Source organism: Triticum urartu, chromosome 5A (assembly GCF_056163025.1).
Source record: "Triticum urartu cultivar PI428250 chromosome 5A, HENAU_Tu73, whole genome shotgun sequence".
NCBI classification, from domain to species: domain Eukaryota; kingdom Viridiplantae; phylum Streptophyta; class Magnoliopsida; order Poales; family Poaceae; genus Triticum; species Triticum urartu.
Window position 1 is genome coordinate 537,585,030 of NC_141877.1, and position 72,089 is coordinate 537,657,118.

A 72,089-nucleotide genomic window follows, 5' to 3' on the forward strand; every position below is an offset into this window, starting at 1 on the left:
ACCATCTTTTGCTTCGTCAAGTTCAGTCTCTGTCGAATGTACCTACTGTCGTGCCGTGGCTGTTTTAAGAATCCTAGATCTCAATATAACTTCTACTGTGAATTAGTTTGGAGCGGTCTTGCTCTTGTTGTTCCGTTGTTGTGCGTCCTCCTATTCTGATATTTGTAGGACCAAGAGGTACTGTATTAACGGCTTTTTATAGTGGTAGGAAGTCTTCAACTCTTGGATATGTTGGTGGAACCCTGCAGTATGGATGTTTTTTTAGTCTGAATAATTATGCGTCCTCTTACATGACTGCTCTGAGTTTTTCTTTGCCTGGATCTTAATTAGTCCACGGATAATACTGTACAGTGTTTTGTTTCTTGCTCTGAGTTTGAATGACTGCTCAAATGTTGTGAAGATGCAGCCGTCGAGAAGTAGGACTACAATATTGTCCTTCTGGATACGATTTTCTTGGCTGCTTTTGGGCGATCCTTTTTGTCTTGTCTACCAGCGATTGTTGGAGATATTCCAATTTGTTTGTTTGCTGCATTCTATTCTTGCATCTGCTCATTCCTCATGATGTGACGTCAGGCCTTCTGGAAGTTTGGATTCTCTCTGTTCGTGTTCCTATGTTTTGGAGCAACGATGGGGGAAGCAGTCTGATTCCTTCCTTTAGCAGCAACAACTGGAGGCTGTGATGTTGGGAAGATGCACTGTCTTGGTTCTTTGTACTGGAGTACTGCTATTGCTTATCTGCCTCTTCATCTTTGGCTGGGATTTCAGGGAGACTTGAGACAGGTCTGTTTCCTCTTCATCTTTGGCTTCAGCAATTCGGACACGTCCATGTACATGTATCTATCCTTTGGTGTTGCTGGACGGAGGTTCTCTTTGCCTACCAGGTTGGACTGTTGTTGTTTCAATGCTGTGCCAGTAGAACTGAGGGACGTCGACGTCCGTCGCGTGTGCTGCGGAAGCTACTGAGAACTCGACGGTGCAAGAATGGCGTAAAGTAACCGAGTGTGAACCGCAAAGAGACGTGCGGCACATTCGTCACCGATCTTCCGTCATGGGGCCCAAATTCTTGCTTGCTCTTCAGTGAATTTAAAGCCTAGAGAATGCACCAAGTGGAAAAATACAAAAAAAGTATTTCAAGGTGTGGAAATTGAAATACACCTATGTCACGACCCAAACACAGGGAGGTGATGAACAACCGGATCAGTACCAATATTAGGATACAATTTGAGGGATACAAGGGAAGTTGGGATGAGGAATCAGCAAAAGCAAGGAGGTGAGATGCAGTAGCAGTAGATGAGGAACTGGAGCAGGGGAGAGAGACCTGGAGACGATTCAATCATTCAATGCCTTCCCCTCTGCAGCTCTCTTCGTTTATAACCATTGACGCCGACTCCTGTAGTTGGGCCAAGCCGAAGCACCACAGCCCCTTCCAAAGTAAGGCCCAATGAGAGCATAGCGGCATAACCACTCGGGCATGACAACCTATTGATTTCTGGAAAAATAATTCTATTTGTGAATTGTGAAGAAAAACCATATTTGTCAAATGTACTTACAGTCGTCCCATGACCGTTCTGAAATTCTTAGTTCTCAATATATGCCATTGAAATTGTTTACAGAAATTGGTAGTATAAGAGTTGTCCCGCTAGTTTTAACTTGTTATGTTTCTCCGTTCACCTTTTTTTGATGGGATGGTGCTTTGTCTTGTTATGCAAGTATGTGAATTTTAAAGGTGGAGCCTGGGGGATTTTTCTCATTTGTCTATCGCCTTCCATGATAGTTCTGATCTTTCTGCTATCTGAATCTTTAAATGAGTTCATGGATAAGATTCTACATTATCTTATTCTTGTTCTGGATCCGGTTCCTTCTTCTGATCTGCTCTGCTTCTGAACATTTTTATCAGGCAAAAATGGTTGGAGCTGTCAGGAAAATTCGGTGTTCGGGAACAGTTTTGTAGCAGTAGCTCTTGGTTCTGTTTACTTTTTTTAGGATTTTGTCTATTGTCAGCAGTTGTTTTTGGTCCTGTTAGTACATTGGGACTTTGTATTTTGTCAGCGATCAGGATCTTAGATCTCAATATCTGTTTTCGTACTGTTGAAACGAAATGGTATAAGGCTTAGTCGTCTTGCTTCGTGTTATACTGCTTGTGGACTGGTCGGTGCTCTGCACTGTCATGCGAAAGTTTGTGAATTTTCGGAGCGGCACTCTGAGGTTTCAGTCCGTAACAGAGCCCTTGCAGCCGATGGATAAGATGCCGCGGCATCTCCATGTGATTGTTCTGACTGAATCTTAATCGAACGAAGGTGATGGTCTACTGTTTGTTCGCTCGTGGGACGCACCGCTGGATAAGGTAGGTGGTGCGAGTTGTTTGCAAGTTTCTTTTAATGGAAGTTCTCTGAATGGTCAAATTTTGAAGCACTTCTGGACACAAATGGTGCTTGGATTGGATGAACAAGTACAAGTGTTTCTCCGGCACTGCTGTTGGATCTGTCTCAGAGAGATTTGAGCTGTAATTTTAACCAGCGGCAGGGGAGAGTTCTGTAAGGCGGATCAGATGTCCATGTCATCAGAATCTCCGTTTACTTCTTATGGCCACCGGCCACCAACTACAAAGTGGCGGAAGTAGGATTGAGGAGAATGTCAAAGTTGCTCATGGATCTTTCACTGCCAACCGAGTGGTTTTTGTAAACCAGAATGGGTGGACATCTCTTCAAATTCTCCATTTCAGTCTTAAGGCTACCAACCAATAGCCACCAAGTGACTGCAGGAGACTTGATAAGTATAGTCCAGTTGCTCATAGATCTTCCTGTATGCCTCCAATGCCTAGTTCTACCTGGGTTCTAACTGCAATCACTCTAGGCCATTTCGAGCAGTCTAGCATCCGAAATGAATTCACCGAGATGATAATCTTATCACCCAAAACAAAACTTAAAAAATAGATAGAATTAGAAGCACCACAAATAAGACACATATTATGAACTAATCCTAAAAGACCAAGTGAACACGCGATCAAGTCCGATCCTAAACTATGAGACCAATCGATATGATTAGGCAGCCCACCCACTCTGGCAGCATATATACCAAATCAAACTGGCTAAGAACTAGTGTAAATCGCAAACTCCCAAGATATTTATACATGTGGTGGTGGTGGGAGTGGAATGGTGCTTTGGTTGTTGTGTAAGTGAATGCATGCACGTACTCGCGTTGCAAGTGAGGAAGGACATTCGCACCATTTAAAGGCCAAGGGTGATTGGTATTTAAAGCCTTGCAATACCACCAATTGATTGCGATTTGGTTTTGCTTGGCACTGTCTGGAGTTTCCATAATGTGCTTTCCCTATCATGTGCTTCTTCAAATTGGGTTAATTTTGTCATATGGGAGTCCCGTGTTTACATCGCTTTATTTTTTGGTTGTTATATTTGTACAATATAGTCAATGAATCATTGAGCAGATGGTCAATATATCACCATTTTAAATGTGATTCCCCATGAGACAGCTTGATGATTGTTTCCATGGACAACAATGTTCGGACGTGTCTGTAGACATTTGGGGTGTCCGTTTCGATGGACGACAATGAAGATGCCCTAATATGCTTCCTGGAGTTGGATGGCTGGTTATTGCATGTGGGATTCTCATGATTGCGTGCTTTTATTTTCTACTAGGTACTATATTTGTACCGGCTAGCATGGCGAGGGTTTCACACATGTGGCGTCCATTTCAACACCAAAATAATCACGTTAGAAACATAAATAATATGAATTTGTTTATAATGAATAAATTAAGGAAAAACGTATGCTAAAAGAGGATTTACTAAATGGCATGCTTTAGAGAACCCAGACCAAGAGGCAAAGGCTCCCGACCCAACCCGACCCCCACGTCACCTTCCTTCCGCGAGACACGGGGGAACCCGCCGCTGCCTAGCAGGCCCCCTCCCCGCCACCCTCTCCCGCTAGCCACCAACGAAGGGTCGGCGGGCGAAGCCGTGCCGGACCCCAGGCGGCGGCCGGGCGGATCTAACGCACTGTGCCCCTCCCATGCAGCGTCATTGGTGCAAATCCTCTCCGCCACCACTCCCTCGCGAGCCTCGGGTTGGCCCCCCTCGGATGGCGGCCACGGAGGGCGGTTGGGATTTCGGCTGTGTGTGTGCTCACCACCACCAGCCCCACCACGGCGGGACGACTCCTGCCCGACAGACATGGACCAGCGCCCCATCTTGCGTCCATGGCCGGTCGATCAACTCCGGGTCTGGCGCTTCCCAGGAGTTGCGCTCCTTCTGGCTCCCTTGCCACGCCCATGCCTCAGCACCTGCGCACCCACACCCTGCTAGTGCCCTTGTTGGCCGTTCAACCCGGTGCATCTTTGATTCCGGCGTACTCCGGGAGCTACGCCCTTAACGGCTTCTTGGGCTCGTCGGCATCCTTTCTTCTTCGGTCCAGGCGACCCGGATCTGCGTTACCCTCCGGATCCTAGCTCGCTCGGGCCTCCGGCCACCGTCACATCCTCTACCGCCTCCCACTCCGCCAAGCCGCCCGTCTCTGTGCCCGCCTGTTCCTCCGTCGCTTTGTTGCTCACGCGTCCTACATCGTCATCCCCATTCCCGTGCTCGTGGTTCAGGCCTGTGCTCGACTTCTCCTTCTTCGATTCGTGCTCCGATGGCTTGGGATTGCTCAGACTCTGGCTACGACGAAATCCTTGCATCTTTTGCAGGCAACGGCGACACCCATAGGTGTCGTCCCCTTCTTGGAGGCACTATCACGAATGTTGTTTGTGCCCCTCTTCGAGCACCAGGCACTACTAGGGAAAAACCGTAGTAGTAGCACGGGTTTAATGCCCACTAGTAGCGCGGGCAGCCGCGCTACCAATAAGGCGCTACAACTATTACTTAGCAGTAGCGCGTGCGACAAACGCTACTTCTAAGACACATAGCGGCAACGCTTGTTCTATCCCGCGCTGCTGCTAATCTAGCTAGTTGTAGCGTGTTTACTATCCATCGCTACTAGTACTCTTTTTTCATTTTTAGTGTATTTATACGCCGTTATACAAGTTTTGGTACAATACCAATTTTGAGGTTTATATCATTATGTCCATAACAGTGTGTTAAATAAAGGTGGATTAGGTTCAAGTGGAGGCAATATGTGGTGCATGTCAAAAGTATACTACTAATCCAAACTTGATCTAGTTTGGACTAGTAGTACTTTCGATGTGCACCACATGTTGCCTCCACTTGAATCTAATCCGCCAGCACAAGCTATTTAATCATCATCATAGTCATTACCACCAACAGTATCTATTTAATCACCATAGTCATAGTGTAGCACATCATCATCTTCAAACTCATTCTAGCTAGCTAATCACCACCAACACTAGATGCGGTAGCTATCTAATCACCACCAACACTAGCTAATAATAATCATCATAGTCATTACCACCAACACTAGCTATTTAATCATCATAGTCATACTGTAGCACATCATCATCTTCAAACTCATTTCTAGCTAGCTAATCACTCCTGCTGCTCTCTCTCATGTAAAATAACATAAAACATGTGTAGCTCTCCTCCTTCATCAAGTTGGAGCATGCAGATGAACCTGCCTCCAAATCGTGGGCTGCGCTTCTGATTGCTGCCCCCTAGTACTTCTCTGCGCTCATCCATCACAAATTTGGTCCAATCTTTCACTATTAAGACTTCCTCGCTCTTAGAAATCCTGAATACACTAAAGTGCATTGTAGGATATCTTAGCCGTAAGCTAACAATACTCATGGTACCATTAGTCTCGATCCCATGAAGCACAACATTCATCGGGAGTCCCTGTTGAAGAACATCGTATAGTAACATACTTAACAATGAAGTTTAGCTTAAAAAATAATGTATGCAAAAGATTCACTAAGGACAAATAGTAAAAATCTTACCATCTTTCCTAAATAGATGTGACCTAGTTCATTACGAATACTATTGGTCGCACATTTTCAGTACTAACATTTCTAAGTGCAGGAAGAAAATTTGTCTTGACAGTATCAACATCCTCAAGCCATGAAACATAATGACTTAGCTCCTCGCAGTTTAGTTCAGCCCCGGGACAGTAGTAGGTCCTGTCTACCAAGCGCTGGACATGTTTGCTTGAACCGAAATAAGCTGACAATATAAATTAGTTGTCAACTATTTTTTAATAAACAATATCAAAGACATAAATATGATTGAGAAACTCACATAATGGTATAACTGGAGGCGTCTGCACATCGACCCAGATGTCGGTATTACCTTCAATATCATCTTCCGGACGAATATCAAAGGTGATAACCATATCAGGCTCAAATGCATAAGTCTTGCACAGTGCTCGCGAAGTTTTGCATCCAAAATAGGTGGTCGTCTGCGTTGTATAATTTTGCGTGGAAAATATAACCATGCTCGGTCTTTAAGTAACTTTCTTTACCTCCATAGTACGACTGAAACCTATCTTATCCAATACAAAAACTCTTGCATGGCAGGGGATACACTAGTAGAGTAGTAAAAAAAATTAAATTATAAGTTGAAGCAAATGAAGCAGATGTCACGCTTAATTATGAAAAAAGACTTGTCGTTGTGACTTACTGTATCCACTTCAAAGTTCACGTCCAGCTTGATGCTGAAGCGCCTATCATCATCTAGGAAGATTCCATCGCACAGGCCACGCTCGTCTTCGCAGTATTTGCAAATACTGAAATCTTTTTCGTTGTCAGACATTTCCTATGTTCATAGTTGAAACATTAATTAAAAATCGATCGAAGACAACTCCAGGATACTCAAAATATCTTATAGGACTCATATTGACATGAGCATTCAATAAGAAAAACCAAATCGTAAAATAAATAAGTATTCAAATTAGCATGCATTCAATAAGCAAAAGTAAATCATCTAATGCGTCCGTACATCGTCGAATATTATCACTAATACACCCCGAATAGTATTATACATATAACTTCACTAATACAACTAAAATCCTAGCGCACGACGGGTATCGGCGCGGCGGTGGACACCCAAAGAGAAGGAACCATCACATGATCATAGCTCCAGTGAGATCCCTGGAGAACCTGCCAGGTATTGGAGAACCTATGCTCCAACACAAACAAGTAGCAACAAACGTGCGCGTCCTCCTCACTGACACGGTGACGCACCACCTCCGCGGGGTCCTCGAGCCACTGGACCGTCACTGGCCCACGCGACGCCACCAAATAAGGTTCGGTTCAATGACAGGCTGGCTCCTCACCAACCTGCGCCCCCCGGTAGGTAGCGCCTCCTAGTACCACCCCGGCGGAGCCTAGTCCCGGACATGGCCTATCTGGTGACGCAGGTGTCCTCCGCCGACCCGACGATGAGGATGCGGGATAGGCATCATCGACGTCGATGCGCGAAAAATTGCTTTAACTAAAAAATAACAACAAATGTGACATATTCAACTAGTTCTTACGATTAAATCTAGTCAATTAATTCTATACCTAATAAAATAAATAATGACATAAAAAGGCCTATGCTTTGCAGGAACATTGACTCCTTCCTGGTGCGGCAAATACCGGGCACTCGATATGTCCTAGTTTGTAGCATAAGTCATGCCGAAACTCATGAAATTTTTTGGCATGACTTTTGCTAAAAAGTGGACAAATCGAGAACCTGAAATTTTTCGGAATGGAAATGAATCAACATTCTGGCAAAACATAGGCCACTCGGCTTCATTTCCTGGAAACAACAAAGCCACTTGGGCACAATCGAACCACTTCAATAATGGAATATACAAATGAACATCAATGACATATCTATACCTACTATTAAAGGGAATAGGTATTCTTGGTTTGGTTTAGTCCTTTACGTTTGGTTTACACACGTTAAGTGATCTGGGCTAGTTACTTGTATGTTGATGGGCCTTTTATGGGCTTTCATAGAGAGACCGCGAAAAATAATTGAGTCAAAATAAATCAACATTGTGGGAATTGAACACAAGACCTCCTGTCTATCTCTTAGATGTAACAACGGAAGACTTATGCACCTTTCATATTTACTAATCCCAACTCACTCTAAATATACGAGTGGCAGTCATCATGATTATTTATTTTTTTGCGAGAAAAGGAGTTGATATTAAAATGGCCAAATTATTGAAAGGTTCACACATGAAAGGAAATTACAACCAAGCCCCTCTGCAACCCGACTACGCTGGCGCCGTGGACAAGCCGGTGACGCGTTGTTCGCCGCTGCTCGCTGATGCCTTGGATCGAAGCAGCCCTCGGGCGAAACAGGAAGTCTCCGATCAATGGTCCCTGAGGACCTTCACCCATGGTCGTCGTCGTCGTCGCACCGCTGAACATCGCCTTCCTTCTCCAGATCTTCAACCGCCGGAATCGCCATCCCTCGATCTCCAGCACAGGGGAACCGTGCACGGCCTCTCCACCGAGCAGCGAGCACGAAGAAAGGAGCTGGTCCACCCTGGAGCTCCACCGGAACTTTGCCGTCGAAGGGGAGACCAACACCTACAAAAAGCCGATCCATTCGCACCGCCGCCTCCACGACGCCACCGGCTGGCTCCCTAGGCACTCCTACACTATGTACATGCTGCAAATTGGGCCTCCCCCGTCCTCCCGCCTCCGGAGCATCCGGCGGAGGGCGAGGGAGTCGCCGATTCAGCAATGGCGAGGTGGAGAGCCCGGGGTTCGCACAAATCGCCCTTCGTTCCTGTAGATGGGGAAGGGTGAGGTCCAAGGCTCATGTTTAGGGAGAGCTAATTAAGCGAATGAGCTAATAAAGGAAGGATTGTGGGCTTAAATATAATATTTTAAACGAATGTGGCTAATTAAAGAAAGGATTATGGGTAAATCGGTGGAATAAACTATTAGAAAGATTGTGGTCTTAATAAATTTTACATGAAGAATTTGAGGTAAAACGGTAGGATAATTAAAAGAAAGGATCTATAGGCCTTAATGTGTTGGGGCTACTAAATTAGAAAAGGAAGGATTTGATCCCCAACTAAAACGGGTGATAACTTCATGGTAATTAATGAAAGGATCATACTTAAATGCCATTAAAAAGGATTGTCTTTAAATGAAATCAGTGGGACACATTACGCCCCGCGAAGAAAATATGAACACGACTAAATTGCGCCGTATTTTTTTATGTTCATTTTTTAGAAGGACGATGATGCGTTGCAACATGTCCTTCATAATGAATCCGATGCTGTGGGACATTATGCTTGTGCAAAACATCAATTTTCCCCGTTGCAACGCACGGGCATATGTGCTAGTATCATATAACAACAATATGCAAATGTAATTACTGTTTAGGCATTTTCATAAAAATTTGCCCTAGCTAATTTCCTAAAAAAATTTGCTAATCATTTTTCCTAAATGCTAAAAATGCCTACTGTGCTAAACAAATCTAGGGTTGGTTCATATGAACACCTAGGGTTCATATGAACATCAACACAGCATCAACACACATATAAATTGCCCTAGCAGAGAGAGAGGAGGGTAGGGGAGAGGAGAGGCAGAGCCTTACAGTGACTGCAGCGAGGGAGGGGCAGGCGGCGTCGAGGTCGGGGTCGGGGCTCGGGCGCGCGGCGGAGGGCTGCGTCGAGGTCGGGGTCGGGGGCGGCGTCGAATCCGGGGTCTGGGGCGGCGTTGAGGCGGGAGAGCAACGGGAGAGTGCGCGGCGGCCAACGGGCGACGGCAAGGGCGACAGTGGAGGAGTTGCGATTTGGGGGAAGTGGCCGTTGGGAAGAACGAGTCGAGCGGTTTAGTCAGAAGTAGCAGTAGCGCGTTCCGGGAAGTGCGCTACTGCTAACATAGCTACAGCGCGTTCCTGGATACGCGCTACTGCTATACCATTCTCGTTTTTCCACTTTTTCATTTATTTTTCTTTACATTTTATTTTTTTCCTTTCACCTTTTTGTATTTTTTTCATTTTCATTTACTTTTCTATTTGCTTTCCATTTAATTTTATTTACTTTAGCAGTAGCGCCTCCCAGCGTAAACGCGCTGCTACAAAGCAAATAGCGGTAGCGCGGTTCGGCGAAGATCGCTACTACTATGTGTAGCCTATCGGCTAAGCCGTGGGAATTTTAGTAGTAGCGCTTTTGTACTCGGGCGCGCTACTGCTATAACTGTATCTGTAGCGCGGTTTAAAACACTGCGCTGCTGCTAATTAGCACCAGCCTGCGTTTTTAGCCCGCGCTACTGCTAATGTTTTGTGTATAAGGTTTTCCCTAGTAGTGAGGGGAAATCCTAGGTTCAGGTATCCGGATCGGACGGCGATGGCGTCTCGGCATTGTTCTCCTTCCTGAAGGCGTCATCTTAGTTGATCGTGGTGTCCTCGATTCTGGATCTGGAGATGTTGGTGGTCGTGTTATTGGTTTGGGATATTTCCCAGGATGGTGAGTTTAGGTATGTTTTTTTCTCTGTTTGGGCCGAGCATCCTATGTCTCTCTGCTTCGAACACCATGTTCATGCCCTTGTGACCGTGCCGTGTGTTATACCATATCTTGTTTTTTTGAAAAGGGGGTTCACCCCAGCCTCTGCATTAGAACGATGCATACGGCCATGATTATTAATAAGCAAAAGGTCCAATACAAGTCTGCCTGTCTCGATCCAAGAACAAAAAAAAGGCTCATCAAGAGCTAAACAGTAAAAGAAAAACCACGACTGGCTGGCAAAAAAAGATAGAAACACTAAATGCCCATCCTATTACATGACCACCATCCAAACCGGTTGAAAATAGCCCGAGCTACCATCTCTCATCGGGTAGATCCAGTAAACAAACGCTACCTGTCCTCCGTCGGAGTGAGTAGCAACCACATACAGATCAATGCAGTGGCTCGGAAAATAACCTGCAAAAAATGAATATTTGTTGTTTTGTTAAAGACCAAATCATTTCTGTAGTTTCAGACTGCCCATAATAAAGCACATACTCCTACACGAATGTGTCTCGCTGTATCGAAATCTATCCCATCTAGCCACGTCCCAAATAACATGTTGATAGAATTCGGAGAAGTAATGTTGAATGCTATGTGAACCGACCGCCACAAAATTTTCGCTAGAGGGCAATCAAGAAAGAGATGTTTGATTGATTCATGTTGGTCGCAAAAACTACATCTTGTAGATCCTGTCCAATTGCGTTTTGCCAAATTATCCTCGGTTAAAATAACTTGTTTATGCACAAACCACATAAACACTTTGATTTTCAAAGGTACTTTGACTTTCCAAACATGCTTCAAACGAGGAATCGCGCTAGAATTGATAACATCCAAGTACATGGATTTGACCAAAAACTCTCCATTCTTAGTTAGTTTCTAGCATAACCGATCGGGCTGTTGAGACAGCTGAACATCTATCAATCTTCTAACAAGATTGAGCCAGGCCTCCCAACAGTTTCCCACTAGCGTCCTCTGAAATTGAATATTGACCGGAGTGGACTGCAGTACTGTTGCAACGTACGCGTCTCTGCGCTGAACAATGCTATACAGAGAAGGCTATTGGAGTGCGAGGGGCGTCTCCCCTAGCCATGTATCCTCCCAGAATCTCGTAGCGGTACCGTTTCCAACTATGAACCTCGGTCCTTTGTGTGTTTGGAAGTAGTGACCTATGTCACAATTCACTTTAATCTCAACACTCCCTTTTTGCGTGAAAGAGTCTACCTGGTGTCTCCACGCTTGATCAAAACCTTTCATACGCAAAGCCTGTTGAAGGAAAGGCCATTTGACCTTATCGTACGCTTTCTCAAAGTCCACTTTGAAAACAACTCCGTCTAGTTTTTTCGTGTGGATTTCATGGAGCGTTTCATGCAGGACGACAACCCCTTCTAGGATGTTTCTGTATGGCATGAAAGCAGTCTGGGACGGTTGCACCACAGAGTGCGCAATTTGCATAAGCCTATTAGTCCCGACCTTAGTGAAAATTTTGAAACTTACATTAAGAAGACAGATAGGCCTGAACTTCTCAATACGAACGGCCTCTATTTTCTTAGGCAGTAAATTTATCGTTCCATAATTTAATTGAAACAACTGAAGCTGTCCAGAGAATAACTCATGGAACATCGGAAGCAAATCCCCTTTGATAATGTGCCAGCACTTTTTGTAAAACTCCGCCGAAAAACCATCCGGCCCTGGAGCCTTAGTGTTCTTCATTTGTGAAATGGCCTCAAACACCTCTTTCTCTGTAAATGGGGCAGTCAATATATCATTCTCGTCCGCCGCAAGTTGAGGGACATCCTCAACCCTGGACTCATCTAAGGATACGAAGTTATCCTCTGGAGGCCCATACAACTGCTTATAGTAATTAGTTATATAGACTTTTAGGTTCTCCTGTCCTAAAATTGTCCCCTCATCCTGCTCAAGCTGAAATATCCTCTTCTTTCGGTGTTTGCCATTTGCAATCATATGAAAGAATTGAGTGTTGTCATCCCCATGGACTATTTTGCGAACCTTAGCTCGCAATGCCCACTTCAATTCCTCCTCTCGAAGGAGTTCTTTCAGTCTCAACTCCGCCTTCATTTTAGTTTCCAGTTCTCTGGTATCTAAAATAGTGGACTCGGCTTTTAAATCTAGGGATTGAATAAGTATAAGGAGCCTTTCCTTTTTAGCTTTATAAATCCCATGCATATGCTTAGCCCATCCACGAAGGAATCTTCGTAGATGCCTAATCTTATTCTGCCATCTTTCAACAGGAGAGCTCCCTCCTGAATCTTTAGCCCATTCTCGTGCTATCAGATCTAGGAACCCTTCTCTTTCAAACCACGCTAATTCAAAGGAAAAAATATTCTTATTCCCCATATGGGTGGCCTCACCAGAATCAACTAGCAACGGGGTGTGATCCGAGATTACGCGCAATAACACTTGGACTGTTACCAGGGGAAACTTCTGCTCCCATTCGACACTAGCGAGGACACAGTCCAACTTCTCAAATGTCGGGTTTGGCAATGTATTAGCCCAAGTGAATTTCCTACCAGAAAGCTCTATTTCTCTAAGATCCAGGCTTTCGATTATGGTATTGAACATAAAAGACCATGTGTCGTCAAAATTATCATTATTCTTTTCCTTCATCCTTCGAATAATGTTAAAATCACCCCCAACGAGGATTGGGAGCTGCTCGCTACCGCAAATACGAACAAGATCAGCCAAAAATATCTGGTTTGAGTTCTAGCTGCGCGGCACCATACACCGTCACCAATGCCCAATTAATCCATTGGCCTTTGATCTGACCCAAAATTTTACCGCAAAATCTCCCATGACCACACTCCGAACTTCCAAAGACTCACATTTAACCCCAAGTAAGATCCCACCGGACCTTCCTCTTGGAGGTAGGCAATGCCAGTCGAAATCGACACCCCCCGATAAAGTGCTAAGGAACTGGGGTGTGAAATTGTCCCTTCCAGTTTCGGAAAGGGCGGTAAAATCCAACTGGTGTTCAATAGACGCATCCGCTAGAAACCTTCTTTTAGCCAAGTCTTTAAGACCTCTACTATTCCAAAAGGTGCCTCTCATATTTTATCATGAAATTTTTTAGAGGTACAGATCCTAGCACTTCTACGCACAGCCAAAACTAGATAAACCTTTCGTTTCCACTTCCGCTTAGGCTTATTTTGATCCTCCAGCCGGTCCTCACAACCGGACTCCATGGACTTAACCTCTGGAACACCTACATGGATCGAGTCCCTAGGGGAGGTAAATCCCTCATCCTGCTATGTCCCAGGAAGTGAAGGGGCAAGATCCGCACAAAAACTATCAAGAACCCTGACTCCCAACGCATCTATGTAGGAATCATTCATGGGTTTAACAGATGCTAAGTTACGAATCATTTCCAAAGCGCGCTCCGCTTCGAGATCGAGAATATCATTAACTGATTTAGTGATTCCACTACCATTACTACCTAGTGAAACCCCTAATTGATTTGCATTGTGAACAATCTCATCATTGGACAAATGTAGAATCAAATTTGACGTATTGACCAATATACCAGTAGTGACCTAAATGTCACGAAGCTTGGCCGCCCCCATAGCGCACCTTAGCTGCATATCATCAACATCCGGCTGATCCTAAAGACGACTGCTCATCCTTCGTCCTTCAGAAACAGGATCCAGGATCCCTCCAAAAGCAATGATCTCCTCCTGCATGGCCCCATTTGGGGTGGGGCCTCCTTGCCAACCCCCAACAGAGCTCGACTGAACTAGGGCAGCCAATAAACCACTGAGAGTCGTCAAAACCTCCCACGGCAACGGCCGGTGACCGGATCCCAGGGACGCCACAGGATCCCCACCAAGCAAAGGCGCCAAGGGAGAAGTAGGGGCGGGGGCCACCTGCCCGCGCTCCCCTCCTGGCATGGCCCCACCGCTGGAGTGAGGCATGGCCACCATCGGGCTCGCCACCTGAGGCGGAGCAGCCGCCGTGGACACCGCCGCGACCGAGTGCGCCAAGGGAGAAGCGGGGGCGGAGGCCTCCTGCCCGCGCCCCCTCCCGGTCCAGCCATCGACGCCGAGCGTGCCATAGGAGAGGCAAGGGCGGGGGCCTCCTGCCTGCGCCCCCACCCCGTCCGGCTGTCGTGGTCGAGTGTGTCAAAGGAGAGACAGGGGCAAAGGCCTCCTGCCCGCGCCCACCACCCAATCTGACCGCACTGCTAGCCCGCGGCACGGCCACCTCCGCACCAGTCCTCGTCGGGCTCTTCGCCAGCGGAGATGGAGGGGTAGATCATAGGGCCACCTCCCCAAGATCATCCCCACCAACTAGGCACAATTGGGCTCCCAGATCAATCGCCCCCGGTGATGTCGGTGAACTCTCCACCGAGTGTATCGCCGCAACAAACTCATCATCCACCTGTACATCAGCAAGAACAAAATCCAGGGGAGGAAGCGATCGCTCAAGTAAATCATCACGCTCCACCCGATCGCTCCATAATCGAGGAGGAGCAGAAGCAGGCTCGAACGAACCAAATCTCAACGTGTTCATGGGTGCAGCCGTCAAGGGTGTAGTCCCTTTCCCGGATGCCGGTGCATCAGAACCCGAGATGTTAGACGCATCGCGCCCACGGTCATCCTCTCGCACCTCCTTATTCCCCGAGCCATCATCCTTATCAAGCATGTCAACATCATTCACAGCCAAAGCCTCAGAGAAAAGCTAGGTGTCCTCGAACTCGATATCGAGGTTATAAATCATGCCTCTATGAGTCCACTTGAGCACATCTGGCATGTAATCTATATCGAGGATACTCACAAGCAGTCTGGCCACCACGTTAGCGCAGGTAAAGGCCATATCCACCCTCTCGGTTTTCCCAACTAGCGTCCCCAAACTAGCCAAAACTCGAACATCATTCAACGGCTTTGAAGGTGCCCCCGAGAATCGTAGCCAAACCTGAGTGAGAGGTTTATCCTTCGGCTCAACCTTCTTCCACTCATGAAACTCGAGGATGCACTGAGTACCGGGACCTCTACACAACCCAAAACTCAGAAGCCGCTCCAAGTCCTCAGTCGAGGGAAAGTCAACCTTGTACATATTATCCATGAGCCTAATAAGTTCTCACTGATGGTTATCTGGAGCTAGCTCATTCAGCTTGTGCATCAGTCAAGTCACCCTTGGTCACATTCACTACCCCCGTGGTCGCATTCTGAGGCACATCAGGGATCTCCATAGCACTGGCAGATTCAAAAACATCAACTTAGCGCAGCTCACACCATAAATAGTCACACCCGGCATTGGTTCACGCAGAAGAGGGCACTCTCTCGTAGCATGCACCGGTTTGGAGTAAGTGTGACAAAGTTCAGCAGTACATTCAGCAATGAAGTGCCCTTGCTCACCACAGCGATAGCAAAGTATTTTCTCTTTCTTGCGGGCCCATTTGCTAGCTCTCTCACCGCCCAGCTTGTCAGAAACCCCCACAGCACCCGCCACCGCCTGCTCAATCGCGAGCATAGCCGCAGTAGCCAAGGCCGAAACTGCAGCCAAGACCTGCCCAGATAACGCGGGCGTCTGCGCCGCACCCACCTCCGAGGACACCGTCGGCTCAGGACGTCGAAAGCGGTACTAGTAGCAGGCGGTGGAGGCTGACGGTAGCTGTTCTTGCCACCGCAGCTAGTACGAGAACCTTTGTATCCACCTCTCTACCGGTAGTCTGGGCCAGATGCCCCCTCCATAAAACCTCCCGGAGGGCCGTAAAACGGACGCTCCGTCATATCATCGCTTTGCCAAGCAAAGCCACGACCTCCACCCAATGAAGACGAACCGCGATGCTGACCCTCTCCATACGCGTCATATCCATTATCTCCCCATTAACCCCGGGGAGGATCGCGCCCAGGATGGCCAGTATCTCTGCCACGGAACGTCGGGAATCGATGATGGCTCGTGCCACCACCGCCACCACCACGGCGAGCCGGCTGCCCCGCCCTAACCGCGGCGGGGCTTGACCCGCGAGCTCCATTCACTGGTAGAAAAAGGGCCTGTTGTCCCGGTTTGTAAGGGCCTTTTGTCCCGGTTCCTGAACTGGGACTAAAGGGTCGGGACTAATGCCCTGTACCTTTAGTCCTGGTTCAATCCAGAACCGGGACAGATGGGCCTCCACGTGGCCTGTGCGCGGAGCCCAGGCAGGAGACCCTTTGGTCCCGGTTGGTGGCACCAACCGGGACCAATAGGCATCCACGCGTCAGCATTTCTGTGGCTGGGGTTTTTGTTTTTTTTAAAGGAGGGGGGTTGGGGGGTTAATTTAGGTGTTTCATATATTGTGTTAGCTAGCTATAATTAATAGAGAGAAGTGTCCTCTCTTATGTCCGTGCTTGGTCGACGCTACGTACTATACATACGTATAGAGAGGACTAGACACGCTAGCTAGGTAGTAAGCAAACGAAGGAAACAGAAGATCGTCATGAACATATATGCATACAGAGAGAAGTGATATCGACCACCTCTCCTTCTCCGAGAGATTGGTCGAACAACAAGTTCTCGTATATCTATCCGACACTACCGGCTACATATATACAATAATTATCTCTTACAAATATAATCATACGGACTCATGGTCCACATAGTATTCTCCGTCTTCAGCGATCACGTGGTCAAGAAAGAATGCGGCCAATTCCTGTTGAATTGCTCGCATGCGGGGTCCTCCTCCTTTTCTAAAAAAAAGTATCCGGTTTGTCCTTGTGATTTGTTTGTCCTTGTACATTTATAATCTTTGGGAATTTTTTCTACAACTTTTGGTTCTGTTAATTACTTTGGGATCTTTGTCTTTTATTTGCTTATCTGATATGCACCGCTGTATAAGTGATATGAGCCTTCTAAAAGCTTTTTCTCTATATGACGTTTTATGAAAATGTCTGTTCCCGCCTGCCCCCAATTATGAACGACTAGTTGTCAACCCGTGCTTCTGCATGGGCTAGGAACTACTCCATGATGGCACACTATAGTAATATAAATACTCCATGATGGTAGATCTGTTATAATTGTATGATTCTATGGATATTATGTTAGTAATTAAGGCAAAAACACATAGATGTCTAGTTTTGGCCTCCAAAAAGGATACAGTTTAAGCATACTGAGATTCCTATAGGATCATCCATATAAGTTGGCATCATTGATTAATTTGTGCCTACTGTCAATGAAAACATAACTGAAAAAAAGTATGCAAGGAAACACACTCAACATAACTATTGTGCAACCACTTGATAACTAGTACTTTTTCAGACATATAAGAATACAGTTCGCGACATATAAGAATACAGTTCGCGTGTCTATCGCCAATGGTTTCTCAAAATTGTATTACCAAAAATGAAGGAAACAAAGCAACGAAATGGAGACAACTTGAGACATATTTAAAAAATCAATGAAAAGAATAAAATAGCAGAATAAAAATAAAAGTTAGATTATACATTCTCAATTTTAAACCAAGGAATGATAATCATACATAACTGCCTTAACCTAAAAAACCCTAAAAAACCATATGCACACACGTCTAATATTGGCACTTATAATTTTTGGATTGAAATTAATGGGCCATTGCTATTTTTACAGTTTCATATTATAGAAAAAAGATCTCTTATTTATTATACGACAACCATGCAACAGAATAACAAATAGGTATGCAAATCTCTAGGATGTTTTGCTGATAAACAAAGTGCTTTATTGATTTAACTGGAGATAATGAACCCATACTAACTTAATATTCTAGCATTATTAAAGATTATTTTTTATTAAAGGTGAATGTACAATATCAATTATATTAGTGTTTAATGGAAAGAAAGAGAACCCGTCAGGGAGACGTCGGGCTTAATCCTATTCATGTACGCGGGGTTACTTGTGTTCATGAGGCAACATCTAGCTTCTGAAAGACCCTGACCATCAAATTTAAAGGAAAGAGGTCAAGTTTTTTTTTTTGTTTATTCAGCACCAAGACGTGGTTGTTTTTTCTTTGCAGCTAACTTAGACGTGGGCACTGTGGAAATTTTTTTTGAATGTATGGGCTGTTAACTCGTAGAATATCTCCTATCCACAACAAACTCAAGAGATTTTAGTGTTAGAGAGAAAGATCGGTAAATGTAAAACAATTTATTTTTGGCTCTTTTTTTCGACGTGAGGCTTCAGGTCTATTTTTATGTATGTGTGTGGAATTTGCTTTTTCCACACTGAGATTTGGACTCCTTTTTTACGTGCAGCTTCAAGACTTAGTTTTTTAGGGATTTCAAGGCTTATTATCTGTGTGTTTTTTTAACACCTATCGGTGTGTTTTTTGAAGGAAAGAAGGCATGTTGTTTTTATTTATTTTTCAGAACTTGGGCCTTTTTTTGTACGTGTGAGCTGAATCCTAGCACGTATAATATATCTTGACCACCAAATTTAAAGGAAAGACACATGTTTTGTTTTTCCTTTTACAGAGCCTAGACGTGTGTTTTTTTTTTCTGAGCAACTAACTTTTTTTTTGAGGGATTCTGAGCAACTAACTTAGATGTGGGCGTTGACAACTTTTTTGTATCGTGTGGGCTTAGTCCTATTCATGTACGTGCGTGGTTTTTATTTTGTTATTGATGCATCGTATTTTCTTAGATCTTGACCATCAAATTTATAATCTAATGGCTAAATTAATTTTGATGATGTGGATTAACGTGGAGCCTATTATGGTGCCTCCAATTAGTATATATATATAAAAGAAGATTTGGTGCTTTGTGCTACTCCTACTACTGCTGCTTATCTTTTGCTGTTGCTGATTCACTGAGATTTCAGGGACAAAAATCTGCACCCTCTTCATCTCCGCCAGGAGCGATTCAGAGCCATCCATGTTCACGTCCCTCTCCCGTATTTTGGCGTTGATGATTCCACAATTTTGTTTGATCTTCAAGCTGGCATGAGCTCCCACATTCCCCGCCTACAATCTTTTGAACAACTTTCTCTTCGCCTACCACCTGGCCGGTTTGCTGTTGCTGTTTCGGTCCAGTGATAGAAGAATCCGCAAAGGTGTGGAGCGGTGACAATGGTGCAAGAACGTCGTAGTTTGCCTTAGCATGAATGAACGAGACGTGCTAAACTTTGGTCACCAAACCTTATAAGATACAGAAGCATAAAATTCTTCATTATTCAAATGGCCGCAGGAGTTTTGTGGTAGAATAGTGGTATCGCGTCATTGCATTCGCTTCCGAAGCGAAAAGTCACGAGTAGGTACGACCGTCCCATGATTGTTCTCATAAGTCCATTATTATCTGATTTTTATGCCTACTCCAACGCATGACCCCGAACGGATGTTTGTTTGGTTTGGATTTATGTCTATTTGGGTCGGAAAAATGGTCTGCATTCGGCCCTTTCTACCTTTGCTGCGCTGGCCGTGCGCCCATCCGGCGGACGCATTTCGTTCCGCGGCCTGAATATTTTGACAAAGAGAAATGAATAGAAATTTACGCCGCAATAAGAGTCATGCCATCGGCCATAGTTCATGCCAGTCAGAGCACCAGCAGCCGACACCCATCCCAGCCGACAAAAAATTATCACACCCATTGTTTTCACGCCGACAAATAAAAGCCAGCGGCCGGCACACTTGCCAGCGCACAGAAAAACGACCATAGTTCATGTCTGGCGGCCCCTAAATTCATGTCGGCACACAAGCCGGCATATAAAATGACGCCAGTCTTGGTCGTAGCTCAATCATCTTGCTCGAGCATCTCCTTTTGCTTCTTCTCGAACCAAATTCTCTCTGGGGACATATTGCTCAAGTCCACGGTCATGAAAGCTAGTGCCACCTCTTTTGCTTTGGTGTCGGCATTGGTGGTCTCAATCTCAAGTTTCTTTGTTTGGACGGCCTCCTTGATCTCTAACTTCCTCCTCTTGTAGACCTCCTCCATCTCGATCTTCTTTCTTTTCAGCTCCATGAAGGCCATCGTGTTTTCCTTGCTGCTTCTTCTCGTCCTCACTTCCCTTTGAGTCATCATGCCTCCCAAAGTTGCTTGCAAGGCGAAAAATGCCACATCATGTTTCTCGTCCACCTTTGAGTTGGTCTTGCCCCTCGGCCGTTTCAATCCATCTTCATGCCCAACGACAGACGCCACCCCTCCATTCTTCTTTAGTGCGGCATATTGACCTTTAAACTTGTGGCAATCCTTGGCGAGCATCCAACAATGGGTGACGGTGAAAGGCTTGTTCGCATGTTGGGCCTTGAAGGCTTCCAAAGTTTGAAATGCCTACAAAAAAAGAAAGCGAAGGCCACAAACTAATTGCGAGGACACAAAATGCAACAAACATGAAAACGTGACATAGAAACAAAAAAAGAGAAGAGGTAATACACCATGTCACTCACGCCCGGGCAACTCATGGGATGGCCTTCAACATTCTTAAGGGCGGCACAAAACTTATTGCATTCTTGTTGGATAAACCCCACCTCTTTTTGATTGAGTTGAGGCCACGAATACTCGCAAACTTCTAGGGTGGAAACTACCTAAGTTCATGAAAATTCGCATGAACTCTCCCCCAAAAAGGGGAACCTTTTTGCTTGGTGCCAGTCTTGGGATCTTTCCCTATTTCCACCAAACTCTCACAAATAAACTTGTCTTCATCTTTGGTATATGATCCCGTGCGAATGCTTTGCCTCATCTTTTGTGCATTGGCTCTTAGGGTGAGCTCGTCGATAAACAATGGCTCCTCCACAATGTCTACGTCCTCTTATTCATCTCCCCAATACGTGTCTTCAAGCCATGCATCATCTTGGCCGTCAGTCTCCTCTTGGTTGCAATGGCGGTCAATGTGTTCGACACCATCATCTTAGCCACAACCGTCTTGGCTTTGGGTCTCGTCAAGATTGTAGCCTTGGCCATGGCCCTCAGGGATGGAAAGCTTGGCCACGACCATTATAAATGATGTTCTCCATGAAATCATCAAAGTCCGGGTCATCTTACAACGGTGTTAGGTTGGGCGTTCCATCTAACAGTTGGCGGGCGCCGGGAAGGTTGGCCGTAGGAATCACCCACTGCTGCTTCCCTTGCAACCCGGCGGCCGACTGGCCGCCTCCATTGCACCCAGGCGTGATGTAGAGGTCGATGTTGGCCGCCGCCACCGGACCCAGGCGTGACGTACAGGTCAATGCTGGCCGGGGGGGGGGGGGGGGGTGGCCGACGCAATCACGCTGCATCCTACGATGTGGAGAAGCGGGTCGCGGCATGCTCATGTGCCCGATGAAGCCCACCCATCTATGGTGTTGTTGAGGAGCTTGGCGATTGGCCCATCTATGTTGTTGTTGAGGAGCATGTGCTAGCCGCAGCCATGGCGGCGGCAATGGCAGTAAAAATGGTTGGTGTGGGTCGACATATCCCTAGGATGCGGAGGGCGTGCTGCGTTGCCTTGTTGATTAGGGCCTCGCTATCCTCAACGACCACCTTCTGGTGCGCTGTGGCAGCGCCGAGGGTGGTCTAGGCAGCGGGTTTCCCAGTCCGCAGCAACGGTCCTCTGGCCTTTCCTCTTGCCTGTTTCTCGAGCGAGCTGCTCCCGTGAGAGTACCTTTTTGGGTGTCTTCTTCGGGGCCGCGGGAAGATCGGCGGTGGTGGCCGGGATGCGAGTGGGGCGCTTCGGGGTGGTGGCCATGGCAAGAGCGGGAGGGCTGGAGGGTTTTTAGGAGAGAAGGGGGGAAATGGGAACGTCGTGTCACGGCCGAGGGGGAGGGGGGGGGGGGGAGGGGGAGGACAAGGGCGCGTGTCCCGCCCGGCCGCGCTCTTTTCGGGATAAGCAATATTAACACAAAGCAATGAATGCCCGTCCGTTTGCAGTCATGCGTTGGGCTATGATTTATGTCCGTTTCAACTCAAACGGACATGGAGGGACCAAATTGGATCTTGGTGTTGTCCTTAACAGTTCGGGATAAGATTCTATACTGTCTCATTCTCGTGATCTGGATACAATTCCTTTTTCTCAGGAAACATGAGGAAGATTCAGTGTTCTGGTCATCTTTTTTTAGGAGTTGCTTTTGCTTCTATTAAAAAGTTTCTGGGATTTTGTCTACTGTCAGCAGCGCTTTTGGTTCGTGTTAGTACTTTGGGACTTTGTAGGTACTAAAATGCTAATAGTTGTCTTGCTTCGTGTTAATATTGCTTATGTGTTCCTGGGTTTACATGTGGATTTTTTTTATGGAATCTTAAACAATTGATGGGGACGGCCTACTGTTTGCTTGCTTGTAGGATGCACCGCTGGATGAAAGCTGGTGCGGGTTATTTAAAAGTTTTTTTTTCTAGAGTAAAAGATCTCAAAGCCCCGGATCTATTTCATTTGAAATGGAATGAAAAGGATTCAATTATCCAGAAGTTCATCTATGAATTTTCCTCTCTCTAAAAGTTCCATCTCTGAATCATCTCTGGATAGCTGGAGTTTGGACTTTTTTTAATACACCATGTAAAGGTGTATCATATAGAAGAAGGGCGAAGCAGTCAGAACCACACCAAAAGACAAACAACTCCACGCTAATCCCTGGGACTAGAACCACACCTCTACTACAATCAAACAACAAGGGAACTCGCCATGCCCGATCTCTAGCTAAGAAAACGAGGAGACGAGGCACAAAGCAAACAGGACGAGCCAGTACTGATGCACTACGGAACCAAGATGCCACGACGACCATAGGACCGACTAAATCAACGTACCACCCCACCTACAATGCCTAGAGAAGTCGGCAAGTAGGTGGGAGGACTTAGCTGATACAGAGGAAGAAGACGCGCCAAAAGCATTGGCGATGGCAATACATTGCGCCCCCAAGGCCCATGAGTGGCAACCCCAACCGAAATCGAGTCACGCCAAGCTCCAACTCCGAGGACTCCCTGAATCGTCAAGGCAGTGCCTTGAAGGGCACGATGTCATGATGCCACCGCTGCCTGTTTCAACGGAAATGCAAAATGGAATTTTTTATGTGGCAACGGAAACAAAAATGAAATGATGTTTTTCGGTGGAACACATGTGAAAATGGAACTTTTCGTTTCCGTTGATATGGAATTTCTGTTTCTACTATAAACCCATGGCTATTTTGTAGCCCAACTACCAAACAACACACAATGACACAATGAGTAGAATGAGCAGAATGAGTAGAATGAGCAACTTTTACTACGACACACATACTCAACTAGACCTTATATGAAATTGTTATATACTACTACAATACTACCCTATGTTAACAACACAACCATATTATTTTGTAGCCATATTAACAATCCCATTAATCTGTTTGTTTTTGGTCTGTATTTCTCTATGATTCAAAGGGGTTTTAAGTTTCGGTCAACACATATTTTGTTTTCGTGTCCGTTCTGTATACGCTCCGTGTTTGTTTCCTGTAGTATCTGGTTCTGTATTTGTTTCCGTGGCTTTTGTATCCGTTTCTGCTTCTACAAAAAAAATATGAAAACAAATATGATAACATCCAGTTCAGTCCGTTTCCGCGCCGTTTTCATCCCTAGTGGTAGCACCTACTTCCGTTCATTTCTGCTCGATTTTCATCCCTACTCCCATGCACCTTTTTTTTTACATGCAAGGCAGGAGCTCTACTGCACCCGTCCCTACATCCGCCCACCCTCCCCGGTTGTATCCTGCTGTTGGTGACGGTAGAGGCATCGACCGGCTTGGAAAAAACGATGGGAAGGCACCAAGATGGTGTGGCCTGTGGCCTGGAAAGAGCGGAGGCACAGCCGCGACCATCTCCAGGACTTCTTCCAGTCCCACCCTCTCTCCGATGGTGCCGGATGTCGGCAAGAGGCAGCATCACCCGATCACGAAGGCTTTGGAGTTTGGATCGTGTGTAACATCTGGTCTTGCATCTATTTATTTCTCATGATGTGACATCTGGTCATCTGAAAGTTTGGATCGTATGTCTTCGTGTGGCTGTCTTGCTGGATTTTATGGGGACATCAGCCTGATTCCTCCCTTTGGTCTGTTAGAAATAATCTTGAGGTAGTAAAGAATGTGATCACAAAAAGTATTGGTAGTTCGTGTCTCAATAGCACACGTAGTATACATGCATGTATTCGGTGTGTGTTGTGTTGGCTACAAGGCGATCAACGTGGCCGTGTAATTAGACTGGGAAATTACCAAGCTGAGTCTGGCTAGGACTTGTGTCTAGGTGTGTTGGTAGGAGTTGTACTAGGATTAGGAGTTGATGTCTGAGTCGGTCCGTGTGAGACATAGTACCTTAGGTGGGCAGCTTCATGTGTGTGTATATATACACGGGAGGCTGTACGAGATTGTAACACCGTGAGAAAAAAAGAGAAAAGAATAAAAAGAAGAGAGGCACGATACGTGCCTTTGCCAAAAGTTTTTGTGTGTGCGTTTTCGTCTTGATTTGATGTGATTCATTCTGGGGACGAATTCTAACATGGTCTAGCATCAATAGTTGGGGATTGTGATGCTGTGAAAATACGCAACTATATTACTTCTTTATACTACTACTACTTATCTAATATCGCTCACTGAGATTTTAGGGAGGAAAGCCAACATCTTCTACATCCCTGGCAGCAGTGATTTGGACTAGTCCATGCACATGACTCTCGTCTTTTTGGTGTTGCTCATTCTGAATTTGTTTGATCTTGAGGCACGCATGTGCTCCGATGTTTTCTGCCTACAAACTTTTGGCCAGGGTTCTCTGTGACTACCCGGTTTGCCTGTTGCTGTTCGGTGCCGTGCCAGCAGAACCAAGGGCCGTCATCGGTCATGGTGCATTGAACATATAAATGACGATAGGAACCCAGCCATTCTCAGACCATCCACGCGTCCACCCTTTGCAAATCTCGTTCGTTTTTACCTCACTTCCTGCCTAGCCTCTCTCGATGACGCCTGGGCCCAGTAGTGTGGCCCCTTGCGTCCCGGCGAGCAGAGAAGCGAGAGAGAGCACAAAAGGTAGATGCGCGTGAACTAACCTGCGACCCCCACCTCCTCTCCTGCCGCCGCCGCCTCCTCTCTCGTCTGCCGCCGCCCCCGTCTCCACTATCTCTGTCCGACGCCGAGGAGAGGCTCACCCCACAGCCCCTTCTCCACCCACGACCAATGGTTGGGGAGGCGGGCTCTTCTCGCTGGGGTGGAGGAGCAGGGGAGGGCTGGGAGGCCGGCCGGTGGGGGGGCATTGAGGCCAGCCTGCTACGATGGAGCAGCGAGGCCCGAGCTCTAGGCGTCGGAGAAGAGACCGACGTGGGGCGCAAGGAGTATGGGAGGGTGGGGCTTTCATCTGCGACCTCGGCATCGGTGCTCGGCTGGCGAATGGGGCGGCCCTCACACGAAGTCCACGCCGAGTCTAGCTTACGAGCCCCATGGTTGTGGTTGGTTTATCCTCCTATCTCCAGATCCCCTCTTGCTCATTCTCCTGCTCTCCCCATGTCCTCCTGTGTTGTTTGTGTTCCTCCGATTTGCAAGGATTGTGGGAAGCAATATACGTGGGTGAGTTGTTTCCCAGCCGCAATAGGCGTCGGTTCTGGCGAACACGAGCAGCAGCCGCAACAGGTGGCCGTGCTGAGAAGTGATTGTCCATGGCGCCGGTGTCCTCGGCGGAAAGGCGAAGCCAAGATGAACCTATCATATTTTTGTCAGCCATGGAAGATGCAGAAGAAACAAGCGGCGGTTCATTTTCCATTGTAGCATTGGTTTGTTGCAAGGCTTCCTCAGATTGTGTGGAATCAGTTTGAACATGCAGCTGAGCAAATAAGAACGTGATTGGATGGTTTCATGTAAACATACTTCCCTGTATCATGGTTGAATGAATGATTTATTGGTGGGTTTTCCCCAGGTCAGGACTGTGGGAGTGATATTGGATTCTCTGGTATTCGTTCGGACTACAGTTATGAGGAAATGGGCCGATGCATTTGCCAAGACGGTCCTCAGTTGGCCTCTTCGTGCAGCAAGATGAATGTCTAGCCTTGACCTTTCTTGTCGTGTTCCTTAATTGCTTGTGGGCTGAAGCATTATTTTTTTCTTTGCATGTCCTGGTGCTTTGATGGGTCGTGAGGCGTCGGTTCCATCAATTTGTAAGGTGAGGTTCCAGAATCGTTTAGCCGCGTCTTGCTCCTACTTCATATTGTGGAGTTTATCTGTTTTGCTAAAAATTTGTAGGTAAAATTGCTGAAAAGGAGATAATTAGCCAATCCACAATAAAACGTTCCATTGATTTCTTTTTCTAAAAATTGGTAGCTGAAATTGTCAAAACTGTGTGCTTTTTGTAGCTCTCTTTCCTGCTTCTAGCGCTAAAATATTTCTTTTGCCTCTAGACAAGGATTTTGTAGGTACTGCTTTATGTACACAGAATCATAAATTATTTTAATCATTGTTGAATGTCGTCAGCTATACTGTTGCAACATTTAAGAGGGAAGTCTGCACTTTTGAGTGCCCCATTTTATGGACAACTTGGCCATTTCCTCTGGAAGGGGTCACTCAACTCACAAAGAATAAAGAATAGAGACTGCTTTATCTTTCATGCAATAGTTCAGGTTGGTTGTTCTTAATTTTTCTGTAGTGGTTAATTTGAGAGTAAATTCCGGTTTTTACTATTTTGACATTTTTGACACTAATTACCCCATTTAGCGAGATTTCATCTATTTTACCCAATTTAACAAAAGTTCTGCCACAATTTACCCTGTTTAAAATTTTGTGAGCGTTTTGACCGACAGGTCCCAATTGTCAGGTCCAGCTAGCATGCCACATCGACGGTTTTTTCCTGCCTACTTTCTTCCTGCTGGATTGGTCCTCCCAGCTTCTTCTTGACCGGGACCGGGACCAGCCCGATGGAGATCGCTCGAGTCGCATCCAACGCACAATGCCTGAGTCGGCCGTGAGCCACGCTTGCCTCTAGTCTGTTCTCGCTTGCGTTGCCTACCCCCTATCGATTGCATCGCACGTCCAGGCTTCCAACCCACACACATGTCAGGCTCGCTCGAACCTAGGGTCTGGGATTGTCTGGCAGTGGTGACGATGACGGTGGCGGCGGCGACGAGTGCTGAGCAGCCGGCCATGCGATTTCATACCTCCTCGAGCAGAGGGTTGTATGGCCGCGGCATACCCCGTGGAATCCGATGGCTCTGTCAAGCTCACCGACGCTGGCATAGGCGCGTCCATGTACATGATCCCATGAGGCTGTGCCCAGTTCTTCTTACTACTTTGGCGACATAACAGGGATCCCATGAGCACTCGTGGAGCTATGGCCAAGCAAAACTGTGACATGGCCCGCCCAGCTCAGTGGTAATTCCCTAGGATATGAGATGAAAATGGGTTATCAAAGTAAACTAGTTAGATTTCCCTTCAGTTTGGCCCGCCCAGCTTTTCAAGTGTAGCTCCGCCCATGAGGTTGTGCTCAGTTGATGGCAGGGCTATGGCGATGGCTGGTCCAACAAGCTAGTGAGGTTGGTGAACAAACAAGCCCTCTCAGTCGTACCCCATTCCACAAGATTTTGACCATCTCTATCATAGCAATTTGTGTATCTGAAATTTTCCCGACTCATGCACTAGCCGGCGAGGCGTTTCATTCGGACAGAATTAAGATGCTTATTGAAGATCATGTGTATACATGTCACCCTTCTACAGCGTGTAGGAGCTAAGAAAGGTGAAGACTGACAAGGTGTTTGTGCCGCTGCTTGTGTAGCTTGTCATTGCCACTGCCACTGTTTGGTGTATTCTGTAGCTTGTGTAGTTGTGAACTAGTGAAGCTATCTATATATGTGGTATTATTCGGCTGTACTGTAAGATCCTAGTGCTATCTATAAATGGGAAGCATTATTCAATCCTGTTTTGAATATGTGAATCCAGAGCGGTCTGTAGCCTATATTAATCAGTTTTGACAGTAGTGTGAATCATAAATACGATCTGTTTGACAAACGAGAGATAATTTAACAGCATGATCCATGAATCAGGAGATGAATTGACATCATGACCCAGGGAACAAATAGGCAAAAATAGTTGTCATAACTCAATTTTTTCGCATTTTATTTCCATGATCTGTTGCAAATAATAAAGAATGATCTATTTTATAAATATTAGGAGAATACCATCAACTCCAAAAAAATATTAGACAGGGTAAATTGGCACAACACAATTGGACCTGCCGGTTAGAATGCTCACAAAATATTAAACAGGGTAAATTGTGGCAACACTAATACTAAATGGGGTAAAATGGATGAAATCCTGCTAAATGGGGTAATTAGTGTCAAAATTGTCAAAATAGGGGGTAAAAACCGGAATTTACTCTTAATTTGATTATCTACTTTACCAGAAATAGCAATCATTCCACTGTTTTTAGGTTGGAGGTTCTGATCATTCAGGTTGCAGGATTCAAGGTTTGGTAGTTCAGGTGGGGCAGCAAACATAATTAGCAGTCTGTATGCTTAGGAGAAAATCCCTCTATTAATATTGGGTTGTTGGTTCTGTTTACTGAAATTTTAAAATAGTGGGCCTGGTAAAACACCAATGTTTGTTGTGTGAGTCAATAGGGACTTCACACACAGAATATGCATCACCCTCCATTTAATGGCCTAAAAACACTAGCATGTTTGGATGGAATTTTCATCTATATGTATCAGCCGTGGGCTATTCCAGGAAGAGGGTGATGCATCAGTTGTACAATCATGTGTGCATGTGCTTCTTATTTGAATTTTATAAAATCTAGAGCTACCTTGCAAAACTGTTCTGATTACTATGGAATAAAATCTAAAGCTAGCTTATAATACTGCTTGAAAATAGTTTTGGCTCTTCTCATGTGGGAGTAAGTGGGAGTAATAGGACAGTTTGCATTCCTATTTTTCTTTTCTCAGTATATATACACAATTTTCAGATTCTATTTGTTTGCTGCTGAAGCTGATGTTTTCCTTTTTTCAGAATTGAGTGTGTATGAACAAAGCAATGTAGATTATGTTAATTCCTAGATCCTAATATGCTCTTTCATCTCCAGGTGATTACTTCGAATGGATGTGTGAGGTAATAGAGCTTCCGTCGCCGCCTCCTCATCCTTCTCCGCCCTGCATTCTCACATTTGTTAATGAAAAAATAACCCTGCGTTCTCACATTTGGTATTGAAAAAAAAATATAGGTATTACAGGCATCGCTCTGTGGAAGAAATGGGTGTATGCATTCTAATTTAGTTGCTTGGCCTGCCTGCCTATCTTCCCTGGATGCTTATTTTCTTATGTGTTGCAGGTCATGTCAGGCACCATCTCGTGGTGTGATTCTATTTCAGGACACTTTTTCAGTTGTTAGTTTAGGTGCTTCTGATTTTCTGAATGAGTAGCTACGTAATGTTGAAGATGTTGTGTTCTTATTTTTCGGGCGTTTACTTTGCTTATTCTGCTTCTCCTCGGCCTCCTTCTATTAGTGCAGATCTTCTTTTAAATAGCAGGGACATTCTTTTACTTTTACGAGGGCATATTTTTCCTGGGCCCTGATGGATCTTTTCATATATATTTCAGATATCAGTGGTCCATGTCACAGTATACAAGTGATTAGTACTTAAGCATGACATGGAGAAGCTTGGATACACCATTTAGGACCAGGATATACTCGATCTGGGAGAACATGGGCTTCTTACCACCATCTTTTGTACCCAGTTTATTAGTTTCTCAGCCGCAACAGGCGGCGGTTCTGGCGAACACGATCTATTGTTCATCACTTCATAACCACAATCGCCTATATAATGTATCTGCCAATCTATTTTTCTTGGTAATAACATTGTAAATAATCGATCGTAAGCTTCTTAGAACACTATGTTATCATCACTATTTATGTATGTTGTCTCAGTACATGCCTCACTCTCGCCCTTTGCGCCGTTGGCGCTACGAGTCATCTAGTGGTGTATAAAGGGAGTGGAACAGTGACGTTGCTCCCATGAACTCGATGGCGCAAGAACGCTGAAATGTGACTGAGCATGAACGATCTACACCTGTGATACCTTGGTCACAGAACTTTTAGCAAGGTATAGAAACATAATATTCTCTGTGAATAAAATGGCCGATGATCTTTGATCATGTTCTGTCTCTGTCGAACGTGCCCACTGTCATTCCAGGGTCATTAAAAAAAATTCCTAATAGATCTCGACATATGGTGCTGAAACTGTTGAAAGGAAATGGCATAAGATTTGTCCTCCTTGTTTTAAGTCGAGCCCTTTGATATGTTTCTCTGTTAACCTTTTTTGGCTGGAATAGTGTGTTAAACATGCAACATGTCACGTTATGTGACCGGCGCATCTCATAGGAGATAGTTTTAATAGTTCGATTGTTAGAGGCTTATGTTAATCTCATGTAACTTCTTATCTCTATTTCCTTTCTTGATCTCCAAGATTGTAATCCAAACCGCATGTATGCGCTGTTATGGGAGGTGTGTCCCATCTATTTAACATGAAGCAGTCGGCCTGAGCAAGGCAAGACGTTCCGCTAGTTCGCACATGGAAATCAGAGCCCCATCTCTTCCCATCTACTGAGATCCCATCTACCCGAGCCCAGCCATGTCTTCCTCCTCCTCCTCTGGCGCCTTCCAACCTACCCTCAATGGGTAGGTCACCGAAAGCTAACACGCACGAACTACGTGTTGTGGCGCACGCAGGTCACTCCCCATATGCGTGGCGCTGGTGTCTTCGGCTACGTCGACGGCACCACGCCGGAGCCGGCCAGGCTTCAGGTCACCAAGGACAAGGATGGCAAAGAAAGCTCAGCGCCCAACCCTCTCCACCCGATCTAGGTCAGGGAGGACCAGCAGGTGTTGGGCTACTTGCTCAGCACCCTCTCCAAGGAGGTGCGCTCATCACGGTGACCACGGTCACCACGTCGCTCGCGCTCTGGACCACGTTGGCAGGTATGTTCTCGTCACAGTCCATGAGCCGTGTGAACAATATCAGGACGGCGCTCATCAATGCCCAGAAGGGCAACCAAATGGTCGCCGCCTACTTCGCCTCTCTCCGCGGCCTCGCCGATGAGCTTGCGGCTGCGAGGAAGGCTATCTAAGACGACGAGCTCGTCTCCTACATCATCCACGGGCTCGACGTCGACTACCAGCCCCTCGTCTCCACCCTCGACGCCTGCGTCACGCCGGTCTCCCTCGACGAGCTCTACGCCATGCTCAGCAACTTCGATCAACGCATGGCTCAGTTCAACCACTCGGGCGGCGGTTTCCGCTCCTCCGCCAACGCCACGGTCCGCGGCCGTGGTGGTGGCTCACGTGGCCGTGGCTCTTCCCACAACAAGGGGTGGTCTGGAGGCGGTGGTGGCGGCAACAGTGGCGGCGACAACTCCAACGGCCGCTCTGGTGCATCCTGCGGTCGCCGTGGTGGTGGCCCAAATCGGGCCCGCTCAGAGACGCCCCGCTGCCAAATTTGTGGTAAGCTAGGGCACACCGTGAAGGACTGCTGGTATCGTTATGATAAAGATGATGATGACTCCCAAGATGAAGAAAAGGTGGTCGCCGCGGCTGATGGATCCTACGACGTCGACACAAATTGGTATGTTGATAGTGGTGCCAGTAATCACATAACCAATGAGCTTGAGAAGGTCACGATGAAGGAGAAGTACCGTGAAAAAGATCACATCCACATGGCAAGTGGAGAAGGTATGCAGATTTGTCACATTGGTCATTCTATTTTTCATACCCCTCATCATCCAATTCATCTTAAGAAAATCTTGCATGTCCCTAGTGCCGCTAAAAGTCTTCTCTCTGTCCATAGAATTGCCCTTGCTAATCATGTTTTACTCGAATTTCATCCATACTTCTTTTTTATGAAGGACCAGGCAACGAAGAAGGTTCTCTATCGAGGTAGATGTGTTCGAGGGCTTTACCCATTGATTCCGGAGCTTAGGAGACTCAATAAACAAGCCAATGGTGTTGTCAAAGTCTCATCAACACGGTGGCACGATCGATTAGGGCATGCTGCTTTTTCTTTAGTTGAAAGATTACTTAGGAAAAATAAACTCTCATTTGTTGGTGAGCAAAATGTCGAAACTATTTGTGATTCCTGATTACCATACCCATTATCTACTAGTGTTCCTACCAAATCACTTAAATTATTTCTTTCTGATGTGTGGGGTCCTGCCCCTACTTCTGTTGGTAGACACGAGTATTATGTCAGCTTCATAGATGACTGTAGAAAATTTGTATGGATTTACGTTCTCAAAAAGAGATCCGATGTCTTTCAAGTTTTTCAAAACTTCCAAGCCTTGGTTGAACGAAAATTTGCTAGAAAAATTATTGCAGTGCAATCGGACTGGGGGGGGGGGGTATGAAAAACTCAACTCCCTCTTTCAAACACTTGGCATATCACACCACGTTTCATACCCTCATGCTCATCAACAGAGTGGTTCTGTTGAACGAAAGGACAGACACATAGTTGAAGTTGGGCTAGCCCTCTTGGCAGGGGCCTCCATGCCTCTCAAGTTTTGGGATGAGGCTTTTCTCACCGTTGTTCATATCATCAATATGCTCCCTAGTCGAGTCATCAACAACGAAACTCCGGTAGAAAGACTTCTTCACACAAAACCATACTACAAATCTCTTCGTGTTTTTGGGTGTGCTTGTTGGCCCAATCTTCGCCCATACAACAAAGACAAACTCATGCTACGCTCCAAGCAGTGTGTCTTTCTAAGGTATAGCCCTCAACACAAAGGTGTCAAATGCTTAGATATATCCACTGGTTGCATTTATATATCTCGTGACGTTGTCTTTGATGAAACAAAGTTTCCGTTTGCCACTCTACATCCAAACGTCGGCGCTCGCCTTCAAGAAGAAATTCTTCTTCTACCCACACATCTCAACAGTATTGATCAAGGGGGTCCTAATTATGATGATCAAATGTTGACTAATTCTGCTACTAAAGGTGTGCATGAGTTTTCTGATGATCCTACAGGAGAAAACAACGAAAACGATGTAGAAATCAGTGAAAAAATGCGCCGGCAGACCCATATTCCATGTGTCCTGGTCTGGGAGGCAAATCCTCCTCGGGATCGGCCCCGCAACAGGTGCCCAGTCGATCATCCTTGGGATCAGCACCGGCAGGCATGGCAGACGCGCCAGCGACATCGTCCGCCGTCCGCGTCGCTGTCTCCAGCCCAGTGCGCGACATGCGTCGTCCCTCAATGGCGGCGGCCCGAGTCCTCCTCCACGCCAATCCGCGTCCGGCATGCGGCAGCACGCGGCTCGTCAGGACGGCGCGCGGTTCCGTGACCAGCCGCTCGTGTACAAGCGGCACGACTCGGTTCGCCCACCTGGCGCGGGGCCCAGGCCTGACGCGGGATCCTGCGCGGACTCCAGCACGCACACACGCGTGTCCACGCGCCCGACCGGCGTCCGCTTCAAGGTGGATGCGCCATCAGCAGCCAATGATGAAGCCCCGGGATCCTCTACGCCGACTAGAGAAGCTGCACATGACCAAATTGTCACAGAAGATCCGCCGGGAGCAGATTCTGCTACAGGAGCTTCTGCCCCGGGATTCTCTATGGCTGGTGATCCTGCTGCTGCACCGACACGACGTACACAACTACAACATGGGGTAATACATCCTGTTAATTATAAACACATAACCAAATATGGTATGGTTTGTTCGCCCGGTGAACCCCGTGAACCACATACGCTTGAGGAAGCACTTGGTGATGAAAAGTGGAAGAATGCCATGAACGAAGAATACATGGCACTCAAGAAAAATAAAACCTGACATTTAGTTCCCCCACAGCAAGGTAAATATTTAATTAATTGCAAGTGGGTATTCAGAAACAAAAGGAAATCTAATGGAACCATTGATCGCTATAAAGCTTGGCTCGTTGCAAAGGGTTTTAAACAACGGTATGGCATAGACTATGAGGACACGTTTAGTCCGGTTGTTAAAGCTGCCACTATCCGTCTTGTTTTGTCTGTTGCTGTTTCCAGGGGATGGAGTCTCAGGCAACTTCATGTACATAACGTGTTTCTTCATGGTGTTCTGGAAGAGGAGGTATATATGAAACAACCTCCTGGGATTATAAGTAAAAGTGCACCCTCTTATGTCTGCAAATTGGACAAAGCACTCTATGGCTTGAAACAGGCACCAAGAGCATGGTATTCCCATCTCTGCCACAAAATGCAAAACTTCGTTTTGTTCCTTCAAAGTCTGACACCTCTCTGTTCATCTACAACAAGTCCAATACATGCATATTTGTCCTCATATACATTGATGACATTATTGTAACAAGCTCATCTGAAGAATCCATCACTGGACTGTTGAAAGATTTGAGTGCAGATTTTGCCTTGAAGGATCTTGGAGACTTGCATTATTTTCTTGGGATTGAAGTAAAGAAGCATAAGGATGGACTTCATCTCTCTCAAGAAAAGTATGCGGTTGACTTGGTAAGAAAAGCTGGTTTGCAAGGCCGTAAACCTACACCTACTCCACTATCAAGCTCAGAAAAATTATCTCTCACGCAAGGAACTCTCTTGACTCAAGAGAACAACACAAAATGCAGGAGCCTAGTAGGAGCTCTTTAATACCTCACTCTTACCAGGCCTGATATTTCTTTTGCTCTCAACAAAGTTTGGCAGTTCCTTCATGCACCTACAACTGTCCATTTAACTCATGCAAAAAGGATAGTTCAATATGTCAAAAACACATTAAGAATGGATCTTAATTTCAACAAATCATCTTCTACACTTGTGAGTGCCTTCTCTGATTCTGATTGGGCAGGCCGGTGGTTTTGCTATTTTATTTGGATCCAACTTGATATCATAGTGTGCTCGCAAACAAGCCACAGTCTCTATATCCAGTACCGAGGCAGAATACAAGGCTCTGGCAAATGCCACAGCTGAAATCATATGGGTTCAGTCCATGTTAAAGGAACTTGGTATAAACAGTAAACAAGCTCCTTGTCTATGGTGTGATAACCTTGGTGCTACTTATATCTTAGCTAATCCAGTGTTTCATGCCAGGACTAAACACATTGAGATAAATTTTCATTTTGTCAGAGAAAGTGTTGCTCAGAAGCAACTTGACATTCGTTTTGTGCATTCCCGTGATGAAATTGCAGATCAGTTCACAAAGGCATTGCCTATCAAGAGCTTTGAAAACTTCAAGTATAATCTCAACTTAATAAAGTTATGATTAAGGGAGGGTGTTAAACATGCAACATGTCATGTTATGTGACCAGTGCATCTCATAGGAGATAGTTGAGATAGTTCGGTTGTTAGAGTCTTATGTTTATCTCATGTAACCTCTTATCTCTATCTCCTTTCTTGATCTCCAAGATTGTAATCCAAACCGCATGTATGCGCTGTTATGGGAGGTGCGCCCCATCTATGTAACACGAAGCCGTCAGCCTGAGCAAGGCAAGACGTTCCGCTAGTTCGCACATAGTGCTCTGTCCTTTCATGCGAAATCTCTGCATTTTTTAGTGGAGCCATTTGTTTGAAGTCTGAACATCATCTCCCATGCATGATTGTTCTCATTTGTCTATCATCTCACATATTTGTTCTGATTTGTCCACTATCTAATCTTTAATCAGTTCATGGATAAGATTCTATATTGTCTTGCTCTCGTTCTTGATCCGATTCCATCTTGTGATCTGCACTACTTTTGACCCTTTTTGTTTGGCATCAATTGTTGGAGGTGTAACTAAAATTCAGTGCTCTGGCCATCTTCTGTCAGCAGTTGCTCTTGGTTCTGTTAATTTTTTTGTGGATTTTTATCCATTGTCGGCAATGATGTTAGTACATTTGGACCTTGTATTTTGTTGGCAGTTGGAATCTTAGATCTCAGCATCTGCTGTCAAACGCTTGAAAGGAAATGGTGCAAGTCTAACAATCATCTTGCTTCGTGTTAATCCTCCTTAAGTTTTCCTCTACTTACCTGTGGAATCACATTGATCAGTGTTCAACACTGTCATGTGACGTTTCTGATTTTTTGGAGTGGCACTTTGGAGTTTTTTTAGGGAGTTTGTGCCTTTGAAGTTATTGGTTCTCTTGTTTACCAGTGGATCGTTCTGATTGATTCTTAATCAATGGATGGTGATGGTCTACTGTTTGCTTGCTTTTGGGATGTACCGCTGGATAACTAAGCTGGTGTGAGTTATCCAAAAGTGATTTTAGAGGAAAATGGCTCAAAGCGACAGACCCATTTCACTTAAAATGGAAAGAAAATGATTCAGTTATCCCGTAGTTTCATCTAGGAATTTTCTCTATCTCAAAGTTCCAGCTCTGAATCATCTATGGACAGCTGGTGCTTGGATTGGAAGCAGAAGTATCTTCGTCTCTCCTGCACCTGATCGGTCTTGATAGATTTGAGGGGATAGTTTGAGTCCTCTTCTTGGCAGCAATCATTGGAGACTATGCTGTTGGGAAGGTGCAGTGTCCTAGTAGTAATTTTTTTGCAGTTTAGCAGTATACGCTTTGTGCTACGCATCTGATGTGGCGCTAAGCTGTTTTAGTAGCATATTATTGTGTTTGCTTCATGACTGATATGGTCACTATACGATCCTCGCTTGCACCACAGCTGATACTTACAATAGTCGGGATTACAACATTAATACTCCTTTCATTCAATCCTACAAGTCTCCCTTGTATTTGAATTCTAATTTTGACTACCAACCTAGCAGAGTTTCGTAAACTGGAATAGATGGCCATATCATCTGAATCTCTGCTTAGCTCCTATGGCTACTAGTCATCAACGGCCAAGTGGCAAAAGTAGTCTTGATGAGAAGTGCAAAGTTATCCACTGATCTTTCACCACCGATGTGGTGGTTTTGAAAATCGGAACGGATGGCCTCGATGCTTGAGCATTATATCAAAATTGCTCATATATCTTCTTGCATGCTTCCAAATCCTAGTTTTGCCCGAGTTCCATTTCCAATCACGTCTGGCCATTTCGAGGAAGTATCTAATGACCTCCCTGACATTTCACGCGTAGCAGCAAGATAGACAAGGCTGCCAATGAGGTGACGATAGCGAGTGGGATTAGGAAGAGGGTCACCATCAGAGGCACAAAGATGAACATTGAGCTCCATAGGAGTCGCAACAGTGCGCTCATCACCGAGAGCAGCGCGAGCGAAAAGATCCTAAATATATTTTTCTTGGGTGATGTAGAATCCATCAGAGGTCGAGGAGATCTTAGTCCCAAGAAAATAGCGAAGTGGACCAAGATCAGTCATGAGAAGCTGGTTGCAAAGGCGAGCCTTAACAAAGGCAATTTAGTCAGAGTCGTCACCAGTGATTATCATGTCATCAACATAGAGAAGGAGAAGAGTCCGACCGCAAGGAGACGTGTGAACAAATAACACGGGATCATGATCACTGGGCAAGAAACCAGCGGCAGTCAACACAGAGGCAAAGCGCTCAAACCAGGCACGAGGGGGCCTGTTTAAGACCATAGAGGGAGCAACGAAGTCTGCAGACCATAACATCAGGAGCATAGTACCCGGGTGGTGGCTGCATGCAAACCTCCTCACGCAGCTCGCCATTGAGAAAAGCATTCTGGACATCCAGTTGAGAGATAGACCAGTGACGAACAGAAGCTACAACAAGGAGAGTGCAAACGGTGGTCATGTGAGCCACATGAGCGAATGTCTCATCATAATCGCGTCCCTGCTCATGCTGAAAACCACGGGCCACAATACGAACTTTGTAGTGCTCAAGAGAACCATCGGAGCGAGTCTTAATCTTGTAGACCCACTTGCAGGTGATGGGACGAACACCGGAAGGGACGTGCACCAGATCCCATGTGCCAGAGCGCTCAAGGGCAACAAGCTCTTCGGCCATTGCAAGCTGCCATTCAGGCTGAGTCATGGCAGTCCGATAGGAAGGGGGCTCAGCAATAATAGAGAGGCCGTACTGATCGGAAGAACAGCTATCAGGCAGGGGGCGAGGCCGAGCACAGAGATTATGAACCGGGGAAGGCATGAAGGGAGGTGCACCAGAGGTGGAAGGCGCGTTAGGAGAAGCATCCTCAGTACGAGGGCGGCGAGTATAGTGGAAAGGAAGCGGTGAGAGAGGGCGATGTACTGGAGATGATGGTGGAGAGGTGGGGGAGGAAGATGGGGAAGATGGCGTCGGTGGTGAAGGAGAATGAATGGGAGGTGCAGGAGGAAGAGGGGATACACGAGGCACATAGCAGGGTGTATCGGGAAGGAGAAGAAAAGAAATATCGTCCATAGAGAAGTTCGAGAAAGAAGGACGTACGATGTGGGTAGTAGGAGCGAGACTCGTCAAAGGTCACATCACGTGAGATGCGCAAGCGATGACCAGCAGGATCCCAATAGCGATAGCCCTTGTGCTCATCACTGTACCCATGGAAAACACACTCAACCGACTGAGCAGTCAGTTTGGTGTGTTCTCGCGGGGCAAGAAGGACATAGCATACACATCCAAACATACGAATGGCCGAGTAGTCAGGAGAATGACCAGTGAGACACTTCATAGGAATACCACCCTGCAGGGCAGTCGATGGCTGAATGTTGATGAGGTAGGTGGATGCAGAAACAGCCTCAACCCAAAAGTGGGGTGGAAGGGAAGCGGCAATCATCAGCGCACGATCCATCTCAAGCAAATGACGATGCTTACGTTCCGCAACGCCATTCTGAGCATGAGCACCAGGGCAAGAGAATTGGGCAAGAGTACCCTGTTCCACGAGAAAACCACGCAACAGCTGGGAGATAAACTCTACAGCGGAGTCAGCACGAAAAGTACGAATAGGTGTGGCAAATTGGGTGTGAACCATGGCAGCAAAACATTTGTATATAGAGAGAACCTCGCTACGAGATTTCATGAAGTAGAGCCATGTGTAGCGAGAGAAATCATCAATAAAAAAACATAGTAGCGATGACCATCTTTCGAATCAAAGGGGCCGGAACCCAAACTTTAGAATGAACTAAGTCAAAAGGACACCGAGATACAGATTCACTGGTAGGATAAGGTAACTGGGTCTGTTTTCCAAGTCTACAACCATTACAATGTAAAGAAACATCTCCAGATACAGACCCCAAGAGACCCTAACGCACTAAGGATGACAAGCGAGAGCCACAGATGTGACCAAGGCGATGATACCACTGCTGGAAGGATGCAGACGAGGAGGCAGCTAGAGCATAAGAGCTGGCAGAAGTGGTGGCAGCGGAAGAAACACAAAGCTAGTCAACCTCCCAAAGGCCCTCTGACTCATGGCGCCAGGGGCCAACACCAACCAAAGCCTTGGTGCGATGATCCTGAATGGAGCAAGAGTCGGTGTCAAGAATGACATGACAACCAGAATTAGTAAGTTGGGCAGCGGAAAAAAGATTCATGGTAAGACGAGGAACATGTGAAACACTCGGAACAAAAAAGGATGGAGTGGAAAGAATACCAAGACTAGCAAAAGGAAGAGATATGCCATCGGCAGTAAGAACATTAATAGGAGAATCAAGAGGGCGAAGAGAAGACAACGCTAAAGAATCAGAGGACATATGAAAGGAATCTCCAGAGTCCAGAACCCACGAAGATATACCTGACGGTGTAGATGTTGGCGGTGTGGTGGAAGCAGTCACAGCAAAAGCTGAACCCGTCGATGAAGAATCAGAGGAAGCCAGGCGCCTGAGCTGTACTATGTCCTGGTTAGTGAGTGACGGAGTCGAGGAAGATCCAGGAGTCCCACTAAAAGAGGAGCTCCTTTGATCTCGCTTCTTCTCACGACAATCAGACTTTGGGTGACCTGGCCGAGAGCAGTAGCCACAGAAGGTGTCACGACGTGACTAGCCCTTCTTAACATAGAGAGGACGACCAACCCCCCTGAAGGTGTGGGCAGGAGCGGTGGAGCAGTGAGACGAGCATAGGACACATGAGTCGGACAACCAACACTGATGGAACCGCAAGCAACCCAGCAGAACAAAGGTGGGTCTCCTCAGCACGAAGCTCAACAAGTACCTCTGAGATAGGAACATAACCACGAGCAAGAAAGTGAGCATGTCGAGGCTCAAATTCGGAGCGGAGGCGAGATAAGAACTCATGAACATGCGAAAACTCCAAGTCGGACTGCATAGTCTGATAGCAGCGGCAAGATCCACAAACAACTGTCCGAAGAGAGTCAAGCTGGCGCCAGATGGCAGAACTCTGTGTGCAGAACTCGTCAACAGATGAGCCACCCTGCTGAAGAGCATGCTCCTGATGCACCATAGACAAATAAAGTGCATCACCAGATGGCTCATAACACTGATAGAGATAAGACCACATCATTGCAACAGTGCCGAGGCCCATGAAGTCCGAAGCAAACTAAGGGAGGACACTCGCAGTGAGAACAACAGCAGCACGGGCATCATCATTGCACCACTGAGTGTAAGAAGACAGATCATCACGGTAGGAGGAAAGAACATCCGAATAAGCGGATAGCTGCTGATCATAAGCATTAACTGCAGCATCATCGAGAGCCTTGGCTGCATCCCGATCAGCCTAAGAAGCATCAGCAGAAAGAACCGGCGGCACAGGCAGGGTAGGAGCCACAGGAGCAACAGGGCATGGCGGACAGGGGACCTCGCCAGAGAGAACACCCCACAGAAGAAGACCACGCATATGGATGCACATGAAGCCCGCAAACTCAGCATAGTTTGTGCCATCAAAGATCACCGAGCATCGAGGAACAACCACATAGCCCGAAGATGACATACTGAGATATTCCTCCCATTTTGGGGGTAGTCAACTAAGGCAGAGGACCTAATCTGGATCGATCGAGATCGAGCGCACGCTCGCTCCCTCGTGCGAACTGCCGAGGCGAGCAGGGGCGAAGCAGGCAGGTGGGGGGGGGTGGTCGGGACTGAAGGAAATATTCCCTAGAGGCAATAATAATGTTATTATTTTATTTCCTTATATCATGATAAATGTTTATTATTCATGCTAGAATTGTATTATCCGGAAACATAATACTTATGTGAATACATAGACAAACTAAACGTCACTAGTATGCCTCTACTTGACTAGCTCGTTAATCAAAGATGGTTATGTTTCCTAACCATAGACATGTGTTGTCAATTGATTAACGGGATCACATTATTAGGAGAATGATGTGATTGACATGACCCATTCCATTAGCTTAGCACCCGATCGTTTAGTATGTTGCTATTGCTCTCTTCATGACTTATACATGTTCCTATGACTATGAGATTATGCAACTCCCGTTTGCCGGAGGAACACTTTGTGTGCTACCAAACGTCACAACGTAACTGGGTGATTATAAAGGAGCTCTACAGGTGTCTCCAAAGGTAAATGTTGGGTTGGCGTATTTCGAGATTAGGATTTGTCACTCCGATTGTTGGAGAGGTATCTCTGGGCCCTCTCGGTAATGCACATCACATAAGCCTTGCAAGCATTGCAACTAATGAGTTAGTTGCGAGATGATGTATTACAAAACGAGTAAAGAGACTTGCCGGTAACGAGATTTAACTAGGTATTGAGATACCGACGATCGAATCTCGGGCAAGTAACATACCGATGACAAAGGGAACAACGTATGTTGTTATGCGGTCTGACCGATAAAGATCTTCGTAGAATATGTGGGAGCCAATATGAGCATCCAGGTTCCGCTATTGGTTATTGACCGGAGACATGTCTCGGTCATGTCTACATTGTTCTCGAACCCGTAGGGTCCGCACGCTTAAGGTTTCGATGACAGTTATATTATGAGTTTATGAGTTTTTGATGTACCGAAGTTAGTTCGGAGTCCCGGATGTGATCACGGACATGACGAGGAGTCTCTAAATGGTCGAGACATAAAGATTGATATATTGGACGGCTATATTCGGACACCGGAAGTGTTCCGGATGATTTCGGAGAAAACCGGAGTGCCGGAGGGTTACCGGAACCCCCCCGGGAGAAGTAATGGGCCTTATGGGCCCTAGTGGAGAGAGAGGGGCGGCCAGGGTGGGCCGCGCGCCCCCTCCCACTCTGGTCCGAATTGGACTAGGAGAGGGGGGCGGCGCCCTCCTTTCCTTCTCCCTCTCCCCCTTCCTTTCCCCTTCCTAGTAGGAGTAGGAAAGAGGGGAGTCCTACTCCTACTAGGAGGAGGACTCCTCCTTGGCGCGCCCTAGGGCCGGCCAACCTCCTCCCCTTGCTCCTTTATATACGGGGGCAGGGGGCACCCCTAGACACAAGTTGATCCACGTGATCGTTTTCTTAGCCGTGTGCGGTGCCCGCTTCCACCATACTCCTCGATAATATTGTAGCAGTGCTTAGGCGAAGCCCTGCGATGGTAGAACATCAAGATCGTCACCATGTCGTCATGCTGACGAAACTCTTCCCCGACACTTTGCTGGATCGGAGTCCGGGGATCGTCATCGAGCTGAACGTGTGCTAAAATTCGGAGGTGCCGTAGTTTCGGTGCTTGATCGGTCGGGCCGTGAAGACGTACGACTAAATCAACCGCGTTGTCATAACGCTTCCTCTGTCAGTCTACGAGGGTACGTAGATCACACTCTCCCCTCTCATTTCTATGCATCACCATGATCTTGTGTGTGCGCAGCAATTTTTTTGAAATTACTACGTTCCCCAATAGTGGCATCCGAGCCTAGGTTTTATGTGTTGATGTTATATGCACGAGTAGAACACAAGTGAGTTGTGGGCGATATAAGTCATACTGCTTACCATCATGTCATACTTTGGTTCGGCGGTATTGTTGGATGAAGCGCCCCGGACCGACATTACGCGTACGCTTACGCGAGACTGGTTCTACCGACGTGCTTTGCACACAGGTGGCTGGCGGGTGTCAGTTTCTCCAACTTTAGTTGAACCGAGTGTGGCTACGCCCGGTCCTTGCGAAGGTTAAAAGAGCACCAACTTGACAAACTATTGTTGTGGTTTTGATGCGTAGGTAAGATTGGTTCTTGCTTAAGCCCGTAGAAGCCACGTAAAACTTACAACAACAAAGTAGAAGACGTCTAACTTGTTTTTGTAGGGCATGTTGTGATGTGATATGGTCAAGACATGATGCTAAATTTTATTGTATGAGATGATCATGTTTTGTAACAGAGTTATCGGCAACTGGCAGGAGCCATATGGTTGTCGCTTTATTGTATGCAATGCAATTGTGCTGTAATGATTTACTTTATCACTAAGCGGTAGCGATAGTCGTGGAAGCATAAGATTGGCGAGACGACAACAATGCTACGATGATGATCAAGGTATCACGCCGGTGACAATGGTGATCATGACGGTGCTTCGAAGATGGAGATCACAAGCACAAGATGATGATGGCCATATCATATCACTTATATTGATTGCATGTGATGTTTATCTTTTATGCATCTTATCTTGCTTTGTTTCACAGTAGCATTTTAAGATGATCTCTCACTAATTATCAAGAAGTGTTCTCCCTGAGTATGCACCGTTGCGAAAGTTCTTCGTGCTGAGACACCACGTGATGATCGGGTGTGATAGGCTCTACGTTCAAATACAACGGGTGCAAAACAGTTGCACACGCAGATTACTCAGGTTATACTTGACGAGCCAAGCATATACAGATATGGCCTCGGAACACGGAGACCGAAAGGTCGAGCGTGAATCATATAGTAGATATGATCAACATAGTGATGTTCACCAATGAAACTACTCCATCTCACGTGATGATCGGACATGGTTTAGTTGATTTGGATCACGTAATCACTTAGAGGATTAGAGGGATGTCTATCTAAGTGGGAGTTCTTTAGTAATATGATTAATTGAACTTAAATTTATCATGAACTTAGTACCTGATAGTATCTTGCTTGTTTATGTTTGATTGTAGATAGATGGCCCGTGCTGTTGTTCCGTTGAATTTTAATGCGTTCCTTGAGAAAGCAAAGTTGAAAGTTGATGGTAGCAATTACACGGACTGGGTCCGTAACTTGAGGATTATCCTCATTGCTGCACAGAAGAATTATGTCCTGGAAGCACCGCTGGGTGCCAGGCCTGCTGCTGGAGCAACACCAGATGTTATGAACGTCTGGCAGAGCAAAGCTGATGACTACTCGATACTTCAGTGTGCCATGCTTTACGGCTTAGAATCGGGACTTCAACGACGTTTTGAACGTCATGGAGCATATGAGATGTTCCAGGAGTTGAAGTTAATATTTCAAGCAAATGCCCGGATTGAGAGATATGAAGTCTCCAATAAGTTATATAGCTACAAGATGGAGGAGAACAGTTCTGTTAGTGAGCATATACTCAAAATGTCTGGGTATAATAATCACTTGATTCAATTGGGAGTTAATCTTCCAGATGATTGCGTCATTGACAGAATTGTCGGATCACTGCCACCTAGCTACAAGAGCTTCGTGATGAACTATAATATGCAAGGGATGAATAAGACTATTCCCGAGCTCTTCGCAATGCTGAAATCTGCGGAGGTAGAAATCAAGAAGGAGCATCAAGTGTTGATGGTCAACAAGACCACTAGTTTCAAGAAAAAGGGCAAAGGGAAGAAGAAAGGGAACTTCAAAAAGAACAGCAAGCAAGTTGCTGCTCAAGAGAAGAAACCCAAATCTGGACCTAAGCCTGAAACTGAGTGCTTCTACTGCAAGCAGACTGGTCACTGGAAGCGGAACTGCCCCAAGTATTTGGCGGATAAGAAGGATGGCAAGGTGAACAAAGGTATATGTGATATACATGTTATTGATGTGTACCTTACTAATGCTTGCAGTAGCACCTGGGTATTTGATACTGGTTCTGTTGCTAACATTTGCAACTCGAAACAGGGACTACGGATTAAGCGAAGATTGGCTAAGGACGAGGTGACGATGCGCGTGGGAAATGGTTCCAAAGTCGATGTGATCGCGGTCGGCACGCTACCTCTACATCTACCTTCGGGATTAGTATTAGACCTAAATAATTGTTATTTGGTGCCAGCGTTGAGCATGAACATTATATCTGGATCTTGTTTGATGCGAGACGGTTATTCATTTAAATCAGAGAATAATGGTTGTTCTATTTATATGAGTAATATCTTTTATGGTCATGCACCCATAAAGAATGGTCTATTCTTATTAAATCTTGATAGTAGTGACACACATATTCATAATGTTGAAGCCAAAAGATGCAGAGTTGATAATGATTGTGCAACTTATTTGTGGCACTGCCGTTTAGGTCATATGGGTATAAAGCGCATGAAGAAACTCCATACTAATGGACTTTTGGAACCACTTGATTATGAATCACTTGGTACTTGCGAACCGTGCCTTATGGGTAAGATGACAAAAACACCGTTCTCCGGTACTATGGAGAGAGCAACAGATTTGTTGGAAATCATACATACAGATGTATGTGGTCCGATGAATGTTGAGGCTCGTGACGGATATCGTTATTTTCTCACTTTCACAGATGACTTAAGCAGATATGGGTATATCTACTTAATGAAACATAAGTCTGAAACATTTGAAAAGTTCAAAGAATTTCAGAGTGAAGTTGAAAATCATCGTAACAAGAAAATAAAATTCCTATGATCTGATCGTGGAGGAGAATATTTGAGTTACGAGTTTGGTGTACATTTGAAACAATGCAGAATAGTTTCGCAACTCACGCCACCCGGAACACCACAGCGTAATGGTGTGTCCAAACGTCGTAATCGTACTTTACTTGATATGGTGCGATCTATGATGTCTCTTACTGATTTACCGCTATCGTTTTGGGGTTATGCTCTAGAGACAGCCGCATTCACGTTAAATAGGGCACCATCAAAATCCGTTGAGACGACGCCTTATGAACTGTGGTTTGGCAAGAAACCAAAGTTGTCGTTTCTGAAAGTTTGGGGCTGCGATGCTTATGTGAAAAACCTTCAACCTGATAAGCTCGAACCCAAATCGGAGAAATGTGTCTTCATAGGATATCCAAAGGAAACTATTGGATACACCTTCTATCACAGATCCGAAGGCAAGACTTTTGTTGCTAAATTCGGAAACTTTCTAGAGAAGGAGTTTCTCTCGAAAGAAGTGAGTGGGAGGAAAGTAGAACTTGATGAGGTAACTGTACCTGCTCCCTTATTGGAAAGTAGTACATCACAGAAACCGGTTTCTGTGACACCTACACCAATTAGTGAGGAAGCTAATGATGATGATCATGAAACTTCAGAACAACATACTACTGAACCTCGTAGATCAACCAGAGTAAGATCCGCACCAGTGTGGTACAGTAATCCTATTCAGGAAGTCATACTACTAGATCATGATGAACCTACGAACTATGGAGAAGCGATCACTACTAGGAAAAACCCTAGCAGTAGCGCTGGTTTTGTGCTCACTAGTAGCGCGGGTAGGCACGCTACTAATAAGGCGCTACCACTACTAGGGAAAAGGCTAGCAGCAGCGCGGGTTTTAGGCCTATCAGCAGCGCGGGTACCCGCGCTACCAATAAGGCGCTACAGCTAACTCTTAGTAGTAGCACTGCCTGTACCCGCGCTACCACTATTGACTATAGCAGCAGCGCTTTTCAGGAACGCGCTGCTATTACTTAGCTGTAGCGATTTCCCGGTCCAGCGCTACTGTTATATCTTTCACCATTTCCCCATTCCGGCTTCGATAAACTGTAATTTCCAGATACTAGGTACTACTAGATATCAATTTCATAAAGCATTATAGGTACTAGGTAGTACTCCCTCGGTTCGAAATTACTCGTCGTGGTTTTAGTTCAAATTTGAACTCAAACCACGACGAGTAATTTGGAACCGAGGGAGTACTAGATAACAATTTCATATATACTCAACATGCATCCTCAAGCAGTACAAGGTGACATCGACGACAATCATCATATTTAGTTCTAGATGATATCGACGACGATCATCATATGTAGTTCTACATGATATCGACGACGATCATCATATGTAGTTCTAGATGATATAGCCACATACACATATGTAGTTCTAGATGATATCACTAGTGCAGAACCGGGCAATAGCACCGGTTTGTAAGGCCCTTTAGTGCCGGTTCCATAACCGGCACTAAAGTGTGGGCACTAAAGGCCCCCCCCTTTAGTACCGGTTCAGCACGAACCGGGGCTAAAGGGAAACCACGTGGCACGAGTCAGCTCCGGGGGCCGGGAGCCCTTTAGTACCGGTTGGTAACACCAACCGGTACTAAATGTTTGTGGGTTTTTTTTTATTTTGTATTTTTCAATAAAATTTGTGTTATCAATTTAATTTAGGATTGTTTTACGTTATAATGAGTTGTAGTCGTCATCATCATTATCATCATCACATATTAATAAATAAATAAACTCTAGCTAGCTAAAAATCATCGTAGTCTTCTAATTACCACTATTTAATCATCATAGTCATTACCGCTAGCTATCTAATCATCACCAACACTGGCTAGCTTAAAGAGGAAACATTCACTTTGTAACAGAAGCAAAGATATCATCGAGTTCAACATAATCATCACCAACATCGAAGTTCAGGACACGGACATGAGACACTAATTAAGAGCATGAACTAGTGTTGCTCCCTCTCAGGTAGAATAGCATAGAACATGTATAGCTCTCCTGATTCATAATACTGTAGCATGCAGATGAATCTGTCTCCTAATCTTGGGTTGCGCTTCTCCTTGCTTCCCCCTAGTACTTCTCTGCGATCGTTAACAATTTTGCTCCAATCTTTCACTATTAAGCATTCTTCGCTTTCAGAAATCCTGAATGCACTCATGTGCAATGTAGGATATCTTGGCCGTAAGCTAACCATTGACATGTCACCTTTAGTCTCGATCCACTGAGGCACAACTGTCATCGGAAGTCCCTGTTGAAGAACATCGTATAGTAATTAATATACTAAGCAATGAAAGTTTAGCTGCAAAAATAATGTATGCAAAAGATGCACTAATTAAGGACAAATAGTTAAAATCATACCATCTTTCGATTATAGATGTGACCGTAGTTCAATACGATCACCATTGGTCGCACGTTTTGAGTACTAACATTTCTAACTTCAGGAAAAAAATTTGTCTTGAAAGTATTAAGATCCTCAAGCCATGAAACATAATGACTTATCTCCTCGCAGTTTAGTTGAGCCCCGGGGCAGTAGTAGGTCATGTCTACCAAGCGCCGGACATGTTTTCTTGAATCGAAATAAGCTGACAATACAAATTAGTTGTCAACTATTTTTGAATAAACTGTATCAAAGACATAAACATATGCATGCATGGTTGAGAAAAACTCACATAATGGTAGAACTGGGGGCGTTTGCACATCGACCCAGATGTCTATATTACCTTCAATATCATCTTCCGGACGAATGTCAAAGGTGACAACCATACCAGGCTCATATGCATAAGCCTTGCATAGTGTTTGCCAAGTTTTGCATTCAAAATGGGTGTATGTGTCTCCATTATATAATTTGACGTTGAAAGTATACCCATGCTCCGTCTTCAAGTAAACTCTCTTTACCTCCATATCATCTATAGCACTAAAACCTATCTTATCCAAGACAAAAATTCTTGCATGGCAGGGGATGCGCTAGTAGAATAGTGAAAAATTAAAATTATAAGTTGAAGCAAATGAAGCATAAGTTTTGCATTCTAATAATAATTGACAAAGTGACTTACTGTATCAACTTCGAATGTCTCATCCAGCTTGATGCTGAAGCGCCTACCATCAACAAGGAAATTTCTGTCGCACAGGTCGCGCTGGTCTTCACAGTGTTCGCACATAATGAAATCTTTTTCGTCGTCAGATGACATTTCCTATGTTCATATAGGTGAAACATTAAACACCTATTACTATCTAACATTAATTAATATCTAGCCAAATATATATTCATCTAACATTTGACATTAATATATCTAACTATATTCATCTCTAACAATTGACATTACTATATATTTAACTTTTCTATCTAATTCATCTAACATTCGATATTGATCTAACATTTAAATAAACTCAAAATATATAAAAAATTAAATAAACAGAAAAACTCATTAACAAATAATATTTTAATTAGATCATCAAATCTCAGATACCTAAATTTTCTTACTAAAAATAAACTAGTTATATTAATTATTGAACTAGTTCAAATCTCATATACCTAAATAAATTAATTCGACAATTTTCTTACTAAAAATAAACTGGTTATATTAATTATTGAACTAGTTCAAATCTCATATACCTAAATAAACTAGTTATATTAATTATTGAACTAGTTCAAATCTCATATACCTAAATAAACTAATTCGACAATTTTCTTACTAAAAATAAACTGTTTATATTAATTATTGAACTAGTTCAAATCTCATATACCTAAATAAACTAGTTTGATAATTTTCTTACTAAAAATAAACTAGTTATATTAATTATTCAACTAGTTCAAATCTCTAGTTCGACAATTTTCTATCTAGCTAATTCATCTAACATTCGACATTAATCAAACATTCGATCATCTAATTAACTTTTCTAAAAAACAGAAAATAAGTAAAAAAAATGTGTGTGTGTATGTGTGTGTGTAGTGTGTACGTATATATGCATGTGTGTGTATGTGTGTATGTGTGCGGCCCCGTACGCCGCCGCCCCGTACGTACGAGCGGGGGCGCCGGCGTACGCGGCGAGGGCGCCGGCGTACGTACGGGCGGGGGCGCCGCCATACGGGCCGGGTGCGACGACGACGGGCGGCGGCGGGGACAGCGACGACGACGACGGACGACGGGCGACGGGCGGCGAGGACGGGTTCGAGCGGCGCGCGAGAGGTTGGAGACGAAAGAAGTGGCAGATCTAACTGAATTTTCGTAAGTGTTGTATATATAGGAGAGGCCTTTAGTACCGGTTGGAGCCACCAACCGGTACTAAAGGCCAACTTTGGCCAGGCCTTTAGTACCGGTTGGTGGTTCCAACCGGTACTAAAGGGTGGTCTTTAGTACCGGTTGGAGCCACCAACCGGTACTAAAGGCCTCGCGCTGCCACCCCAAAGTTTAGTCCCACCTCACCGGGCGAAGGGCAGCCGCACTGGTTTATAAACCCAGCCGCGGCTACCTCTTCGAACTCCTCTATATAGCAGGCTTCTGGGCCTAATTAATTAGGGCGCGCTGCCCTGTGAGCCTGCTGGCCCTTCTGGGCCTGTATTTGCACAACCTAGGTCTGGCAGGCCCACTAGGCAGCGCGCCAACAAATTTTTTATATAGTTTTTTCTTTTCTGCATTATTTATTTTCTTCTATTTATTTTTGAGTAGTTTTTTATGTAATTTTTTCTTTTCTGCATTATTTATTTTCTTCTATTTATTTTTGAGTAATTTTTTTGTATAGTTTTTTATTTTCTGCATTATTTCTTTTCTTCTATTTATTTTCTTCTGGAAATTGAATGCTGCATACTGAACAATTAGGTAAATGACCGAAAAACAACAAATGATGTCAGAACATGTTGGAAATTGATGACATCGCTTTGAATGCTGCATACTGAACACAAAAGAAGTCCGGAGTTCAAATAAGTTTAAAAAACATTGAAGTGGCCGTGTAACAGATGAGTTCTTGTCCGAAACCCTGATACTCCGAAAGAGTATGTCCAGTTTGTACACGAAGTGCGTCCAGTTTTTGCCGTGACCCTCTCTACTCTTTTGCGCATGCTATGCGGGTGATATGATGATAGCATGCCAAGTTTCAACATTTTCAGGATTCATTTTGTAGTGATTTTCAATTTCACGGTCATTTAGCTCTCTAAACAATTAGGTAAATGACCGAAAAACAACAAATGATGTCAGAACATGTTGGAAATTGATGACGTCGCTTTGAATGCTGCATACTAAACACAAAAGAAGTCCGGAGTTCAAATAAGTTTAAAAAACATTGAAGTGGCCATGTAACAGATGAGTTCTCGTCCGAAACCCTGATACTCTGAAAGAGTTTGTTCAGTTTGTACACGAAGTTCGTCCAGTTTTTGCCGTGACCCTCTCTACTCTTTCGCGCATGCTATGCGGGTGATATGATGATACCATGCCAAGTTTCAACATTTTCAAGATTCATTTTGTAGTGATTTTCAATTTCACGGTCATTTAGCTCTCTAAACAATTAGGTAAATGACCGAAAAACAACAAATGATGTCAAAACATGTTGGAAATTGATGACGTCGCTTTGAATGCTGCGTAGTAAACACAAAAGAAGTCCGGAGTTCAAATAAGTTTAAAAAACATTGAAGTGGCCATGTAGCAGATGAGTTCTCGTCCGAAACCCTGATACTCTGAAAGAGTTTGTCCAGTTTGTACACGAAGTGCGTCCAGTTTTTGCCGTGACCCTCTCTACTCTTTCACGCATGTTATGCGGGTGATATGATGATACCATGCCTAGTTTCAACATTTTCAGGATTCATTTTGTAGTGATTTTCAATTTCACGGTCATTTAGCTCTCTAAACAATTAGGTAAATGACCGAAAAACAAAAAATGATGTCAGAACATGTTGGAAATTGATGATGTCGCTTTGAATGCTGCATACTGAACACAAAAGAAGTCCGGAGTTCAAATAAGTTATTAAAAATAAAAAAGAGGTGCAATGCTGGTTAATTTGCTTCAAGCCATTCGGAATAGTGTAGAGTGCACTGCACATAGCTCAGTGCAATCTATGCTATTCCGCAAGGCTTGAAGCTAATCAACATGTAGGTGAGCATTGCAACTCTTCGTCATTGTCTGTGCACTCACGGCTTATAAACCGCTCATACTGCCTCTCTCTTGGTGAGGTGGGACTAAAAATCAGCTTACAAAGAAACTCTAGTACCGGTTCATGGCATGAATCGGTACTAAAGGTCTTCGTGGGGGCCCCAAACTGACCATAGCCTGACACAGCCTCATTAGTACCGGTTCGTGGCATGAACCGGTACTAAAGGTTACCCACGAACCGGTACTAATGATGCCCGCCCGCCTAGCTGTTGGAACCGGCACTAATGGTCACATTAGTGCCGGCTCAAATTCAAACCGGCACTAATGTGCTTCACATTTAACCCTTTTTCTACTAGTGTATCGACGACGATCATCATCCTGAAGCCTGGGCGGTGGGTGTTCCTGATAGTAATTTGGATGGCCTGTCCAGCACGAAGATTCTTGCCAATGAGGAATCTCTTCCACCCAACCGAGTTCAAGTGTGTGCGACCATCTGTGCCCATGCAGTAAGTACATGTGGTGACGGAGCCCCTTGCGGTAAGGCGTAGTCCAACTGAGCCTTCTTCATCAGGCTAGATACCACAACTCACAGATAGGTTCTTTGGCAATCTCTGAATAAGAAAAACATATCAATTAATAAATAGCCTAAGAATGTGATCAGACTCTACACTAAAGTATATCATCGACTAGATTTGTAAGTATAACAATACAACATGTATATATCATCAAATTACTACATGCAGTACGTATAACATACCATTTCATGCCGATCGACCATGGTACTTGTCAGGCGGGTCACGAATGGCACGCCGACAAAGTCATCACGTGGCAGAATTATGTCCCATAGGTTGCACACCTCCTCCTCGCTCAGCCTCATTCTTTGAGCTATGATGGCTTCATGAAGTGGGTTCTCATCATCTTCATTGAGTGGGTCCTCATTATCTTCATCATCTTCGTCATCTTCATCATCTTCCACCAGGTTGATATAAATGACAACCAGCTTGGGTCTTTCTGCTCTGAAGGAGAATCTTATCAACTCACCACCAGTAAGACGCATGTGAGCGAGGAAACGGGCCCATCCATCTCCTCCAATCTGCGACATATTGCGTCCTTTCTCGACCTCCATAGTGTACGGCCCCCCAGGAGCCTCAAATGTCACAGTGTCTCCTGTCAGCTTGTTGAATTTCAACCTCACATTGCATGGGACGATCTGTGTAAGAAAAGCAAAATGACACAATGCAGTAATGCCAACACTAAAAATAAAATAGTTGTTACATTTCATCTAATTTCTTACCGCCGCATGACGAAAACTCGGATGGAAGTAGATGCCGAACAGCTTGCCAGTTGCAAGGCTGCTGGTGCACCTTGACTTGCACAGTCGACATAGTGGTGCTGGTGGTGGCGCCATTTTACTAAATCAACTAGCCTACTAAATCAACTAAATCAACTAGCCTACTAAATAAACTAAATCAAAATGTTCTAAATCAACTAAATCAACCAGCCTACTAAATCAACTGAATCATATCAACTAAATCGACTAAATCAACTAGCATACTAAATCAACTAGCATACTAAATCCACTAGCATACTATATCAACTAAATCAAAATGTTACATATGAAAGCCTACTAAATCAAAATGTATCAGGGAGGAGGGACAAGGAGGGGCGACTCGAGGAAGGAGAAGATAGTAGGACGGAGGAGGAAGGCGGAGCGAGGAGGGGCCGGCCGGCGGCGAGTGGAGGGAGGACGGATCGAGGAGGAAGGCGGAGCGAGGAGGGGGCGGCCAGCGGCGAGTGGAGGGAGGACGGAGGAGGAGGCCGGTACCGAGTCCAGCGAGGAGGATGAGGCGACAGCGGCGCAGATCAGGGGAGGGGAGACGGGGGAGGGGCGACGAGGGAGGACCGGCGGCGCGGGGGGTGAGGAGGAGACCGTGAGTGTGTGTGAGTGTGATCTGTGGATGAGGCTAGTGAGATCTGTAGTTAATTTAGCAGTAGCGATTATTGCCTGAATGCGCTACTGCTATGCTATGTAGCAATAGCGCTGTCTATTTTAATGCGCTGCTGCTATAACTGGCCTCGCGGCGGCGTCGTGGGAATTTTAGCAGTAGCGCCGCTTGGAGTGCGCGCGCTACTGATAAACTTATTTCAGCAGCGAGTTTCCACAGCCTGCGCTACTGCTACTTAGCAGCAGCGCCTGATTTTATAGCGCGCTACTGGTAAGATTCTGTGTATAGGCTTTTCCCCAGTAGTGTACAGCTATTGCTTAGCAGTAACGCGTGCCGCACGCGCTATTGCTAGGACAAATAGCTGCAGCGCTTGTTCACTCCCACGCTGCTGCTAATGTAACTACTGGCAGTGTGTTTTCTTTCCATCGCTACTAGTATTTTTTTTATTTTTTTATTTTTAGTGTATTTATGCGCCATCGTACAAATATTGGTACAATACCAATTATGAGGTTTACATCATTATGTCCATAACAGTGTGCCAAATGAAGGTGGATTAGATTCAAGTGGAGGCAATATGTGGTGCATGTCAAAAGTATACTACTAATCCAAACTTGATCTAGTTTGGACTAGTAGTACTTTCGATGTGCACCACATGTTGCCTCCACTTGAATCTAATCCGCCAGCACAAGCTATTTAATCATCATCATAATCATTAGCACCAACAATATTTATTTAATCACCACTAACACTAGCTAATAATAATCATCAGTCATTACCACCAACACTAGCTATTTTATCATCATACTAATAGTGTAGCACATCATCATCCTCAAACTCATTTCTAGCTAATCACTCCTGCTGCTCTCTCTTAGGTAAAACAACATAAAACATGTGTAGCTCTCCTCCTTGATCAAGTTGGAGCATGCAGATGAACCTGTCTCCTAATTTTGGGTAGCACATCTGTTTGCTGCCCCCTAGTACTTGTCTGCGCTCCCCCATCACATATCTGGTCCAGTCTTGCACTATTAAGCATTCATCGCTGATCTTGAATGCACTAAAGTAACATGTAGGATATCTTGGCCATAAGCTAATAATACTCATGGTACCATTAGTCTCAATCCCATAAGGCACAACATTCATCGGGAGTCCCTGTTGAAGAACATCGTATGGTCACATACTTAGCAATGAAGTTTAGCTTCACAAATAATGTATGGAAAAGATGCACTGAGGACAAATAGTAAAAATCTTACCATCCTTCCTAAATAGATGTGACCGTAGTTCATGACGAACACTATTGGTCGCACGTTTTCAGTACTAAAATTTCTAAGTCCAGGAAGAAAATTTGTCTTGACGGTATCAAGATCCTCAAGCCATGAAACATAATGACTTAGCTCCTCGCAGTTTAGTTCAGCCCCGGGACAGTAGTAGGTCCTGTCTACCAAGCGCTGAACATGTTTGCTTGCACCGAAATAAGCTGACAATACAAATTAGTTGTCAACTATTTTTGAATAAATAATATCAAAGACATAAATATGGTTGAGAAACTTACATTTTGGTGTAACTGGAGGCGTCTGCACATCGACCCAGATGTCGGTATTACCTTCAATATCATCTTCCGGATGAATATCAAAGGTGATAACCATATCAGGCTGAAATGCATAAGTCTTGCATAGTGCTCGCCATGTTTTGCATCCAAAATAGGTGTAGTCGTCTGATTTGTATAATTTTGCGTGGAAAATATAACCATGCTCGGTCTTCAAATAAACTTTCTTTACCTCCATAGTATGACTGAAACCTATCTTATCCAATACAAAAACTCTTGCATGGCAGGGGATACGCTAGTAGAATAGTAAAAAAATATAAGTTGAAGCAAATGAAGCAGATGTCATGCTTAATTACGAAAAAAGACTTGTCGTTGTGACTTACTGTATCCAATTCGAAGTTCTCGTCCAGCTTGATGCTGAAGCGCCTATCATCATCTAGGAAGATTCCGTCGCACATGCCGCGCTCGTCTTTGCAATATTTGCAAATACAGAAATCCTTTTTGTCGTCAGACATTTCCTATGTTCATTGTTAAAACATTAATTGAAAATCGATAGAAGACAACTATCAGGATACTCAACACAAAAATCCGGGGCACTCGATATTTCCTACATATTCTGGCAAAAGTCATGCCAAAATTTACGGAAAAATCCGGCATGACCTTTGCTAAAATAGGATATATCGAGCGCCTGAAATTTGCCGGAAAGGAAATGAATCAACACTCCGGCAAAACATAGGCCACTCAGAGGTGTAACCTGCAAACATGACCGACCACTTGGATATTGAGCAACACAAGATATACATTTCAAAATATCTTATAAGACTCAAATTAGCATGCATTCAATAAGTAAAAATAAATCATCTCATGCGTCCGTACATCGTCGAATATTATCACTAATACATCCCGAATAGTGTCATACATATAACATCACTAGTACAACAAAAACCCTAACACACGACGGGTATCGGCGCGGGCGGTGGACACCCACAGAGAAGGAACCATCACGGGATCATAGCTCCAGTGAGATCCCTGGAGAACCTGCCAGGTATTGGAGAACCTGTGCTCCAACGCAAACAAGTAGCGATGGACGTGCGCGTCCTCCTCACTGACACGGTGACGCACCACCTCCGCGGAGTCCTCGAGCCTCTGGACCGTCACTAGCCCACGCGACCGCCACCAAAGAATGTTCGGGTCAACGACAGGCTGGCTCCTCACCAACCTGCACCCCCCGGTAGGTAGCGCCTCCCAGTTCCACCCTAACTAATTTGATGGAGGTAGAAACCCTAGGCAGAGGTAGGGGAGAGGGAGGAGCAGGCGTTCTCACCTCGGGTGCCTGCGAGGAGGGAGGGGCAGGCGGCGTCGAGGTCGTGGTCGGGGCTCCGGGGCGGCGTTGAGGTCGGGGGGGCGGCGTCCGGGGCAGCGTTGAGGTCGGGGTCAGGGGCGGCGTCCCGGGCGGCGTTGAGGTCGGGGGCGGGGCCGGCGTTGAATCTGGGGTCGGGGGCGGCGTGGGGAGAGCGCGCGGCGGCCGAGGGGCGACGGCGGCGGCGAGAGTGGAGTTGATTTGGGGGATGAAGTGGCCGTGGGGAAGGACGAACCGCGTGGTTAAGTCAGAAGTACCAGTAGCGCGTTCCAAAAAGGGCGCTACTGCTACGTTAGCTACAGCGCGTTCTGGAATACACGCTGCAGCTATAGCGATTTTCTGCAGAACCCGCTACTGCTATTCCTTTCTCCTTTTTCCCTTTTTTCTTTTATTTTTCTTTACATTTTATTTTTTTCTCTGTCTCCTTTTTCTATTTCTTTAATTTTCATTTACTTTTCTACTTGTTTTTCACTTTATTTTATTTCCGTTAGCAGCAGCGCTTTACACGTAAGCGCGCTGCAGCTAAGGAGATTAGCAGTAGCGCCGGGCCATTATACGCGCAACTGCTAGGTTGGGCTAGCCATGTGCGCCCAGTTCAAACGTAGCAGCAGCGCTTTTCGCTAGTACGCGCTACTGCTAAAGTCATAGCAGTAGCGCGGTTTATTTACGCGCGCTACTCCTAAGTAGCAGCAGCGCTTGATTTTGTACAACGCTACTGGTAAAATTCTGTGTATAGGCTTTTCCCTAGTAGTGGATGGTGAGCCCAGATTCCGCAAAATGGCTTGAAGCCATGAAATCTGATATGGGATCCATGTATGAGAACAAAGTGTGGACTTTGGTTGACTTGCCCAAAGATCGGCAAGCAATTGAGAATAAATGGATCTTCAAGAAGAAGAAAGACGCTGACGGAAATGTTACTGTCTACAAAGCTCGACTTGTCGCAAAAGGTTTTTGACAAGTTCAAGGGATTGACTACGATGAGACTTTCTCACCCGTAGCGATGCTTAAGTCTGTCCGAATCATGTTAGCAATTGCCGCATTTTATGATTATGAAATATGGCAGATGGATGTCAAAACTGCATTCTTAAATGGATTTCTAGAAGAAGAGTTGTATATGATGCAGCCGGAAGGTTTTGTCGATCCAATGGGAGCTAACAAAGTGTGCAAGCTCCAGCGATCCATTTATGGACGGGTGCAAGCCTCTCAGAGTTGGAATAAACGCTTTGATAGTGTGATCAAAGCATTTGGTTTTGTACAGACTTTTGAGAAGCCTGTATTTACAAGAAAGTGAGTGGGAGCTCTGTAGCATTTCTGATATTATATGTAGATGACATATTAGTAATCGGAAATGATATAGAATTTCTGGATAGCATAAAGGGATACTTGAATAAGAGTTTTTCAATGAAAGACCTCGGTGAAGCTGCTTACATATTGGGCATTAAGATTTATAGAGATAGATCAAGACGCTTAATTGGACTTTCACAAAGCACATACCTTGACAAAATTTTGAAGAAGTTCAAAATGGATCAAGCAAAGAAAGGATTCTTGCCTGTGTTACAAGGTGTGAAATTGAGTAAGACTCAATGCCCGACCAATGCAGAAGATAGAGAGAAAATGAAAGATGTTCCCTATGCTTCAACCATAGGCTCTATCATGTATGCAATGCTGTGTACCAGACCTGATGTGTGTCTTGCTATAAGTCTAGCAGGGAGGTACCAAAGTAATCCAGGAGTGGATCACTGGACAGCGGTCAAGAACATCCTGAAATACCTGAAAAGGACTAAGGATATGTTTCTCATATATGGAGGTGACAAAGAGCTCATCGTAAATGGTTACGTTGATGCAAGCTTTGACACTAATCCGGACGATTCTAAATCGCAAACCGGATACGCGTTTACATTAAACGGTGGAGCTGTCAGTTGGTGCAGTTCTAAACAGAGCGTTGTGGCGGGATCTACATGTGAAGCGGAGTACATAGCTGCTTCGGAAGCAGCAAACGAAGGAGTCTGGATGAAGGAGTTCATATCCGATCTAGGTTTCATACCTAGTGCATCGGGTCCAATGAAAATCTTTTGTGACAATACTTGTGCAATTGCCTTGGCAAAGGAATCCAGATTTCACAAGAGAACCAAGCACATCAAGAGACGCTTCAATTCCATCCGGGATCTAGTCCAGGTGGGAGACATAGAGATTTGCAAGATACATACGGATCTGAATGTTGCAGACCCGTTGACTAAGCCTCTTCCACGAGCAAAACATGATCAGCACCAAAGCTCCATGGGTGTTAGAATCATTACTGTGTAATCTAGATTATTGACTCTAGTGCAAGTGTGAGACTCAAGGAAATATGCCCTAGAGGCAATAATAATGTTATTATTTTATTTCCTTATATCATGATAAATGTTTATTATTCATGCTAGAATTGTATTATCCGGAAACATAATACTTGTGTGAATACATAGACAAACTAAACGTCACTAGTATGCCTCTACTTGACTAGCTCGTTAATCAAAGATGGTTATGTTTCCTAACCATAGACATGTGTTGTCATTTGATTAACGGGATCACATTATTAGGAGAATGATGTGATTGACATGACCCATTCCATTAGCTTAGCACCCGATCGTTTAGTATGTTGCTATTGCTTTCTTCATGACTTATACATGTTCCTATGACTATGAGATTATGCAACTCCCATTTGCCAGACGAACACTTTGTGTGCTACCAAACGTCACAACATAACTGGGTGATTATAAAGGAGCTTTACAGGTGTCTCCAAAGGTAAATGTTGGGTTGGCGTATTTCGAGATTAGGATTTGTCACTCCGATTGTCGGAGAGGTAACTCTGGGCCCTCTCGGTAATGCACATCACATAAGCCTTGCAAGCATTGCAACTAATGAGTTAGTTGCGAGATGATGTATTACGAAATGAGTAAAGGGACTTGCCGGTAACGAGATTTAACTAGGTATTGAGATACCGACGATCGAATCTCGGGCAAGTAACATACCGATGACAAAGGGAACAGCGTATGTTGTTATGCGGTCTGACCGATAAAGATCTTCGTAGAATATGTGGGAGCCAATATGAGCATCCAGGTTCCGCTCTTGGTTATTGACCGGAGACATGTCTCTGTCATGTCTACACTATTCTCGAACCCGTAGGGTCCGCACGCTTAAGGTTTCGATGACAGTTATATTATGAGTTTATGAGTTTTGATGTACCGAAGTTAGTTCGGAGTCCCGGATGTGATCACGGACATGAGGAGGAGTCTCGAAATGGTCGAGACATAAAGATTGATATATTGGACGGCTATATTCGGACACCGGAAGTGTTCCGGATGATTTCGGAGAAAACCGGAGTGCCGGAGGGTTACTGGAACCCCCCCGGGAGAAGTAATGGGCCTTATGGGCCCTAGTGGAGAGAGAGAGGGGCGGCCAGGGTGGGCCGCGTGCCCCCTCCCCCTCTGGTCCGAATTGGACTAGGAGAGGGGGGCGGCGCCCCCTTTCCTTCTCCCTCTCCCCCTTCCTTTCCCCCTCCTAGTTGGAGTAGGAAAGAGGGGAGTCCTACTCCTACTAGGAGGAGGACTCCTCCTCCTTGGCGCGCCGTAGGGCCGGCCGGCCTCCTCCCCTTGCTCCTTTATATACGGGGGCAGGGGGCACCCCTAGACACAAGTTGATCCACATGATCGTTTTCTTAGCCGTGTGCGGTGCCCCCTTCCACCATACTCCTCGATAATATTGTAGCAGTGCTTAGGCGAAGCCCTGCGACGGTAGAACATCAAGATCGTCACCACGCCGTCGTGCTGACGGAACTCTTCCCCGACACTTTGCTGGATCGGAGTCCGGGGATCGTCATCGAGCTGAACGTGTGCTAAAACCGGAGGTGCCGTAGTTTCGGTGCTTGATCGGTCGGGCCGTGAAGACGTACCACTACATCAACCGCGTTGTCATAACGCTTCCGCTGTCGGTCTACGAGGGTACGTAGATCACACTCTCCCCTCTCATTGCTATGCATCACCTTGATCTTGCGTGTGCGTAGGAAATTTTTTGAAATTACTACGTTCCTCAATAGGGACCATCCTGGGCGCTCAGAGGTGAAGCAGGCAAGTGGGCAGGCTCCCGCGGTGGCCGAACGAGCCTGGGATCGAGGCCGGACAAGCGGGTTGTTGATGAGCGGGCGGCTTGGGCTGGTGGTGGAGGCCTGGAGTGGGGGTGGTGGTGGGCAGCAGGCAGCCGGACGGGTCCCGGCGACGGCCGGACGGGTCCCGGCGACGGCCGGACGGGCCGGGGGTGGCTGTGTTAGGTAGGTAGGATGGAGAGGAGGCAGTGGGGCAAGCTGGAGGCACTTGCAGCCAGTCAGGGAGGAGGAAGATCCGGTCCAGGCCAGGAAGAAGACGACCGGAGATGGAGGCGGCCGGCGGCGGCCGGAGATGGGCAGGCTATGGACGAGGCGCACAGAGTTGCATCGTGCGGGAGAAAGGGGCTAACCTAGCATCTGATACCATGTTGGATAATCAGCAACTAGTATTCACTGAGGTCCAAAGGCCATTACATATACATATGTGGTAAAGTGCGGGAAACCCCTTATACAATGGGGATGTACCGAAAAGGGATTATACACATCTAACAGTTTCCTTGGAATATGCATTATCATCTCCCATGATTTGTCCATTATATGAATCTTCTCTAGTTAGTTCATGGGTAAGATGCATTTTTTTATTCTCATTCTGCATTTGATTCCTTCTTGTGACCAGCACTGCTTTTGTGCATTTTTGTCTCACAGCAACTGTTGGATGCTTGGAGCTGTAAGGAATATTCAGTGTTCTCGTCATCTTTTGTCTACAGTTTGCTTGCTTCTGGGATGCACCGCTGTATCCGAAAACTACTTTCTGGAAAACTTTCCTGGAAGTTCCAATTCTGACGCACCTCTGGAGAAATGGTGCTTGGATTCCAGTCTCTGCCGTACCAGACTGACTAGTGCTGGACCCATGTTAAGAGTTTTTTTCCTTCTCTTTGGAATGGGTCCCACGTATAAGTGACATGTTTAGGGGAGGAGGGGGGAATTTTTCTTTTTTCTTTTCCCTCATGTCGATCCCATATGGAAGTGATAGCTGCAAAGAGCAAATCATCAAGTTATTCATGGTTATTTTGGAGAGACACGGTCAAAGGGGCTTGACCCAACGAAAACGGTGCAAAAGGGAAATAGTGAGAGATAACATAACGAAATAGGGGCAAAAACGAGCCGTGCCGAAAAGCAAGGGTAAACCTGTTCCATGGGAACCAATTGAGGCACAACCGCATAGTGTAGAAAACCCTTTTACAAATGCAATGGATTCGCCTCGGGTTACCAGTACATTACAACATCTAAGTACTTTCATATCAAAATCCTCAAAATCTCATTTTAGCTCTTACAACCATCGGTTACCGACTACAATACAGTGGGAGAAGGTTTGACTACCAAAGAGAGGCTGTTCATATATCTTACTGGATGCCTCCAAAGTCTAGTTTTATCCGATATCCAATTCCAATCAATTTTGATCGTTTCAAGCAGTCCGACATCTAGGATGAGCTTGGCGACATAATAGCATTATCACCAACAAAGAAACTTAAAATTTAGATAAAGACTTGGGACTACCACAAACAAGATAGTGATTCCTAAAAATCTCAAAGAAAACCGAGTGAATTTGTGATCAAATCTGATCCTACACTATGATACCGACCGAAGCGATTAGGCAGCGTACCCATTAATTATAGCAATATATGAAATCAAATGGTCCATGAATTGCTCTATCTCAAACTCCGAAGTCCTTTATATTGACACACATGGGTGGGTGGAAGTGGGATGATTCTTTGGTTGGTGTGCTAGTGAATGACTAAATGCATGCACGTTGTGAGTGAAGAGGGAAATGAATGCCATTTAAAGGCTAAGGACACTGCATGCATGACGTCACCAATTTTCGGGATTTGGTTTTGCTTGGCATCGTCTCAAGTTTTCATGATGCTTTCCCTATCATGTGCTTATTCAAGTTCGAGGGATAGTTTTGGCATAGGGGATTCTCATTATCACATTTCTTTATTTTCTAGGTACTATATTTGTACAATATCATGGATGAAGCATCAAAGAGTAGACCACCATTTGAGTAGTGTTTCTTTATGTGCCTTTTCTATTCTTCAGTCACCTGAGTTATTTGTTAGTTTCAGTCCATTTTTTCTTTTGTCTTGCATGAAGCAGCCCACTACAAAGGCTTGGCAGACATTGGACTAGAGGAGCCCGCATTCCACGCACAACGAGGCTGGCTCGGCCAATACTGTACTGGAGCAGCACATAGTCCATGTAAAAGGCTTGATCGGATTCAGCATCCAGAGCCATCCGATACAGGGAAAAACGCAATGCACTCGCGTCGCTCCATGGGGCAACTCGGGTGGAAACCCTAGCATACGCCTCCGCTCCCCGCCGCCAGCGATCTTAGTTGGGCAAAGCCCACCGGCGGCCAGTGGCGGCGGGTCTTCCCTCGCGCGGTCTGGCTTGGCTGTGCGCTCTTGGTGGATATATCATTAAGGATATCAAGCGGGTTCCGTTTAATCCCGTTTAATGTTTACTTATGATATGATAGTTCTAAAAGGTTTTCAGTTTGTTTGAGAAAATGAACTATCAAGCTAGCAAAATCTAACTAAATGGGTACTTATGATATGATAGTTCTAAAAGGTTTTCAGTTTGTTTGAGAAAATGAACTATCAAGCTAGCAAAATCTAACTAAATGGGATTGCGGATGCCATTTATTTGCCACTTACATCCCTATACATCATGCATGTGCTGGTCAAGCATAACTGTGCTGCATGACTCCTTGGTCGATGCGTATGCTGGTCAAGCGTGGCAGCTGCCTTGCTTTGGCGATCCGACGAGATGGTAGCGTGGGCGTGCAGGAATAATCCCGCGATTGCTTGCCGGTGGACTAGTTAATGCATGGTGCGAAAGCCTTGTCTCCGATCCTGGCCGGAGCCGACGATGATGACGCTCCCGTGCGTCGTTTACTTCTTGATGGCAACATTGAGGTGATGATCTTGGCCCTGCATCTAAGCAGTTTCAGGGGAAACCCTAGATCTGTGTGACCGGATGATGGCGGTGTGTTTACATCGTGTTGCCGGTGGACTAGTTAATGCATGGTGCGAAAGCCTTGTCTCCGATCCTGGCCGGAGCCGACGATGATGACGCTCCCGTGCGTCGTTTACTTCTTGATGGCAACATTGAGGTGATGATCTTGGCCCTGCATCTAAGCAGTTTCAGGGGAAACCCTAGATCTGTGTGACCGGATGATGGCGGTGTGTTTACATCGTGTCCCTCTCAGGGGCATTGTTTTTGGAGTTGTGCATTGGTAAGAGGGACATGTAGAAGACGGTGGTGATGGTGTTAGGGCTTCTGGCTCGAGGTTGATGAAGAGGTAGGCACTGCAGCCGCCGCTTCCCTGTCTCACCGGTGCCATTTGGGTGGATGAGGAATGGAGGCAGTGCGAAGTGTGCAGGTAGTGATGATCCATCGCGGCAGTGTCACGAAGGTGTTGCGCGGTGGCAGGACTGGTGATGTTGGTCATATTACGGATGGCTAGGACATGATCCGAAGCTCAACGGTGCTAGTGACGGCCGATTGTAGCCATGGCAGTGCAGTAACGACTCATGTTGTTTTGTGTGGGGCAGTGGCCATGCTTAGATCTATGTGCACTGTACGATGGAGTGGGATCGCCCGAGTGTCCCCAATGTGGGATTTTGGCAGTAACGTCCTCTCTCCTCGGTTGATCGACGAGATGCCTCACACCACGCATCGGCGGATTTGGTTCCGCATACGGCTCTTGGCGACTGGGGGTTGTTCGCTTGGTGTGTGCATGGTTTTCAGTTCATGTGGTGATGTCCATGTATGAATCGTGTGTGCTTGCATTATCTTCGTTGGGTCACCAACTCAGTGTGGATCATCGTTGCTTTTTTTTACTCCACCAAGATATAGCTTCGGTCTAGTATGACTTTGCTCAATGTTGGTGTGATCCTGTGTGTGTGTTCGTTGGTGTCGGCTGGGTGCATTTTAGCTATGCAGACGTCGTGTCTATGCTCAATGTGTTTGTATCTCCTTAATGCTTTATATTAAGTTAATAAAATCCATCATTTTTTGAAAAAATGTAAAAGTCTTGATCGATAAATTAGGTAGAGGTATGGTTCTGAAAAACAAATAGCTAGAGGTATGTAATGTATGCACGCGCATGTGTGCATGAGTGTTGTGTCAGTGCACGCACGCGTGTGTATGCATGTGTTTGTGTATGGGTGTGCATGTGTTTGTGCATAGCTGTGCATGTGTTTTAGTGGTATAGAAACATAATGATAATATTCTCCGCCAATCAAAAGGCCGAGATCAGTAATCATGTTATGTCTCCGTCCAACGTGCTGCCTACCATAGTTCCCATGTTTAAAGAGATAATTTCTTGTTAGATCTCAACATATCGTGTCGAAACTGTTGAAAGGAAATGGCATGAGAATGGTCCTGCTTGTTTTAAGCCGGGCACTTTGCTATGTTTCTCTATTCATCTTTTTGGCTAGAATGGTGCTCTGCTCTTTCATGCTGTTAGAAGGCAGAGAGAGGTTTGGTGGAATAGTTGTTGTTGTATTGCTTGAGCCTCGTGGGCATATATATAGGAGTACATGATCTACTTGGAGTACAAGGCAAGCCAGAATACTTCTTGTCTAACCTATGTTTCCTAATACAATCACGTTACTCAACATCCCCCCGCAGTCACAACGGTAACGACGCAGACGGTGAGACTGGAGAAGAATCCGAAGGCAAGCCGACGGACACCCCCCACAGTCGTAACGGTCGACGCATCGTGGAGTCGTGGCTGGAGTGGAAACCAACGAGGTTGCTCAAGCAGGCGGTAGCCCTTTGTACCGTTTGTCGATGTAGCCGAGAGCGTGGGTGGTGGAGCCGTGGTCGAGGTAGCCGTGCGAAGAATGTCGTGGTCGATGTGGAGTCGGGGTGGCCGGTGTCGAGGAAGTCGCCGTAGAGCCACAGGCGCAAGGGGGCGCCGAGTTAGCATGGGCGCAGTGGTGTCGAAGTAGTGGTGCGCCGGGAAGAAGATGTGGTTGACAACGCGTCGCGGCGGGTTTGCCAAGCCCGGGGACACATCGTGGACGAAGACATGTACCGGTGTTGCCAGCACCGGGCATGCGTAGACGGACGAAGACGAAGTTGACTAAGCGCCAACCAGGCTTGCCAGGCCCGGGGACACGTCGTGGATGAAGGCACGCATCGTTGTTGCCAGCACCAGGCATGCGTAGACGAGGGACCTGCATGAGCTGTACGCCATGTCTAAGAAGTTGGAGAGGCCAGCAGAGAAGGACTCGACGACGGTTGCGGCGCCAATCAGCGTGAGGCCAATGTCACCCGCGGTTGTCGGAGTAGATGAAGCGGTCAGGATAGATGACGGCGACGCTGGCGACGGGCTGGTGTTGGACGAAGACGAAGGGGGGTGGACGGGCGGCTGCGGCGGCTACAGGGGTAGCGGCGGCGGCCTGACGGCGGCGGCGGCCTGACGGCGGCGGCGGCCAGGTTATAAGCGCGGCGGCCATGCTCGAAGTAGGCGAAGAACCCTGACAGCGTGACGAAGACCGGCGCGGACGGTGGCGTTCCTGCGCCAAGGAAGACGGCACGGCGCATACCACGGGAGGTCGGCGCGCGGTGACGGTGGAGCGGACCACGGCGCTACGGCCCGAAGGGGCGACGCAGCGGCGGCAGGCGGGTTGGGGCGACGGCAGGAAGACCTCTGGGCGGCGGCGGGGACCGCGGGCCGCGACGCTGCGGCCCGAAGGGGCTACACAACGGCGATTCATGAGTTGGTGCAACCGCGGGGACGACCTCGGGGTGGCGGCGGGGACCGCGTATCGCGACACTACAGCCCGAAGGGGCGATGCACGAGTCGATGCAGCCGTGAGGAGAACCACGGGGTGGCGGCGGCGGCCCGACGGGGTGACGCAGCGGCAGCCCGATGCTCGATCGCTGGAGAGGCGCGCTGAACTCGGGGACGATCTTCACAGGACCCGCGGAGGCACGCGTAACCGACGGGCCAGGTCGGTCACACGGCGTAGATGAGGCGGATCGCGACGGCGAGCGGGTTATCAAGTCGATCACGCGCGAGGTCGGGGACGCCGCTCGGTGGAGGCGTGTTGGCGGCGGAGTCCGAGATGAAGCCGGCGACGACGGACGGCTTGGGACGTCATGCGGACGAGCTTGTCAGCACCAGCACCCGGGCTGCCAAAGCAACGCCGGCACCCAGGCAGCGAGGCCCGAGCGACCAACGGAGCAGCGGCGCCTGAGTTGAGGCAGCCGACATAGCCGTCCCGACGCAGCCGAGGACAAGGCCGGCGAGGTAGACCGCCGGGCTGCCGTGCAGACACGGCGGATGCGGGTGATGTGGATCGATGGGCGGGCCGGCACACGAGCGATGGCTATGACTGGCCGTCGCATGGTGCTAGGCCGCCGGGTCGGGGCGGTGCAGGTGTCCCGGTCGGAGCAGGGCGGTGACGGCCAGCGCAGGGCGACGGGCGGACCGACACGCGGACGGCGGCTGGCCCTGACGGACCACCTCGGCGCGCGTGGCCGCCGGGTCGGAGGAGAGGCCGGCTGGTCGCGCTGCTGTTGGAGTAGAGGCGCTCGGGGTCGATGGCGGCGGTGAGCGACTCAAACCGATCAAGAATAGATCGGAAAACCAAAAAGAAACTGGGCGATCAAGATGACCGGCAGGAGAGAGAAAACCCCGGAGCAAGGGGTCGGGAAAAAGACTCTCTAGGGCAGCCGGCCAACATGACCGGCAGACGACGGTGGTCATGGAGGCCGACCGCCCCGGGGGCGGCGCGCGGGTGCGGAAGCGGCGGCGGCTAGGGTTTAGAACCGGGAAACTGATACCATGTTAGAAGGGAGAGAGAGGTTTGGTGGAATAGTTGTTGTTGTATTGCTTGAGCCTCGTGGGCATATATATAGGAGTACATGATGTTAGAATATGTATAGGGTAGTTTCATTCAGATTGTAATCTATCTCTATCTCTATCTCCTTTCTTTCCTCCCCACGTTACCTCCTGTACCGAACCAACTTGGGATCGTCTCGATCTCTTGATCTCTCCTTGTACTCCAAGGCATTGCCAATATATATATACATGCGGCCCGAGACAAAGGGTTCAACGCTTCCAACCAATCTTACATGGTATCAGAGCATCTTCCTCTTAGATCGAAGATCGCATCTAGCTACCTTCCCCGCGGCCGAGATCATGTCTTCCTCCGCAGCCCTATCGTCCACCATGAGCGCGCTTTCCACCTCCACATCCTCCACCTTCGCATAATCATCCAGCAGCAGCTCCGTTCCTCTCAGACCGCCAGAGCAGGAGAAGCTATCAAGGGGAAATTTCCTTCTATGGAAGGCCATCGTGCTCCCACAGATCAGAGGCGCACAGATGGAGCACCACCTTGACGGGAAGAGTCCGGAACCATCGGTCACCCTCACCATCACCAAAGATGGCAAAGACGAACAGATCGCCAACCCCGCCCGAACCTTCTGGTACGCACAGCAGTAACAACTCCAGGGGTATCTGATGGGATCTCTGTCCCGTGAGATCCTTGCCCAAGTCGCCACTCTTCAGACGCCGGCAGAAGTATGGAGCGCCATCAATGCCATGTTCGCCGCCCAGAGCCAAAGTCAGGCCATCAACACCCGCATCGAGCTTACAAACCTGAAGAAAGGTAACATGTCCATGGCTGAATATCTTGGTAAAATCAAAACTCTTACAGATGAGATCGCATGCTGCACCGGAGTCCCTCTTCCCGACCCTGAGATCGTCTCCCAGATCATGGCTGGCCTCGACCTGGCTTACAACCCAGTCATGTCTGCCTTGTCCGCTAGGGTCGAGCCAGTTTCGGTTCAGGAGCTGTACAGCCAGCTCTTGAGCTTCGACGCTCGTCTCACGCTCCTTCACGGCACCAACATCAGACAGTCATCTGTCAACTCGGCGGCTCGCGGGCGCGGTCGTGGACGCGGTCACCAAGGCCAGAGCCGCAACATCAACAACGGCGGTCGTGGTCGCGGCAACTACCAGGGCGAGGGCGCTCGTTCTGGCGGTGGCAGCAACTCAGGAGGCGGCGGCTACAACAACAACGCAGGAGGTGGTGGCTTCAACAACAACAACAGCCGCCGCGCTCCCTCAAATCGCCGTCCTCGTTGCCAACTGTGCAAGAAGCCGGGCCATGAGGTCCTGGACTGCTGGCACAGATATGATGAAGACTTCGTCCCCGACGCTCGTCATGCTGCTGCAGCCATCCGTGAAGAAGGAGGAGGAGGAGATGGCGTATGGTATGTGGACTCGGGTGCAACAGATCATGTCACCAGCGAGTTAGAACAACTTGCCCTCAGAGAAAGATACCACGGCGGAGACCAGATTCACACCGCGGCTAGTGGTGGAGGTATGGATATTTGTCACATTGGACAAGCTTACATTAATTCCCCTAATCTCAAACATGATCTAGTCCTTAAGGATGTCCTTCACGTTCCACAAGCTGACAAAAATCTTGCCTCTATGTCTCGTTTAGCCACTGATAATAATGTCTTCTTTGAAACTCACCCTCGTTACTTTCTTATAAAGGACCGGGCAACGAGGGAACTTCTTCATCACGGTAAATGCATTGGAGGGCTCTACCCCATCACATCCGGAGCACTTAGTCGCAAGAGTCGTCAAGTTTATTCTGCTATCAAACCCTCTTTGGAAAGGTGGCATCAAAGATTAGGACACCCATCATCGATCATAGTTAAGCAAGTAGTCAATAAAGACAAACTTTCTTTGTCATATAGCCAAAATATTGAGTCGGTTTGTGAAGCTTGTCAGTGTGCCAAGAGCCACCAACTTCCTTATCCCAAGTCAAATAGTATATCTCATGCTCCTTTAGATCTTGTTTTCAGTGATGTATGGGGTCATGCAAGATATTATTTTGGAAGAAATAAATACTATGTTAGTTTCATTGACGACTATAGCAAGTTTACTTGGATTTATTTACTTAAATATAAATCTGAGGTCTTCTCTATCTTCCAAGAATTTCAGAAACTTGTTGAAAGGCAGTTTAACAGGAAAATCCTTACAGTTTAGAGTGACTGGGGAGGGGAGTATGAAAAACTCAACTCCTTTTTCCGTAGCATAGGCATTCAACATCATGTTTCCTGCCCACATGCTCATCAACAGAATGGTTCTGCCGAGCGCAAACACCGTCACATTGTTGAAGTTGGTCTCTCCCTACTTGCTCATGCATCCATGCCACTAAAATATTGGGATGAAGCGTTTCTTACAGCAACATATCTCATTAATCGTTTTCCAAGTAAAGTCATTGACAACTCTACTTCGTTGGAATGTCTCTATCATCAAAAACCAGATTACAACTCTCTCAAAAAATTTGGGTGCGCTTGCTATCCAATTTACATCCATATAATCATCATAATCTTGAATTCCGTTCCACTCAATGTGTTTTTCTAGGCTATAGTAATCTTCACAAGGGATACAAGTGCCTAGAAATTACAACTGGACGTATATATATCTCTCGAGATGTAGTTTTTGATGAAACCCTTTTTCCGTTTGCCAAACTTCATCCCAATGCTGGCGCGCTTCTCCGTGCTGAAATAGCACTTCTTTCTGACCTTGACACAATTTCTGATCACGGGGGTGAATTAACTGAAGCTGACCATGTGGATAAATCCATAGAAAATTACACTTCTGATGATGTTTGTACAGGTGCAACCCATGATTTTATGTGCTCAGAAACAGCCAACGCAGCTGGCATTAGCCCCGAGGAGGATCCCGCCAGCCACAGCAGATCTGGCGCGCGATCCCAGGAGGATCCTGGCGCCAGCGCAATCATTGGCACCGCCCGATCCGAGGAGGATCCTCTCCAGCGCGTGGACACGGCCCGCGGCTCGGTGGCCGACAGCGACAGCATGGAGCCCACCAGCCCAGGCGGGGCCGGGCGCGACTCCCCGCTCGCCACGAGTCCGCGGACTGCGCGCATGGCCGACCAGCCGACCGCTGCTGGGCCCAGCCCACGGGCTCTGACGCGCACGGGCTCATCGGGCGACACGCGGCGCGCTTCTGCTGGCGGATCGATCCCGAGGTCTATTTCGCTCGAAGAAGATTCAGCGTGTGATCCCGTGGCGTCTGAGCATGATGTGATGGCTGGATCTTCTGTGCCACCGGCTAGATCTTCTGTGGCACAAATAATTCCACGGCGTCACACGAGGTCTCAGTCAGGTATTACTAAGGAAAAAGAATACAAAGATGGTACCATCAGGTATGATAAAAAACGTGCTTTCCTTACTACAGCTGGTGAACCAGTCAGCCTAGTTCATGCTCTTGCACACAAACATTGGAAAGAAGCCATGGATAGTGAGTATAATGCACTTATGAAAAACAAAACATAGCACCTAGTACCATCAAAAAGTGGAATGAACATCATTGATTGTAAGTGGGTGTACAAGATAAAAAGAAAATCTGATGGAAGTATAGACAGGTACAAGGCTAGATTAGTTGCTAAAGGTTTTAAGCAGAGATTTGGCATTGAATATGAGGATACCTTTAGCCCGGTTGTTAAATCAGCCACTATTCGACTTGTTCTGTCTATTGCTGTTTCCAGAGGTTGGAGCTTAAGACAGCTAGATGTTGAGAACACGTTTCTTCATGGTGTTCTTGAGGAAGAGGTGTTCATGCGGCAGCCACCAGGTTATGAAAACAAAGGTACACCACATCATGTTTGTAAATTGGATAAAGCTCTATATGGTTTAAAACAGGCGCCAAGAGCTTGGTATTCACGATTGAGCATGCAACTACAAAAACTTGGATTTGTACCATCCAAGGCAGACACATCCTTGTTCTTTTACAATAAAGGAAATATCACTATTTTTGTGCTAGTTTATGTTGATGATATTATTATTGCTAGCTCAAGTTCAAGTGCCACCACTTGTTTACTTAAGGATCTTAAGTTGGAATTTGTTCTCAAGGACTTGGGAGATCTTCATTATTTTCTTGGTATTGAGGTCAAACAGACAAGAGATGGTATACTTATGATAGAGGAAAAATACACATCTGACATACTCAGGAGAGTAGGTTTGGAAAAATGTAAACCTGTGAGTACACCTATCTCAACTTCTGAAAAACTTTCTGTTGAAAGTGGAGAGCCACTTGGGTCAGAGGATGCAACAAATTACAGGAGTGTTGTGGGTGCATTGCAATATCTTACACTTACAC

At 46.2% G+C, this 72,089-nt stretch overlaps 2 pseudogenes; one reads left to right on the top strand and one right to left on the bottom strand.

Annotated features, from left to right (window-relative positions):
• Positions 1 to 13,486: 13,486 nt before the first annotated feature.
• On the bottom strand, positions 13,487 to 16,413 carry LOC147972607 (uncharacterized; annotated as a pseudogene).
• Positions 16,414 to 30,900: 14,487 nt separating this feature from the next.
• On the top strand, positions 30,901 to 31,949 carry LOC147972608 (uncharacterized; annotated as a pseudogene).
• Positions 31,950 to 72,089: the final 40,140 nt, after the last annotated feature.